We start from the raw sequence: 72089 nt of genomic DNA, 5'->3' as shown, positions 1-72089 counted from the left end.
GGTTCCTTGTTCTTGCATTCGTACATGAATGTGTCGTCCCCAACACCCATTCAGCCGAGGAACTTCTGAATGGGCACAGCTCTTGCTACACTTTGCAAACATGGTAGACAACATTTTATTCAGAAGAGGTCCTCTTTCGGTGGTCAAATCGGTCCATTGGGGAAAAAAAATTGGACTACACGTTGGATTTGGCTTCTTTCTTACAAAAAAGATGGCACAATTTCTTCATAGCCTACGCCGTGCATGCCCTAGCGTCCTTTTCTGAGATCGCACTTTGTTTGTGGACCCTGCTCGACCGGTGACATTGGCAACCTCGTTGAATCTTCCGTTCATTCCACGGAAGGGGAGCTGGTTTGCTCCTTCAGAGGTGTATATTTCGGTCACATCCCACCGTTGTATTTTGTGTGCGAGTCACGCCGATGGAGTCCTCGGGATGGGTCGCTTGGAATCCTATACGGGTTAATCCAGATGTCGGTCTATGTAAAAGCGGGGCTTTTGGCGTCAGGTTCGCCTGTGATCGTCTCGGTCAACGACATGGCTTGTTGGATTCATTACTCCTCTGCCCCAAGGTCTGCTCTTTGCAAAACTTCTTTGCCGTAATCCTCCATACTTGGTTCACTCAATTTCATACAGGTTACTGTCCTTGTTAATAATCGTCTGTGTTTTTGTTCCCCGTTTTCTCTGTGTTATGGCAAACTGGACGATTTTCTTATTAAGGGAACAGTATTCCTCGGGTGTACATGGTTCGTGACCAGTTTAAAATTAAAGACCGGGTTCTTGATGACGGTTGTTGGCACCACTGATTGGGCTAAGGTGCGTTTGTTTCCCTAATTCGCATTTTATGGTTCAGGGTAGTCGTAGAGAGGGAATGCTTTGAAATACCCTTTAATTGCACGAACGTAAACTCGTGTGTGTTTTGTATTAATTTTTTCTGCTTTTTCAAGGTAATTTCATCTTGGGAGCGGTAATCCCCGACTGTTTAGCCATACTTCGTAAATAATGAAACGAATGGTGGGTAGCTGTTCTATACTTGAGTCTATGCTGCAATGTTTAACTATTTCATTATTTTTCGGTTCTTATCATGGATATACGGCTGCATTGCTTGTTGACTCTTAGCATCATTTATGAGCACAATGAATGTAAGCTCATGATCAACAGTAGTTCCTGTTTATATGATTCTACCTTGTATTTGTATTTTGCAATCGCATGTTGACATCTTCCAATGTGTTTGTTGCAAGAGTTCCCCTCGTGTCTCCATTGGGCAGCACCCAGGCGACAGCCCTTTCCAGTCGTGTAATGGTCCCATTCCATGTCAGCTCCATCCCAGTTCAACATGCTCTGTGTCGTGTGCCCGGAAAAGCACGAAACAAACCCTTGTCAGGTAAGCCCGTGCCTATCTGCCTGATGTCGTCACATTTTTCTATTAAGTCGGCGTGTTCCAAGTGGCCTATTTTGGGACAGGCATTTTAAGTGTTCGAAATTGTTCTTGCAGGGGTCCGCCTGCGGGCGACGATGGTTCTCTCTTCTCAGCTGCAAGTTGTGGCTCCTTCTGTGGAGCATACCACCATGTAAGGATCCTCAACTTGTTACTCCAATTGATTCTGTACCTAAGACAACCGTTGGAGATAATGTAAAATCCACTCTTGTTTGTGTCGCGTAGGATTGCAGTCCCGTTGCAGAGACCGTTGTTAGCACTATTTCTGGTATGAAGTACGACATCAAAAGATTGTCAGATGCTATTTCCCAACATGATGAGGTGGTGTCGGAGATCAGAGATGTGATCACATAACTGGTGGCCGAAAAGTCCTTTATGCCAGTAACTGCACCTTCGAAGGGGTGTTGCAGCAGTTGCAAAAGCTGCTAGATGAGAAACTGGTCACAAGCCCCCGAAAGGTTAGTGAGAAGTCAGAAACTGGCAAAGCGACCTCGACCCGGTAAAATCCAGAAGGCGTGCGCCACAACAAATCAACCAGTTATCAACACCACCTTTAGTGTCGCCCACATTCTGTGTAGCACGAAGAGAAAGAAGATGCCAATATCGTAGCCCCTCTCAAGTCCAAAAGCATCACCTGCAAAGCCGTCACCTGAAGTGGTGTGTAGTATTCCATTTGTTCTTTGTTTAATCATGAAAACTCCTTACTCACTACTAATTTGCGTGGTTTCCATTACACAATCAGGTGGCACATTTCAAGTGGATTTAACCTCTGACACCGTCGGAGACACGTATGTATTGCACACAGATGCCAACGTCAAACGTGTGGGTTCTGGAGGAGCCGAAGGGCGTAGGTGCAACGACCGGCCCCCTGCTCCCGACGACGTGGTCAACTTAGGCGGTCTGCTGAGTATGAAGGTTGAGCGAATCCCACAGGTTAGGATTTACATTCGATCTTTAAATATAGCATGCCAAATCTTATTATTGAATAACGTGATCTATTATGTGAGTTATCGGTAACCTAAACTATATCTTGTAGATAATGAACCTTGTCTTCCGTTCGAAGGACGGGATGAATTTGTCTGGGCTGGAGTTGGCCGTAACAACCTACATCTTTAGCCAAGATCTTCCAGAAAGGTACTTAACACTATCCACTGGTGTACGATTAGCCACGTGGCGTGTGCATAGGCACGGTCCTATTTGAAAACAAAATTATTCATGCGTTGAAAAGGTTTATATTATTAAATAATAACATATCAAAATAAAATTATTATGCTATATGAATTTAATCTATTAGACTTTGACAAGTTAGATTTACTCATAATAAAAATAAAAGAAACAGATAAACTAATAATAACAAGTGTCGCCCCTCTAGCCAATCAGTTAATTAACTAAAACTAAGTTTGATTTTCCAAATATAGAAGATATTATTAGTATTTAATAGTTTTCATAAAATTGATGTGTATATATATATATAGATGTGTATCGTTTTTTATTTTTATTATTTTAATTAATTTAGTTTTAGTGTTACGCATAATAATTACTTTATCTATCACACAATTATATACTGAGATGTAGTTTTTTATTCATCAATAATATATAATGTGATAGTTACGAAATCTTTGACAAGGCACTAGTACTAAACATTAAACGTAACATTGTCAACATACTGAGATAACAAAAAAATACTTCTTAATTAATATACTTTTTGATGTATTAATTAAATTATTAAAATTTTGTTAACATACTTATTGGGAGCGCATCTTACCTTGGTTCCAAAATGTGAAGTTGTTGATGATGCGAGTAAACATTATTAACTGCACAAATCATTCCAACGAATGCCAACCTGACTTTGTTAGCTCTGTAAATCCTGCTGACGAGGTTTTCTGTGCGCAGAATAATGCAGGTCCTTAATGTTGTGGTTCACATGCTCATAACTACCTCCGAGCGACAACATTGGTTCCTACCCACAAGTATTATGGTAAGACCGGCCACTTCACTCTGTACAAAAAATGAATGACGTGATGTTCAGCAGTTGCTCTATTAGTTACCCTAATTTTGAGTTGTTTAATTACCTTGAATTCACTTATAGAATGCTGAGATTTTTTTGCAAACCCGTGACAGAAAATTTTTCCTACTCGAAATTATTAACACTACCATATAAATCAGCAAGTTAGTGTTAAAGCATATTATCCAACTGTATGCAGCATGAGTATTAAGAAGTGACTCTCCTTTCCCGATAAATGCATTTGATATATGCTCTTTGTACGTTAGCTTAGGAGTTACGAAGAATAGTGATTCCACTTGTGCATTCTGAAGGCTAACTTTCATGATTTCACTGCTCTGTTCATTAGTTTTCGGTCAAGTAAACGAATAGTAGAGGTTTTGTGTCGATAATTTTTTTAGGGATTTGATCCTGTCCTTGGAAGACCGAATTCTCTAACGATGTGAGTGTATGCAACTGTTAGCAAGCTGCAATCGACAATCGGTCCATGACGTCTGGGAACATGACATCCATACGTAAAAAGTACATACGGAGCAAGGTGGATTGTGTGATGAGGGTATGTACACAACTCCCATTTTTTTTGTTGATCACTTGGATGGATAAGTTTCACGACTGGCTGTTGTGGGTTGCGGGGTTTGTTTAGATTTATCAGTCGATGTGGTGTAATCGGCACTGGTACCTAATTATTATTGATGTGCCACGGATGAAGTTGATCTATCTCAACTCACTTCGGGACACGCATCAAGCCGATGCAAGGAAACCAGGGATGATGCGAGTGGTAAGCAACGATTTCGTTGTGAAACTGTGACATCTGGACAACGTGATATTTCACGCATATGAATATGATTGTGCAATATACTCGTGTTTTATAGGCATTGTATCTCGAGGGACTGACGTTAGGAAAGTCGTGGTTGTCGGGCGGGGGGCGCTGCGTCTTAGGTTTTTCGCATTTGAATTCGAAGAGCCGGATGTACCTCAACAAAAGGGGAACTCGTAAGTACATGGCATTTCATATCTCATGCGTTCCTAGTAGCATCTCATGTACGTGTTCCCATCCTATAATGGAAAAGACTAAAGATTATAACAAAATGTGACAAAGTTTGCATCACTTTGGTTTCCCCTGGTGATTATTCGCACGTGAGAAAAGTAACATCTTATTTTCCATAGCTATGCAATTTCAGATTGATCAGAAATAACATGATAATAATCAAACATGAAAATGATGTAAATTTCTAAACTTTACAAACTGTTCTCTTGTTTTGAAATCTCGAATAAAGTTAGTAAAGGAGAATTTTCATTCTCAGTCCTAAAGTTTCAAATTCATGATCATGAATCACCCACCTAAGTTTTTTCTCCCCTCGTCTGAATGTTTACCCATTAGCAGATTTTACTTAGATGCCTTTGCATGCCATTCATAAGTGTGTCTACACCGTATAATAATTAACTTAACAGATATAAGTTTAAAATTTTCATTTTTAATCATATGTTCTACGTGTGTATTAAAACAATCGATTCTGTTTGGATTACCACTGCTGCATTCATATTTTATTTGATACAGTGCATAACTAACTTGCTAAGTAGTTATATGTTATCGAGCATAATGAATTGCCATCTCATGACCATGATGATTTTAGAATTTACAAGGTGATTTCAAGTTAACGTGGGAATTTCATGACCACAAGATGGGGATTCTAAAGAATATAGATTACCGTGAAAAAATCATTCCTCTCAACGATGAAGACTGAAGAGCATTCTTGAGAATGCAGATTACTCTGAATGAATGTGAAATTCAACGTGAAAGTGGTCTCTTATTTTGTTGCATCAACAATGATATATCTTATATTGATTCCTGTCATTTATTACAAAGTTGATTCCATTAATGCCAAAATTCCGAACCTTAACTGTGTGCCTAAATAGCATGTACTGCGGCGTATGGGTCGCCCAATGGATGATTCGAGAGCACTTATAGAAATATTATGTAGTACAGGTATGCTAAGCCGTGTGATTAACTGAAACGTTTTTATAGTTCCTTACGTGTATGCTTGTAGTAGTGTTTCTTGTTGGTAATAATTTTGGTCTGCCTGTTTCGCCATTTGTTTCAGCATGTGAATAGTGTGACGCAGATGCAGTTAGCTGTGGATTTAGTGCTGAAGTCACACAACGTTGCACATGAGGTAGTCGCAAAGGCATTTGCACACTGAGAGAGAAAGTCAACCTAGCCATGTAAACATTGTCGTTGGACTCGACCAATGGTTAATACTTTTGCTCTGGCGCCAATCAGGGACCTTAATTTTTTGCTCGAGCCCTGAATGTTTCACGATAAACCGGAGATGAATTTTCGACATTATTTTTTTATTGTACAGTGTGAAACATAACTACCGCCGTCCTGTTATTCTGTATATATCCTAAACTTGTTGCCCATTCGGCGTCTGCATGAAGCGCGATGACTGAAACCGTGCTGCACATAATTCAACTTTTTTGGGATTGTATGCACTAGTGTATTGTATACCGAAGTGTGTGTTTTAATTGCAAATGACAAATAGGAGTTTGCATGAAAATGATCCGCGCCTGAAAACTTCATTTTCATGAACACTGCACATTAAAAGGCAATCAATATTAATTTTTTTTTCCGATTCTGAACGCGGCACATATTAGCAGCATCATGAGTTATCACTTGTCAGTGTAACATATTTTGGCCTTGGACCGGATACACCCACACAGAAGAAAGAAACACCAACAACCACCTTCCAAGAAACATTAATTGTGCTAGGAGCGCGACACACTAAAACCCAATTTCATTCACAACTATCCCCAATTCCACATTTTCCTTCTAGTTCAAATGAATTATTTCTTCTTTCTTCTTTGGTCATGATCGACATTCATTTTTCACTTTCTTTCAATTTTTTGTGGGCTAACCTTACTAAATGTTGGGCCGACACACATGGTCCTTTGGTTCCTATGCATACGAAACAAAAACCACTAAATCACCTGGAAAGATGAAAGTAAGAGAACGCAAAATTCTTTCAATCAAACTACTAACACATGTTTTGTCTGTGATACCTGTTTACATGTCACCAATCAAATACACACCTGTTATATTTCTTTAGTTTGCATAAACACTGACCCAACTCACGAAGGAAGAAGAAATTTGACCAGAGTATACATAATACAAGACACAAACTTGACATGATCACCACACACATGCACAGAACTGATATTGCTCCTGTAAAATAATATGGAAAGCAACAGAATACAACTTGTTCCTGGGGGTGGTTGGCTCCCAACAGACAGCAACACTCAAACGGGTGCTTCACTGGCAGCAATCGCCCGCCCCATTGCTTGGGAACACTTCCAGGTTTTCCGTTGCCGGCCATTCTACCAACAACATTCTGTGTAAGGCCACAAAAAGTACTCTATAAAACAATTAATACCGCAAGACAGGAGAATAAAAGCACATAATAAGTAGTATCGAAATCGGGTTCTCCGAACTGTACCTGTGTCAACCACCTCTCAAACACATCCTCATTTGTCCACGCATTGGGGTTTCCTAAGCTGGGGCTGGCAGCCTATTCAGACGGCTGACCTATGTGCCCTAAGCAATTTTGAATGGCATAAAATTACTCGATGTGTTGCCCGCTGAGGAAGAAGTTAGCGCCGCCACCCCTAACACCGACGGGGTTGCGGCAAAATGGACTGCCACACTTGTGAGCGATAGACGGAGTCGTCCCATCTGCATGCGCCGGGAGAGCGTCACTAGGGTTGCCGCTCTCCGATTGCATTCCCTCCTAATCAAGCATAACATTTTCACATACATGATCAATTGTCAAGGATTTCGGGTCATCTAATGTACGCCCAAGTAATTGTTATAACACTGCATTTAATATTTTCAACGATTCATGTCATGTTATGTAAGCATCAAGAAATATCCTATGTAACCTGTTATTTTGGCTACTGCCGACTATAAAGTGCACACTCAAGGTAGGTTAATCTCGAGAGGCTTATGCATACATATACAGAGACGGTTTTTTGTACAGTGACAATTGTTTTATCTACCTGACTGCAACATTGCAGAATCTGCAAATCAACACGACTCAAACATTGTAATGCAAAAATAGCTGGTGTATGAGTTACAAAAGGTATGCTAAGGTCAACAAGAGGTAACACGGGACTCATAGAACGAAAAGCAGCAACACTATGCAAAAACTATACCAACTATGTTAAATTCTTTTCTACCAAAATCACATAACATTTCAAGGTAGTTGAAAAGTCACGCTTCTTTATATCCGACATTTATACTCCTCCAATTGACATAGCCATATTGTATCAAATATTATTTTTACCTTGCAATGAATCCTTTGTTTTCAGGCATCACATTCCGGCAATTAACCAAACAACGTTACCCACTTTTTTCGAATCTACATGAGACCGCTTACTTACCTCGTTTGTGTGACAATGACGGGTCTGTGGCGTTGCGGAAGGGGGAACTGCATCATGCGAACCATGCTCAACGTAAATTGGATCGCCTGCACCATCAGTCCCCGTAACACCCTCTCTCCGGTGCCATGTGCAAGTCCTCTTCGTGTGACCAGCAACCCCACAGTTGGTACAACGTCATCTAGATCTCTTTGGCGCCCTCTCACCCTGACTAACCGGTTTGGACTCCTTTCCCTTCCTCGGTGCCCCCTTTGTCTTTAATACGACGGTGTCCTTGATCCTGGACAATGGCGATAGACCAAGTTTGCTCCCAACCCTGTCAAGAAATCTCCGCTAAAGCACTTCGGTGAGATTGGCAATCCCATCCCCAGCCACAACAAACTCTACAGCATCTTCAGCCCCAAGTTCTGCAACTAAACTCATTGCCCCACATAGGGTACCATATCGAAGCAAACGGCCTTCAGGGCCATCTTTACTATCAACGGGGGTTGATCTACAATCCCTTGCATCCTTGCACCATCTTCTCAAAATAAGACCAGGCAGTATTTCTTCCAAACCCTCGTACTTCATCGCACAGAAGATATGACTATAGGAATCCCTTTATTGTTCCACATCGAACACTCACACTCTATTTTTTCCTTGTTCGGGTCAAACAATACCTTGTGTGTTCTGTTAGGTTTTCCCATTCGCGAGAATGTGTACACAGTTGTTGTGCTGATACTGTCCTTGCCCCGAAATAATAGCGTAGCCACAACCTTAATTTGTTTCTTCACTTCTTTAAACACTGCTCTTGTATACACCTTCGATGCAAACCGCTTGATCGAAACATGACCAGTGGTCAGCACCGGACTATAGTACGTGGAGTAGAGTTGGGCTGTTACTTCATTATTCCGATAGTCCTTTACAACTCGATCTAAACTATGCACAAGTTCCAAAATGCTATCAGTTGATTTAAGGAAGCCCTTAATGAAAGCATTAATCCCTTCACATCTTGAGGTCGTCCTGTATCCCGCACAAAAGGTTCCCCTAAGGTACGCCATTGCCCAACTTTCTCTAGATTCATACGTGGACTTAACCCAATTGTTATCATGTAGGCAAGTGACTCGACGGATGCTTTCCAGTACTCCTCAAACTCAATGATTTCAAAGTTTTCATAAATCGCTTTCCTAAACACCTTGTGAAATTCTGCTTCTTTCACCCGTTGGACGCAATTCTTCTCCAAGTGCCAACCACAGATTCTATGTGTCGTTGTCGGCATCACCTCTGCAATTGCAGTGCGCATTGCCTTGTCCCCATCGGTCACTACTACACACGGCTTCTTTTTCCCTATAACATCGAGCAGGTTCATCAACACACACCTATAAGTGTGGACCTCTTCATCCTCTAGCAACGCGAACCCTAATATTGATGTCTGTTTGTGGTGATTTGACCCGGAGAAAACCACCAATGGTTTCCTGTACTTGTTAGATTGGTACGTCGAATCAAAAGCCAAGACATCACCAAATAGCTGATAATCTGTCATCATCTCACCGTCAGCCCAAATTAGGCTACCCAAACGATTGTCCAGGGTCCGTGTGTATCGGGCCACCGTCCTCATGTCAGCATTTGCCTTTCCCTCCAAGTAACTGATAGTCGCCATCGGATATTCGCGCAACCCTTTGCCCGTGAACATAATTATACAGATCCCATTTTGTGAATCGGAGAATGCCATACCCACCAGATTGCCCCGCTATGTAAGCCATTATTTTCGATGTGGCGATCCCAAACTGCTTGAAACTATCCACCTGTGCCTTGTCACCGTCACTCATCTTCCGATGACTAGGAAGGAGACGTGCGAACACTGCTGGAGCAAGCTCGTGGTTGTGTTCGTCCACGATGGTCCTGACCCTCCACACACTATGCTGCATATCATAGTAAATCTTCAACTTTACCTTACAGTCCGTGCGACTCTCCAACCTCTCCTCCCTTAGTCGCTCAGGACGGTCGTAGTACTTAGGATGTCTTGTACCTTGTCGATGATAGAAAAAGTCTCTCCTAATCAACACCCCATTCACACGAGCTACATCTCCCTTCCGAACTCCAAAACCCCTTAATTTAGCGAATTCCTTGTAGGCAGCATAAGCATCCTCCTCCGTTGCAAACTCCTTTCCCAAGAAGTCCTTCGCACTGACTGGTCGGCGGAGACCATTCTCTGCTGCATCATCTGGATCACCTGACCCATTACCATCATCGGCACCCCCTACACTTTTTTCCCCGCTTTTTCAGCCCTCATTCCACTCGAGGTTTTTTTCGTCGTCGTATTCATCATCACTCGCACAATAATGTCCGCAACTATCATCAGAGGCACTCCCAACCGAGTCTTCATCCTCACTGTTAAACGAACACCTAAAATCCATTGGCAACAAGTGGGCAACCTTCTAGCCTGATCACATACAAAACAGACAAATGATGCTCATAACCACGCCGTTGATACAGTCAAAACATCAACCACAGCTATCAAAAAGGGACTATATCTTACTCCACAAATAAGGCAAAACCACTGCATTGTAACTGTCTAAACATAGCTCACCAACTTTAGCGCATCTTAAATAAGTTGAAAAAAAATTAAGAATCTACCCAGCACCGTAGCCAAAAGGATAAAAACCCTTTCCAAATTTTATCACCAGGAATTAAAAAAACAAAAAACAACAGGTCTTATAATATCAAAAACATATCAAGATCTAATTAGAAATCAGTTACAACCTTCTTTTCATGATATACTCGTTGCTTTCCCGCTATGAAACGAAACATTGAAATTACCATGTCTATGTCTCTAGTGTCTATGAAGGTGCCCTTGCTTAGTAGAGTGCTACAAGTCCTTAATTTCACAACAGCACCCATATTTAGCCACAAACAGGGAAACGACATTCCATTTTAAAAAACAAACTACTTTACATTAAGGGTACATCCAAATAGCTGTTTAACAAAATCACCATGGAGAAAATCTGAGCCATCAAAGTTCTTACTAAAACTTGACAATTACCTATGGGGCAGTAATAGGAAGTGACCTCTCAACAGCCATGTATACATTATCTTGCCTAGATTGCTAGTAGTACCCATTGCATTAACAATTTCCCAAACCCACAATATATTGAACTTACTAATTTTTAACTAAAACATATGTCTAAAGAATCTACCAATTTGTTCATACAGGAGTTCGTCGAATGCGAAGAATGATCTAATTTAACTTAGTCTTTTACCAACTACCCAACCTCCAACTGGACTCAAACCATGGATTCCTAATCCTTTATCCACAACATCAGCGGCATTTCAGATTTTCACCTCGAAGCCAATACCAGAATCTAGAAATTCACAATACAAGTTTCAAACGCAATACTCATACTCCACCTAACCTGAACACGTTTCGAGACCGGCACTCAAAGATGATCATTCACTGGGCAAAGTAGCTCCTACCTTCGACTGACAAGCACGGCGGAGGACGAGCAGCAACACTGACTACAGGACAAGCGCACCTGACCAGCATGGCGTTTGTGAGCACTACCACTCCCTGGCTACGACCCATGCTTTGGAGAATGGCGTCCGTGGAGAGGTCCTTGACCCGGAGGGAGCAGCCGGAACAGACGCAGAAGCCAAGCGCCGGAGACAGTGAGAGTCACGAGACCCGCGGCGGATGTCTTGGTGAACACTGCTAGGGTCTTTTTGGATGACAGGAGAAGACTGACCCACAGCAACAACTACCTTGGTTACCCATTTTGAATCGCGCTATCCAGCTGGCTCACCCAACCCTCCAATGAGCCTCCCCAGCTTCCTGAGAGTACCTGCTTTCAGCCATACAGAAACAACATGTGTCCACAGCAGATTCAATAAAGACAAAAATCTGTAACTCTGTACGAAGATAAATCTTTACACCAAATGGACCTTTTAAAAGTATACGAACATACTGCAATACACTTCTGCCTCAATTCATAAAACTTAACTAAATAAATACACTGCAAATATTAGTACTATTACACAAGTCAACATCATAGTCAGCAATTTTTTTATTTTTGGATATCACTCTTCAATCTTTTAATTTGTTGTTGGAGCAATGCAAAAACAACACACAATCTTTAAACACTTGCTTCCATACGTCTTATCTCCATATTTAATCTATCAATCTTTCTTTTTTGTGTTTCTATTAGTACATAATTACTAATTTCATCCAACTTTCTAAAATCTCCAGCATGTTTTGGGTTTTCCGTAGTCTTATTTCTTTGTTAGGTCGACGCAGACCCAGACCTAGCCTTGTCTTTTTTATTAATCAATTCAAAAAATCTACATCTTCTACTAAGATAGGACATAAATTTTCTATTTCGATTCATCACAGTACTGGAGGTTTAAAGTATCTGGATATCTTCACAAAAACAATAAGCCTTTTTCTCTTTTTGCTTGAATCCACCCTTCACATCATCTTTGTCAATTCACTCAAAGAAATTATGCTTTGGTACCTTACAACAAGCCACAAATTTCCTATCTGGATTGTTCATACACGAGGATGCAAGCACAACAACTGTTTCCCCACAAAAAGCATCGATGTCTTCTCTTGTTTATGCTCTTAGATGTTTGAGCTTCTTTCAAACAAGTGACTTGGATCCATCCAAACTTGAAAAAATCCTTGAACCCTAACAAGAATAGCAGAGAAATGGGAAAGATCTTTGAGTTTGTTTGGGCGTCATTAAATTATTAGAAAAATATATATATTTTTTAAAAATATCTTTTTTTTTATTTTTTAGTGTGTTTGACAGAATTTTAATAATAAAAGTAAAATTATTAGAAAAATTTTTAAAAAAATATAAGCTACAATTTATATTTAAAAAAAACTTTTTACTTAAAAAAATATTTTTAATATAATAAATAAATAAAAAATATTTTTATATTATTGTATACAAATATAATTATTAAATAAAAAGATATTTTTATATAAAATATTCAAATATAAAATTACTTTTACTTTTTTAAAAGATCTTTTAAAAAAATATTTAAAAAAAATCTTTTCGTAAAAACTTACCAAAATAAGCTCTTCTTTATTTTTTCATTATAAACGAGCCCTAATTACATTTCTTAGTAAGGATACTATGATCAAACACATTTTTCAACCTTTTTTTAGACGTTTAACGTCATTAAGACCCAATTACAAAATCATAGTTCTTTTAGGGATTTAATTATAAATTTTTAAAATATCGAAACCAAATTGTAATTTCAATTAAAATACAGAGACTAACCATATAATTTAGCATATAATTTTTAATGGAATTCTGTGGCATTCTATTTCTAGCGAAGAGTAGAAGCAACGAGATTAGGATTAACACAAAACGTGCTGTGGAGAAATTAAAGTCTTATAAGCAGTCACTATTGGCCTATTGCAAACTGGGATGTTAATTAATTTTGGTAGACATCATCATTTATTTTTATTGACTAAGAAAAGCATTACTCCACAAGCAGCCTCTTATAGAGTCATTAGATGTTTCCATCATTCCATCTATGCCTCTATATTAATTAACTATTGTTTTCAAAATTTTAAAGAGATGCTTGTTTCAAGATTTTTAATTGCATTAGTAGAAAAGCCTTGGAGTATGTTTAGACCGAGAATTGTAAAATTTTTGGGAAAAAATGTAGAATAATCAAAATTCAAAATGTAAAATAAGTAACTTAAATCAATTCAATTGAATAATTTTAAATTTTTTAGTTTGCATACACAATCAAATATCAGAAAGAAAAGATATATTTGTATCTTTTTGTAAGTGTATGTAATAATTTATTGACTAATGATAAATGTTTAAATGGAATTTAGATCTGTAATATATTAGTCATCACTTATCGACCAAGAGATAACAACAACAACAACAACAAAATCTTGTCCCACTAAATAGAGTTGGCTACATGAATCAAACGATGCTATTGTACTCTGTCATGTATCATGTCTACAGAGAGACTGTTTATATGTAGATCTCGTTTGACCACCTCATGGATGGTCTTCTTAGGTCTTCCTCTACCTTTCGTCCCTTGTCCATCTTCCATCTCATCCACCCTCCTGACTGGGTGTTTTATCGGTCTTCTTCTCACATGTCCAAACCACTTGAGACGCGATTCAACCATCTTTTCCACAATTGGTGCTACTCCAACTCTCTCTCTTATATCTTCGTTCCTTATTTTATCCAATCACGTATGACCACTCATCCATCTCAACATCTTCATCTCTGCCACACTCAACTTATGTTCGTGCTCCCCTTTGGCCGTCCAACACTCTGTACCATAAAGCATAGCCGATCTTATAGCGGTGCGATATAATTTACCTTTAAGTTTTAAAGGCACTTTTTTGTCACATATAAAACCAGATGCACTCCGCTATTTTGATTAACCTGCTTGGATCCTATGATTTACATCCTGTTCAATCTCTCCATTATCCTGTATGATGCACCCAAGATACTTAAAACTTTTAACTTTTCGTAGGATATTTTCTCCAATCTTCACCTCTATATTAGGGTTTTTCCTTCTCAGACTGGACTTACATTCCATATATTCCGTCTTGCTACGGCTTATGCACAGACCATACACTTCTAGAGCTTCTCTCCATAAGTCCAACTTCTTATTTAGGTCTTCCCTTGACTCTTCTATAAGGACGATATCAACGACAAAAAGCATGCACTACGACACAGGCTCTTGGATGTGCTCTGTGAGTACTTCCAATACTAATGTGAAAAGGTATGGACTTAAAGATGATCCCTGGTGTAATCCTATACCAATAGGAAATTCCTCTGTCCCACCACCTTAAGTCTTCACACTAGTTGTGGCCCCATCATATATGTCTTTAATTGAACGAATATATGCGATCATTACTCTCCTCTTTTCTAAAACCTTCCATAAGACCTCCCTTGACACCATATCATATGCTTTTTCCAAATCAATAAACACCATATGTAGATCTATTTTATTACTACGATACCTCTCCATCATCTTCCTTAATAGGTATATCGCTTCAGTGGTAGATCTGCCTGGCATAAATCTAAATTGGTTCTCTGTTACTTGTGTCTCTTTTCTCAACCTCCGTTCTATCACCCTTTCCCATAACTTCATGGTATGACTCATGAGTTTGATCCCTCTATAGTTTTTGCAACTTTGTATATCCCCCTTATTCTTGTAGATAGGTACCAGGTGCTCTTTCTCCACTCATCAGACATCTTCTTTGACCTTAAAATCTCATTAAAAAGCTTGGTTAACCAGTTGATGCCTTTTTCTCCAAGGCACTTCCAAACCTCAATCGGGATATTATCAGATCCTATTGCCCTGCCATTTTTTATCTGCTTTAAAGCCTCTTTTACCTCGAAGTCTCGAATCCTTTGATAATAGTCAAAGTTTTGATCTTCTTCCCTTGTGCATAACCGACCAATGCTCAGAAGAGTCTTCTATCCCTCATTAAATAACTCGTAGAAGTAGCTCTGCCACCTTTCATTAATCTTCTCCTATTGAGCCAACACCTCTCCATCCTTATCCTTTATGCACTTAACCTGATCCAAATCTATCGTTCTACTTTCATGGCTCTTTGCGATTCTATATATACCTTTTTCTCCTTCTTTCGTGCCCAAAGACTGGTAGAGACTCTCATATACTCTTATTCTTGCTTCACTTACAGCCACTTTTGTCTCTTTCTTAGCCGCCTTATATTTTTCTCAATTATCTGCATTACGGCATAAAGACCACTCTTTAAAGCACTCCCTTTTTATCTTTATCTTTTCTTGTACACTCGCATTCCACCACCAGGACTCCTTATCTCTTGGTCCTATTCTTTTAGATTCACCAAAGCTTTCTTTTGCTGTTCTTCTAATAACTTCTGTCATCTCCCTCCACATCTCTTTCGCACTTCCATTCCCATCCCACTTTGCCTCTTCTCCTACCCGTCTTAAGAAACTTCTTTGTTCCTCACCTTTCATCTGCCACCACCTTATCATTGGATTTTTCGTATGATGTCTTTTCCTTAACTTTTGCTCAACGCGAAAATCCATGACGAGCACCCTATGTTGTGTTGTCAAACTCTCTCTCGGGATAATTTTACAATTAATACAAAATTTCTGGTCGACTCTCCTCAACAAGAAGAAGTCGATTTGAGAGCTTGTCATGCCACTCTTATAGATTATAAGATGTTCGTCTCTCTTTTTAAAACATGTATTTGCGATGAGAAGATCAAAGGTTGAAGAAAAGTCCAAAATAGTTTTACCCTCGACGTTGATCACCCCGAAACCATGGCCTCCGTGAATACTCTCATACCCAGTCACTTCTCTCCCAACATGGCCATTTAAATCTCCTAAGAAAATCTTATCTCCTGAAGGTATGTCTTGAACTAAACTCTCTAGATCCTCCCAAAACATTATCTTGTGTTGTTCGTCCGAACCCACTTGCGGTGCATAGGCGCTAATCACATGGAAAGCACCTCTCTCCACCACAAGTTTGATAAAGATGATCCGATCTCCCACCCCCTTGACATCCACTACATCCTTCTTCCACTGCTTATCCACAATAATTCCAACCCCATTCCTATTATTCACCTTTCCTGTATACCAAAGTTTGAAACCAGAAGTATCTAACTCCCTAGCCTTCGCACCAATCCATTTTGTTTCTTGTAGGCACATAATGTTAATCTTCCTCCTTGTCATGGTGTCCACCATCTCCATGGACTTTCCTGTTAGAGTGCCTATGTTTCATGTCCCAAATTTCAACCTTCTGTCGCTCCGACCTTTAACTTTTACTTTGTGAACTAGCTTATTTACCCTCGTCCGTTCACGAAAACGTGAGAACCCTTGCTCATTTAACACTATATCCGGGCACCGATGCAGCGGCTCTTGCTCATTTGACACCGTACTCCAGCCATACAGCGCGTTGCTTCTGGGCAACGACCTAACTTGAGCGCAATAATGTATTTGATTCATGCCATGGGGATTCGACTATATTTTTATGTTAGTTGTTGAAAACCTAACATAACTTTCCTTCTTTATTCGGGTTTGGGACCGACTATGTACTGCAAGTGTAACATAGGCGAAATTTACCGACCAAGAGATATGGTAGAAACAAAAAAAAAAATCGTTTGCAATTTGTTCTCCCTATTAAAGTTAAGAACACTTCGGACATAATGCTAATCAAGTATTATATCATTCTGAAACGTATATTTTGAATAATAACTTGGACAAGTACACTTAATTTTTTTCCCTGCCAAAACCGGATAGAGAAGGAATTTCATTTTTCCTATGAATATATTGCGACTTTAACCAAATTGGGTTGATTTAGTGATTAGTTTACTAGTCTACTTAAGCAAGTGTTAAAGATTCGAATCTCGCATTGTGCATGTAGCAACTCATTGGCCAACGACAAACCTTTAAATAGAACTCTGATCCACGACGAATTAATTTTTGGCTTGCCGGATTGAGGGATACCATAGAAAACTAAAAAAATATAGTGTGGCTTTTGGACCACAAGTTGAGAAAAGCAAAATTGGCCACTTGCAATTCATGGGAAAAAAAAAACAGTCATATTTTGAATCCAAAATTTCGTCCATACTAACGTATGAGAGAGGGCCAACTAGTATGAAAATTTGATAAATCAGACGTTTATTCTACTAACTCATTTGTGTAGATTTTGCAGATTGAGATGGTACCAGAGGATATTTCAACTTTTCAAGTTACAGTTTTACTAGCTCTATTTGGAGGGGTTTGGTACCACCACGAGTTGAATTATTCACTTGGTTTGTACTAGTGGACAAAGTTAATACCAAGAAGAAATTAAGTAGACTTAACGTGATTGATCAAAATGATAATATGTGTGTTCTATGTAAAAACTAAAAAGGAGACTAAGAATGATTACCACTTGTTTATTGGTTGTGAGTTTACTTAGCAGGTGTGGTGCGCTTGGTTGTTAACCTATGATAAACCATGGTCTATTTCAAGAACTATTAACCAACATTTTGAAAATTGAATAGGTCTTGTTAGAAAGAAAAAACGTAACAAATGGTTGATTGATTTTTTACTATCGTTTAGAGTACTCGGCTAAAAAAGAATGACAGAATCTTCAGAAATCAAGAAGCAAGTGTTGCAAAAATAATTAATAGGTCAATTAAGAGTTATAAAGAGTAAAATGATATTTAATTATTTCTTGTTGTTGATAACATTATCAAAAATGACTAAGGATTACTTTTAGTTTTCTTGTCTTATATTCTTTGCTTTGTTACTCCATTTTATTGTGTTGAGCTTTCGATTCAAAAAAATTTCGTCCAACAATAAAAAATATTATTTGATTATACATTATGCATAAAAAAAAAAGGAGTGGAACGGTCAGTCTGGTATTGGAATGAATGTAAAATAGAGTAGAGGGTGAATTTTCATAGATAATATTTCTATATAATGAAATGACAAACAGATTTTTTATTTTATAGAAACTGCATAACTCAATAATCAAAATTAAATATATAAATTCTTAATCATTAAAAAGATCACACAATTCTTTTGTTGAGTTAAAAGAAAAAAATCCTATATAAGTATTTATCCGTCCACACAAAAAAAATATCATACATAACATTTGATTAATGAAATTTTCACCCCCTTTTACTCCCAAACCAAGCAGGTACCAAGAGATAACCAACATTGTCACATTTTTTTTTCAGGTATAAAGTAAATACTCAAGTTTTTATATGTGAATCTAATTCTTTAATCAAATAATTTGGATATAAAAAGGAAAAATACTAGCGCCTAACGCAATAATAATAATTACAAATTGATGTCAATTCTGTGTAATTTCATATTATAAAATCAAAAGATAAACTTGCATACACATTGGTTGCAAAGTTAATCAATGGTTGCAATTAGTAATTTGGGTACCAAAACATGCCTTTTATGCCTTCAGGGTCAGCTTCAAAACCTAAATTCCGGTAGAAATCCACAACTGCATTCAACATACAAAAGAAAATGTGAAACTCCAAGCATGAAATGAAACCCTAACTTTCCAATCAAATGTTGAACTAAAGGAATAGCAGAATGTTCATAGTGTGCAGGCCATCAACAAGAGGCAATGATAGACGGATCGAAGAACACGTTTAACGAAGTAACATGCACGATGATACTCCTAACCGAGGATATTCCTAACATGCCCCTTAAATATTTTAGGGTAAATTCCTAAATTTACTACAAATTCTCCTAAGGTTAAGTTATACGACACTCAATATTCTCACATGCAGTTATCTTCATGTGAAGTTATTAATTAAGAACCATTAGATAATTTGACATGTTTGACTAAATTGTTATCTAACGGTCTCAACTAACAACTTCACATAAAGACAAATGTATGTGAGTTTCCACCTTCTTACCTTATATTTTATAAACATGATGTTGATTTCTCTTATAAACATAAGGCTCACCTTCCCATAGGAAAAGTCAATGACTCAATGTAGGCATGAAAAATTAAGGCCTGTCGCCGTGTAATATTAACTAACTTCAAGAAGGTCAGTGTAATTTACCCTAAGGCCAAACTATCGAAATGATAGTGCAAGCACACAAAATATCTAACCACTAATGACATAGCAGTCAAGTTCTATTATATCGGACATTGTCGATGATAATAAGTGTAAACTTTGCGAATGTTGTTATACCTTTACTATCTGCAAACAGAGTTATATTGCCGATGTCCTTTTGCAAAAGAGCTCGAATCAGTTTCTCTACAAGAGCTTTACCAAGACCTTGGCCCTATACAAGTTACAATGACATCAATAACCAGTACTTCAGCTAACACGAGGTACTCAAGCACAAAAATGATTTAGCAGAAATGCCTGAATTCGACACCACTTTATATGCATACAAGCTTAGCTTCCTCTGAATTCAAGTGCATTTATTTTACCCAACATACTTTCAAGCAAACAACAGAATATAAGTTGCGCATAAAGCATGATAAAGGTTATTGCTTATTGGAATTGTTCTTTCTTTGCCTTAAAAATTATAGCTTAATTTTTATGTTATAAGTTCAAATAGAGTTATAGACACCAAATGTAAACTCTTTCGGTAAGCAGCACCAAAATTGAAGTTAATGTTTGGTTGACAGAAAATACCTGGTAACCAGGATCAACTAGGACATCCCAAATTGTGGCATTGAAGGCATGGTCTGAAGTAGCACGAGCCATGCCGATTAATCTCTTTTGTTCATTCCCCTCTGTGAAATAACTTCGCCAAGTACACCAAAATGTTCATCAAATAGGTTTGGATAACCACAGGCACAAAGAAATAGCATAACAACTGAATAGTCAATGTAAACGCAGGACACAGAAAGGAATCATATTATTTTTACCTGACCCCGGAGACTTTCTTACAGAATGCAATGAGGCTACAATATAGCTATTTTTTAAAGCAGCAGCTAATTTCGACAATGGCCTCCGTGGCCACCCTACCTGTTAAAGAGATTAACCACTCGTCATATGAGTGCGGGTTTGTTTATTGAGAAAAAGAAAAAAATAAAATAAAAGGGCCAATTCAGTACTGAAATTTTGGATTTAAGTAAACTATTTCCATGAATGATGTAAACAGGTAAACAAGTTCTTTATGTTGTTAATTGTAAAGGAAACTAGAATATTGAACAAGAAATTAATTATTGTTATCAGTCCAAAGATGTAATAAAGGAAGTTCTTGATGATTTTCATCAATTCTTCAGATAAGATTTAGATGAATTCCAAGGCTAGCATATGCACGATTACACCAAACAAACACGATAATAGAAACATTAATGCATGAGTAAAGATGCATTAGATACACACCTTGTCACAGAGAGCTTGAAGGTCATAAACATCAATATCTCCACCTGAAGAGAATATTATTTGCTCAATTGTTCCATCAGGTTCAGTCTTTTCAACAAGGACAAACTCTTGAGGCAAAGGTTCTTCATCTTCTTCATCTATGTTGGGTGGATCAACAACTTGTGTAGTGTTGTTCTTAATCAACCTGAGAAGGAGAACAAGCAAAGGAACTTTCAAGATAAGAGATACACTATTGGTCAATATATCATATGTAATTGATAGGAGGTTAAATTATTCAAGAAGTTCATATAGTTTCATTCAATCTTCAATTAGATCCTATATATTGTGTACAAATTTCAATAAGGTCCTAGGCTCCGTTTGGATTCTATCCGGAGACAGATACACCGAAACAGAGAAAGAGAAAGGAAAATAAGAGACAAAGACTTAAAAGAATAGTATTAGTATTCTGTTTGGAATTAACAACAGACAGAGACAAAAACACAAGTTATGTACTGGTATCTTGTTTGGATAGATGATGACGAGCATGAAATGCATGACAAAAGACCCTATAGACACGTTTTTCAGCCAAGTCTCTCTAATTTATATATTTTGTGATGAAGGCCCTATACTGTACAAAACCTCTCTATTAATTTAGTCATGATGAGGAAGGAGACTGAGATCATGTGAAGATTTGGGGATGAAGAACAAGGCTTTATATATGCGAGGGAGTGAGGAGAGTTAGTTAGGTCATTTTGTTCAGAAAGGAATGTGAGGACGAAGGGTCTCTATACTACCCAGGACAATTTACATATTGTTTCTTCTATTTTCTGCTATTTCATATTGTAACGCACACCAATTTCCGGTTTCTGAGGTTGAATTCCACCCCAGAACCTCAGATTCCACTAATACATTCAGAACTGCTATAACTTCTTTGTTCTATACAAAACATTCCTTATACAGAAGGCTGTCTTGGCATTCAGTCTTATAAAGCATTACTAGGGAACACAAAAAGATTACATTAATCAAAGCAAAAATTTCTATACAACAAAACTCGTCGAAAGTGTACCTACCAGAGCTACAAAATCAAATGACAACCGGCAAATATAACTATATAAGAACCACCCCTGCAAATTGAAGGAAAAAGTAACTACTCCAACATGTTAATTATCCTTCCTTCATGATAACAATTTTACCAAACTAAGGCTTCCAGATTTAAATTGTGATCCGCTTACAATCATATGATCCATGTTTTCCCACAATCACAATGCAAACCGCAATATAAGCCACAAAGTAGTCATGTTTCCATTGAATATCCAATAGATTTTGTGCAATCCAAGACTAATAAATACAATGTCCAAACATAATGCCATTTTCTATTCCATTTTTTCAATCAAATTGCAACATACCCAGATTTAATTGACTCCCAAAATCCAGCCTTGAGCTGAAAAGTCTTCAACTTTCTGGTTTCTGCATCAAAAACACAAAACACACAACATAACCCACAAATTAAAAATCAAAACTTGACAAACAAAAAATGATGGCATAATAATAATCATAATACCCACATGAAGCAAGAGAGTGAGAATAAGAGAGAACCTGTAGCAGAAAAGGAGTAACTAAGATTGGAAGGAATCAATAACTGTGTTTTCTGAATAAACAGTGGGCAATTTGCAACAGAGAACCTACAACAAGAAGAACAACTAACTAACTAACTAAACGGAAAGAAAAAAGAAAAAAAATTGGACAACAATTAAGGTTGAGAGGAGAACAAAAAAAAGAAGAAAACTTACGAGGAAGGAAGAGGAGTGAGGTTGAGGATTAGCATTGTTTTGAGCCACCCAACCCAACACAACCCATAAACTGATTAAGGATTATTACTCACACGATATGGAAACCATAATATCATTATTCATAGCCATATTTCATATGATACATCTATTTATCTGCTCGCTTGGCTTTTTATTTTTATCTTTTTTTTTATTCTCTCTTTTTTTTTTCACTTTTATTTAAAGGACTTTATACATAAATAAATTTAAAAAAATTATTTTTTTCTGTAAACTAAAATAAAATACACAAATATTTTAGAATTTGTTTGGATGAATTTTTTTTAAAAAAAATTAAGTTATTTTTTAAAAAAACTCTTTTAAAAAAAAATCTTATATTTGGATATCTTATATAAAAATATTTTTTATTTAATAATTATATTTAGATATAATAATATAAAAATATTTATTTATATTAAAAATATTTTTTAATAAAAAATTTAAAATTATATAAATTGTAACTTTTAAAATAAGATGTTTTTATTTTTTTTTAGTATTTTTATTTTTATTATTAAAATTTTGTTAAATATACTAAAAAATATAAAAAAAATTAATTTAAGGTGAAAACTCAAGTGAAGTCACGTGAAGTTGATATCTGAAAGTCGTTAGATGAAAATTTAGTCAGATCAGTCAAATCATCTAACGACTCTCAGATATCAACTTCACTTGAAGTCGACTGCACTTGAGTTTTCACCTTAATTTAATGAAACACACTCTTAATTTTATGTTTGTGATTATGTTTTACTAATTGTTTATTATATTAATTAGATACTATTTGTTCTTGATATAAAACTATCACTTAGTAATTTTGATTGGTTTTTATTTTTATTTTGTTTTCACATGAATTTAACTCATAGGTAACAAAAGATGATAGTACAATACATGATTGTAGAATGCTTTATTTACAAATTGTTAGATTATACCATCCTATCTACAAATTTAGGTCATTAACTATGTTACTGTCATTATTGGAGAGCAAAAAAATATCTTAATTCAGATTCAATTTTTATAGATAAAGAGAATATACAGAATAATTAAATCTCTTTAGCTCGAAATTATTAAATAGTATAGATTGTTTTGGTTTGTCTCACACAAACTAATATGAATATTGATCAATTCAATGAACGTTATATACAAGGCTACAGACAAAGAGGCTTGGAAATAATGTCATGTTGCTTTTCTAGGAATGGATATCTTATCAATAAATAAAGTCATTCTAAATAAATTTTAATAAAAATAATTATCTATAATAGCATTTTTTGCCTTAATAAGAACAATTCTAATATAATATTTTTAAAATATTATTTTTGATAATTTTAAGAAATAAATTAATTTGAAATTAAAATTTATATTAAAATTAATAGATAAAATAAAATCAACTGCACTTTAAAAAAATAGTATCATCTTAATAAAAAATCAACAAATTTTTATCATTTGTATAATTATTTTGATAGAATAATTAAAATAATATAAAATTTTAATTAAATTGAGACGAAATATTAGAATGAAAAAATTTTATTTTTATTTTTAAATATTATATCTAGTAAATATTAATATATTATTCTGTAAGATCCAAAATATAATTAAACTTAAAACTAATAGTGAAAATGTTATAAACTTATAATAAATAAGCTTCAAGAGTAAATTTTAGCATATGTTAAAAAATACTTTTTCCGACCGATTTTTATACATGGCTAACTACATGTGGTATTTTCAGAAGTTAAGAATAAAAATTACTTGAAAGTTTTGCTCTTGCACATCAATTAAAGAAGGATTTGGTTTAGATGAATTAAGGAAGCTAAGGATATTTTCAAGTTTAATCATCAATATAATTTACACAAAATTTTTAATAAAAGAATTAATATAAATATTTCAATTATTCTATTTTAAAAATAGATATAATATTAAAAACAGTTAAACTTTAAATTTAATTTTATTTTGTAAACATTTTATAGTGACAATTATTTTATGTATTTTCATTTTTTAATTCATATATTTTATATATTAACTTAAATTAAATAATTAATTAATTATATATAAAATAATATAATTTATATATATATAAATAATATAAATATATTTAATAAATATTTAATATATAATTATAATATTTAATATATATTCTAATAATAATATATTATAATATTAATTTACTATATATATAATATAATATATTAATTATATAATAAATTTATATAAAATAAATATAAATTAATAATATAAACTAATATACTATAAATTATAATAATATAATTTAATATATTAATATTATTAATATATAATAAATAATATAATATATTATAATAAATATATTAATATTAAATAATAATTCTAATTAATATTAAATATTATTTATTATAAATAATAAATTATAATTAATATTAAATATCTAATATTTAAAATATATTAATATAAAATTTATATAATAATAATATTAAATATTAAAATAATTAATTATATATATTAAATAAATACTTTTCACCTATTTATTAATACTATGCTAATATTACTTCGTACAAAATACAAATACATATACTAGTATTATGAAAAAAGAAATTTAAAATAAAATTGATTAAAATAATAATTGATTAAATATAAATACAATTTATTATATTTTTATATAAAGGAACTAGTCTTAATTACTTTTCATACAAATATAAAGCTCATACACAATAGTTATACTTATTTTTTAGAATAGAATAAGATAAATCAATGAAAATAAAATATAAAAAATAAAAATACAAAAATTAATATTTAATATTTTGTTAGATAATAAATTAAATATAAAATAAGATAAATAATAGAAAATTTAATTTATCTTTTCTTTACACAATTTAAAAAATAATAAAAATATAATTATTAAAAACTTAATAAAAATAATAAAAAAACAAAATATATTTCTTATTAATATCTTTATGTCTTTTATATAACAAACAAAATATATAAATTAGTGTTTTAAAACACTATTTCTCAAAAACAAGATTTTGTGTCTGTTATTCTTGTAAACAAGAGAGAGAGAGAGAGAAGTTGGTGCTGTCTGTAATAATTGCATCTTTATTGAGTTCCGTGACACCTTATTAGAGATAGCATCGATCCATGTTCATGTCAGATGTATGTGTGTCCCTAACAACACTTTAATTATCTTTTTCCAATCACATCCTCTCTTCCTTTTTCTTTTCTTCATCAACTTACATTGACCATTTGACCCTTCTTCCTTCCATTGTTTTTGTTCCTCAAATGCAAAGCTCAATGTTATTATTTATGGATTCTGGAATGCCCTCCCTATCAACAACTCAAACACCTTTTGCTTTTTTTCAACCGCAATATAATCACGTTACTGCATGGTAACTTGATATCACGGCAACTTATTATCATATCAACATTTTGGATTCCATGATTAGTGCAATATGCTAATATTTTATTCTCTATAAAGTTTTTTATATATAATTTTCAAAAGAATAAATTCTATTTACTCAATGAACATAATTAAACGAGAGAATATATAATTCAAAAATATAGGATAAAAATTCGTTTATTTACATTAAATTTTTGGAAGTTCATTTAAGACTTATTAAAATTATATTCAACAGAAAATCAAAACATTGATTTGGCTAATATGGATAGAAATAAAAAAAAAAAAAAGAGGATCACAATTTTTATTGATTAAATAAATTGTTAGAATTGTTAAAGTGATACATTTTCTAAGAACAATATACTCCTTTTACTTATCAATGATTATAATAATATCGGATAAGCTAATCATATATTTAATGTCATCCAAATAGATTTTCAAATAATAATGATCTCTTTAAAATAAAAATATTTTTTTTGGCAAACTATGAATTCTATCCATTTTTTATTCTGTTTTCAAAGACTTAAACTTATAAAGTCTCATTTTGTATTATTATAAAAGATTTGAAGGCACACAATTGTAATCATAAAATATATAAATCAATTATGATTAAAGTTATTGTCTAGTCTTTTATAATTAAAAATGACAAATTTATCTTTTACTAGTACTTCCATCTTTTATTTTTAGAAAAGAGTAAATAGTCATTTTTTATCTTAAAAGATTTAGATGCTGACAAAATTAACTATGAAAATTAAAACTAAAATTATACCCATATAAAATAAGTTTTGTTCGACAAAAATGATCAATTATTAAATTTTTGTTCATAATTCCGTAAATACCCCTAACATTTCATCTTCCTTTATCTCTAAATTCAATCCCTTACCTTAATAATTTAATTGCCGCTCCCTCTGCCTCTGCTTCTACCCTCCATCCTTCTCCGTCATCACAACCCCATTCCACCACCACCATCCCCCTCACCTTTCTTTCCCTTCCATTATCACCAACTCTAACACCACCACCGCTTTATTTCTTTCCCCACCCGTCCCTCTAACCACCTCCTCCACATCATTGAAGACCTTCTTAGTTTTAACTTTTCATGGTCATTTTTGTCGGCATCTCATGATTAGAAATGATTATTTACTCTTTAAAAAAGTAATTATATAGAATTCGAAGTTGCGGAAATTAATCTTTAACATGCTAAGTTAGAAAATACCATAAAAAAAAGACATTATTAATTATTAAGTTAAAATAATAAAAAATATTTGCAATGCTTTAAATAAAAATCTAATCATACTACAGAAAAATCATCTAATCATATATATAATTCACGCAATATCAATATAAAAAAGACTTAATTTTATTGGCATAATTATATATAATTTGGATGCAAATTCAAAATTTATTTACACTAATAATACTTCAAAATTAAATTCAATATTAAAAACTTGAAAATGTACTTTTCTTAAAATTATAACAAGTGTTTTGTAGAGATTTAAACAATAATTAAGTTCCTTTTGATAAAATAACTTAAACAATAAATAACTCTGTTAAAAATAACTTATAAATAAGTTATTCTGTGTTTGAATTTTTAACTCTAAAATTACTTATTTTATAGAAATGTAATGAAAAGTAGAAGTATTATGAGAGAAGTCATTTTTTTAACTTCTCTATAAGCTACAAAATAGCTTCTTAGAAAATTGCAATTTGGTTTTGAAAATTGCACCAGACATTAATACTACTACTTTTCATAAGTCAAAAGTAAAAAAAAGCTACTTCTAGAGTTTCCCAAAGGGCCCTAAACATTTTTAGTTTTTAAACTAGACTAATGCGTTTAAAATGGTCTCAAGCATAAAGTTGACACAAAGAATGGTATCACCACAATAATTGTCATATGTATGAACTTTGAATTCCATCGTAACCGCTTTGTACAAATGTCTCCAATAATTAACAGTCTTATATGCATATTCCCAAAAGAGAACATTCAAAGCTGCAAATAACAGGGAAAGAAGCAAGGCTGTAAATTTGATTTTTGAAGGGACACGTTTTATGCTATAATAATGCGTGTAACTGTGATTGAGTAATTGGCATAGTTAAATGCCATAAATCCACCGTTTATTTGTCTTTGCCCATTTCAAAAAGCCGAATACCAAGAAAGCATATTCACACACACACACACACAGGGAGAGGCACTCCCCTGTTGCCAAAATCTTGGCATATCACTCGGTCTCTTTTTAAGTGTAAAGTCTTATGTCCAATACCAACACTAATACTTGATTACATTATGAGTTTTTTATGTGTTTATATAATTATATAATTTATATTTTATTTAGTCATGGTATATATTTTTCTTAGATGATATAACATGTAAATATGAATGTGTATATACTACGTATATAGTATATATTATGGTATTTTATAAGACTCATCCTTAAAGAGTGTTATACTAATAAAATTTAAAGTTAGATTAGAATTTAAGATTTAAAATTTATAATATATTTTTTTTATTTTTAATAACAATTTTTTTTTTCGAAACCCATTAATATTAGCTGGTATGAAATAAAATAATGTTGAACGATGATAGTAATATAATGCAAAAGTGGGAAACAAAAGCAGCCAAAAAGCAAAAGATGGGTCTGAGAATAAGACCATAGGCTGACTACACCAAACATCTCATGTTTTGATGAAAACGAAAAGAGAGAAAGAAAGAAAGAAAAGCATCATTATGCGTTCCTTCCTGTCATGTCATGGCAATTTGTGAAATGTGTTGTGAATAATAATTGAATGCTATATTTGGTGTGACTGTGTGAGTGTGAGAGAAGAGGAGAGTGTTATAGTTCCAAAATATTCCTCAACAAAACAATCTTAGCCGTACACATTATTCCTTAGTTTAATTTCACTCTCAACAAAGCTTTTTCTTTTTGTGTTGCTATTTCTGAAACATTTTCACAGCTGAGGTAGTAGAAGGAGGAGGAAGAAAATTAGAAAAAGGAAAAGAGAACTTAAAAAACAAAAATGGTTTCTGAGAATTCATCACTCTCTTCTAAACGCTCTCCAGCCACTACTCCTAAGTTCTGTAACTCATTCACTACAAGGTACTTCTTCTAAACAAAAATGGTTTCTAGACTATGCATATTATTTATATTAATCTTGAAGTGAGAACTAAATATGCAACATGAGTTTAAGAAGGATCTACATTCTCATGAAAATAATTCTAGTAAAATTGCATGCTTGATGATTTCAAAGAACTGTGCTTGATAGTTTGTTAGGATAGAAGGAATCAAAAGATGTACAAGATTTTTGAGATCATGTTCCCTTAATAAGATTTTGTGACAGATTGAAAGTAATTGTCATATTGTTCTTTTTAATTGCAGAATTTTTGCCGACGTTGCCGGTGACATTACAATTGTAGTTGATGGAGAATCATTTTTGCTGCATAAGGTAAAATCAGATTTTTTTTTCCTCTAAGAAAATTCATAGGCATGTTCTCGTTAAATTCACAATTGAAAATAAAATTAACCTGTTACTTTGTCTTGATTCATGAAGTTTCCCTTGGTGACTCTAAGTGGCAAGATCCGAAAAATGGTTGCTGATGCCAAGGTTTCAACCGTTTCAAGCTTGGAACTCCTCAATTTCCCAGGGGGGCACCAAACATTTGAACTAGCCATGAAGTTTTGCTATGGCATGAATTTTGAGATCACTACATTCAATGTTACGAGGCTACGTTGCGCTGCTGAGTACCTTGAAATGACAGAGGAATACAAAGACCAAAACCTCATCTCAAGAACAGAATCTTATCTGAAAGACATTGTTTTTCAAGATCTTCAGAAATCAGTGGAAGTTTTATCCACCTGTGAGATGTTACCACCACTAGTGGAGCAGATTGAAATTCCAAGAAGGTGTGTGGAATCCATAGCAATGAATGCATGCAAGGAGCAGCTAGCTTCCGGTTTATCTCGGCTAGAGTGCGACGGCGAGTCCAGAGAGCTAAAGGAGGATTGTGTCATTGCATGGTGGGTCGAGGATCTATCGGTCTTGTGTATCGATTTCTTCCAGCGAGTTATATGCGCCATGGGGAGAATGGGAGTTAGATCAGAGAGCATCATGGCTTCACTTATGCATTATGCTCAATCATCACTCAAGGGTATTGGTAAAAGCCAGTTCTTGAATCCTTCCAGGGCGAATTCAAGTCCAACAACAATGGAATTGGACCAGAGGACTATTGTGGAAACTCTTGTGAGTCTCATGCCAGCAGATAAAAACTCTTCAATTCCACTGACATTTATGTTTGGAATGTTGAAGATGGCTATCATTTTGGGTGCAGCAATTCCATGTAGGCTTGAACTTGAAAGGAGAATCTCATTGAGGTTGGAAACCGTTTCGCTCGACGACCTTCTCATACCGTCTCTGCAGAGTGGAGACTCCTTGTTTGATGTTGATACAGTTCACAGGTTGCTGGAGAATTTCTTGCAGCGGATTGAGGAGGAAGAAGCTGATGATTACGGATATGATTCCGATGGTTTCGGCTCAACTAGTAGCCATGGTTCTCTGCTAAAAGTAGGGCAGCTTATTGATGCTTATCTTGCAGAAATTGCAACCGATCCTTACTTAAGCATGCAGAAATTTGTTGGTTTGATTGAGATACTACCTGAGTATGCTCGTGTAATTGATGATGGCCTTTATAGAGCTGTGGATATTTATCTCAAGGTACATTTGCTTTGGACTCATAAATGGTCTTCTTTCATATCTTCTCTCTCTCTAGATATTTGCACTCACATATTATCCAAATTATGCCTATTTTACATTACAATTTTCTTTTATTTATAATCTTAAAGAATATACCACTAGTATATTAATAGGAATTAACCGTGTCTATTGGTTCACTCTTTTGTCTATTAAATATGTATCCAAATAATGAATTTGTAATTACAAGATGAAAAATACCTTACATTATATCTAAGAAGTCTTAGGTTCAAATCCTAAAAATTATAAAATCTACTTTTATGTATATATATATAAAGAAGGGAATTTTAAACCGAAACTTTTATATATTCCCATTATATATAGCAGATATAGTATATGTATCCCTACCCTATTATACCTTTGCAAAATTTTATGCAACATAGTTTAAATTTCATTCTCAACCAATCAACCATGCAGCATTGGTTATATTTGTTATTTTTTTTTCTTTTGCATTTGGATAATATTACTTTTTCCTCCTTGTTCAGGCTCATCCAGCTCTAACAGAACAAGAATGCAAGAAGATTTGCAAGTTTATAGATTGTCAGAAACTGTCTCAAGAAGCATGCAACCATGCTGCACAGAATGATAGACTTCCACTGCAGATGGTGGTGCAAGTCCTGTACTGCGAGCAACTACGGTTGAAGAATGCAGTGTCAGGGAGTTCAGGAGATGGTCTATTGTCACAGAGAATAAGCAGTGGCATTCCAAGTGCTGCTATGTCCCCAAGAGATAATTATGCTTCTCTGCGAAGAGAGAACCGGGAGCTGAAGCTTGAGATTTCAAGGATGAGGGTGAGGCTAAGTGAGTTAGAGAAGGAGCAGATGTTCATGAAACAAGGCATGATTGATAAAGCAGGAAATGGAAGAACATTCTTGACCTCCCTCTCCAAAGGGATAGGGAGAATTGGGATTTTCAGCAGTCAAGGTGGCAGAAAGTGCCAAAAATCAAGTAGGAAGTCTAGGGCTTCAGAGGGAAAAACTGGTAGGAGTAGGAAATATTCTGTCTCATAGATATTCTTCTTCTGCATAGTTGAGCCTTTTACAGCATCATGTGCTCTAACCTTTCAGTTCAGGTGATCACAAAGTGTAAATAAGTTGGTCCCAAATTTTTCTCTGCCTTTGATAATTAGTCTTGGCAGTTGAACTTGAATGTCCTAACATTTTCTCTTCCTCCTCCTTCTTCTCACTAATAGTGTGTTTGTGAGTTGAGATTTTGAAGAGAAAGAGAGGATAGAGGAACTTGATATAACTCCATTCTATCCTTCAAACCGTTCTCTTCCCTTCCTTTCTCTCAACAGACAAACACACCTGAAGAGTATGTTTAGTTGTAAGTAAAAATGGAGTGGAATTTTCAAGGATGAACTCCATGTGCAATTTCACATATCAAATTCATCCATGAAAATTTTTACTCCAGTTTTACAAATATATCCTAAGTATGATTTCAGCTGCTAAACTAGTGTCCTACACAGATAAATCACCAAGAGGAAGCTTCATAATCCACCAAATTAAAAATGCAAGATGCTTAGAATGATCTGATCTTAGGATCATAGACTTACTTTCTTAGATTGACACACCATTGGTTTAAGATTTCAGACTACTAAAATTGCAACATGAATACCAAGAAACCATGTACCTTCTAATGACATTCAACCTTGTCTCTCGTCAGTTGAATTTTTGGTTTTTCGATGAGTAATTTTTCCTTCATGAAAAATGCCCTGCTAACGTAATAATCATAAGTAGAAGTTATCTACCTTGTAATGATAAGGCAATCAAGTAGCTCAACTAGTTAACCATTGATCAACTGTCATTAAGCATTTCCCTTCGAGTCCAATATAAGTGTTAGCTATTCCAATTAAACCATTTCCCAACATTCAGTCAAAAAAAAAAAAAAAAAAAATCCCAACATTACTTCGATAAAATTGGATTTGTTGAAAAGTAATGATGATAGTGTATTGGAGGAAAGCTGCTCCATTCCTTGGGCACACTTGCAGATAGTTTTTCAGAATCACAACACTTGGTTCAAAAGAAATAATAACACGAACATTTAACTTTTTCTTGTAGGCAAAAATTGTTATATGTGGTAAGGAAGTAAAATCATACAATATCCTAAGGCGATGACTGATGACTCATGACAATTGGTATAATACATGCAAATTTGATAAATTATTACAAGACAAAAGAATAACTATTCAAGCAGACAAATTACCCCTATGATACAAGTTTTCCAGCTAGGATTCCACCAAATATGATAGCTCCAAACCACTTGTTTGAATTAAATCTGGATGCGAACAAAAGGTACAAAAGTCAGTTCATTAAGTTCAACATTGAGAGGTTAGAAGTGTAGAACTAAACGTTTTACGGTAAACTAATGAACAGGTGGATGCATCATAAGTTTCTGAAACCATCAATATAACATTGAAAGAGTAACCAATAGAGAAATTAAATAATCACTGAATTTTGGGGGATTTCTATCTGCTGAGGTCTGAGGGCATATAAATATATCATCAAGTGCTTGCAGTAAAGCCATATGAATTATTAGTCTTTGGAAAGTGAAAATGAAATTTAATGCATGGATTTATGCAACAATCCCTTTTCTGGGTGAACTTTAAATAAAAACTTCCAAAACATACTTGCTATTGCAATCAGCACGTGATGAGAGGTCAACTATCCATATTTGCCAGCCTAGTTGTCCAGAGGCAGCTGCCAGAAATGCATAATATGGCCATCCTGGTCCACAAATATGAATCAGAAGGTTGAACAGGAAAACCATTGGAATCCAAATATAGTCCTAAAAACTCGAAACAGAGAGAACATAAAGTGGGTCATAACTCATAAGACATACCTATTTCAGCATTATAGCCACTGAGAGCAAGACCACCAAGGCATGCAATCCCAAACCCAGTAATCCACTCCTTTGTAAAATCACCAAAGCGCAAAGCCGTTGACTTAACTCCCACTTTTAGGTCATCTTCTTTATCCTGAATGCAAGGTTATAAATATACGCAGAGACCAAGAACTTTGATTACAATGCTTTAATCATATATTTTGTATTGGAGGGTAGCAAGTAGTCTATCATTTTATGGTTTGTTTCATAACACATTGAACTATTGGAGTCAAGATAATCACCCCACACCGGGATATATCATGCAGCAACTAAACAGCAAGACAGAGGAAAAAAATCTTTGGGAAGTAATGTTGTTTTCACCTGGTGAGCATAGATTGTATCATAAACAAGTGTCCAAAAAACTCCAGAGGCATAAAGTGGCAGCACTATTGTTGGATCTAGACTTCCTCTAATTGCTGCCCATCCTAACAAAGCGCCCCAATTAAAGGTCAACCCGAGATAGGCTTGAGGCTAACAAAAAATTTACGAGTGCCATATAAAGCATAATGAGATTGTATGTCAAAGATAACAATAAAATCTGTCAGAAGAAACTAAAATTGAGGAAATTCAATACCCAAAATGTAAACCTCTTCATAAGGGGATAAGAGAAGACAAGCAACAAGGATGAGGCACCCAGAACACGGCTGCAAAAAGATCACAAACCACAAACATTCAATATTTTGGCAATACTCAAATTTTCATACTTGATGTAGTCATGTAGATGTAATAATGATCACAGGCTTGGCTATTCAAAGTTAACACTAACCTATAATTATTCAATTGCAGAAGAATCCCAAGACCCAAAGTTAACTGAAAACCAAGAAAACAAAGTCCCTGAAATGGTGTTAAAAGACCACTTGCCACAGGTCTTGACTTTGTACGTTCTACCTGCATCATACAATTATGTACAGTATCATTCATAATATCGAATCTAATATCAGCTTTGTTGAACCCAAAAAAATAAAAAATGCTTAATGAGTTCTGTAAAATGGCCAAGGTAGGTATGACATCAAATAAGATCACATGTTCAATACTCATATTAAAACAAAATCAGAAATGTGATGCCATAGCAATAAAATCGAAGGGATGTTGCATGCAAGTAAATTGATAGATTTATATTTTGAATCATATTTGAAACAGGGTAGGGACAGTGAAAACGAACCAGAAAAAGTAAAAAGAAAAACCTTCAAATGCAAATTACATGAACTTACAGGCCATGTGAAATACCAAGGCACTAGACTTGGCATGACTTAGCTTTCAGATTATTTTTTTTAACTTGATTCAAATATACAAGTTAAACATTCACACTACGCTAATAACATGCACTTGTGAAAACTTAACAACATGAAATAACGATTTTAGTATCTCTCACTACATAAAAATACAAAAGATAAAAGCTTTCTATTTACCTTTGTATCAATGTCGCGATCAAGGAGGTCATTAATAGTACACCCAGCACCCCTCAAAAGCAAAGCCCCACATCCAAACAATGCCAACATTTTAAAATCAGGCAGCTGTCCTGGAGTTGCAGCCAACGTAATTGACCTAAGGCATTGAATATTAGAAACATAAATAAATAAGTTAGTAAATAAATAAATAAATAGAAGAAGAATGAATTTAGAAAGTGGAGTGCACAAAAGAGAGAGAAACAACTTCAAGGCATGATGTAATATAGAAAAGGCAACACCTCTCGCTGGACCACAAAAAACCTATATTTTCAATTCATATTATTTTCTGTCAACATGAATAGTTGGCTTTGTTAAAGTTGTAAGGGAAGCACTTTGCAGAAAATACTAAGGAAAGGTAAAACAAAATAACATGTATTATGTTAGAAGATATACATAAAGTTCTACAATCCATGCCATAAAGATTCGTAGTTCTTGGGTACATCCATACATATATATGCAGATGCAGTAGGAAAGATTCGAAGGGTGCAGCTTGAACTGGTTTTAGGAGAGAAATAAAGCACAACAAAGGCAAGGTTTTTCTTGTGGATATGTATGGTATGGATGGTGCTTAACTACTTATAGTACTAACGATAAACAAATAACAACTTTAACTTATCTAATCTTGTGAACTTAAATAAGAAGATAAAGAATACTAATTTAGACTCAACAACCAGGTTACCATAAATTAAGTTGTACGAATAAAATTACAAATCAATAGAATGATCATTTCTTTTAAAATTCCTTCATTCATTACTATTTCAAGGAGTGTAACATATATATTTCCAATTAGCAATCAAATTCATATTATAAAATTACTGAACTGTCCTTGTTTGTCGACAACAAGGCATATGCCCATAAGCCAAGTAAATAGAACACTTACCACATACAAGGCCATAGAAGCAACCATGTCCCAATGGGCTTATCTAGGCGAGCAAGCTGTGCATAGGGCTGAACCTGCCTAGGCAAGTACAAATCAATCCAAGAGATATTTGCTTTACTCACATTACCACTTTGATTCTTATTTCCCTCTGATCCCTCTTTTAAACTCGAAGGTGATGTAGAGATGTGCTGAACAAACTGAAAATTTGAGAGAGCTCGAACAGTTTTAAAAGCTTCAAATTTAGAATCCTGATGGTGGTATTGCCCAAATGGACCGAGTGAAAGATAGAAGTTGCGGTTTATGCTTATAGATGGTTTAGTGGAGATTAAAGGATTGAAGATGGAAGGGGAAGGATATTGTATTGAGAGGAAAGAATATTTGAGAAACCTATGTGAAGCACGAGAAATCAAAGTTGATGCCATTCTTTTTATCAAAATCAAACAAGTTAGAGGGAAGATAGTCTCTTTGTTGCTACTCGTTTCAAAGACTTGTAAGCATTCGGTTGGAGGATGAGCAACAAAAGTTCAGGGTTATATTAAATTTTTAGACCCACATCTTGAATGGATATTAAGTAAACAAAGCTTATCCAACACTTTGATATCACTCTTCATGTAGGGGTGAGCCTTCATTCAGAAATCATTGAACTTACAAAATCCTGAATACAAAAATAATAGAGCTTCAAGAACATTTTTCAAATTCTTCAATAATAAAAGAATGCACAAAACTAAACTAATTACCACTATAAGAATTCAAAAATTTTAACATGACATTTTAATAATTTCTTCATCAACTAAATTAGAGTACCACATGGAGTCATTTGCTTCAAAATAAGATAGCATTCAAACATAAGAATGTAAGTTGGGCCTAAATAACCAAATGATGGAAAAACATTACGTTTCAGTTACTAAAACACTGTCCAATATGCAAGTTAATGTTCATGTGATGTTTGATGCATCTCTAGGATATCAATATTATAAGTGGAAAAAATTGATCTTCTCCAAAATAAACTATGTTTGGTGTTAAAGAAAATGAAAATGAAGAAAAGGGACAATCTAAGGGTATGATTTTTTGTGGAAACATGTTCTGTTTCCATTCTCTCTACTCAATTCTAAACAATCGTTTTATTTTTTCATTTCTTGAAAACATATTTCTTTTGTTCGTTTCCATTTCTATCTCTTTTTTTTTCCTCATACAAAAGAACACATGTAGGTGACAGAGCCAGAGCATGAAATGAAAGAGAGTCCAGAGATCAAAGACCTACATTTTCTTATATATATATAACCAATAAGCTCACAGTAATTCAAATCTATTTAATTACTAATTTTATATATACATACGAACAAATAAAATAAATAAAATAGAAAAGCAGCATATTTTCTAGTACTCACTAAGAACTTTGATCAAACATGTGGCTCGCATCACTAACCGTGTAGCTACAGATTCAAACACGGTATCCTATCTAACAACCCATTCATTATATTCAAAAATATTTCTACCATATTCAAAACAATTGGAAAAACAAGAAGAAGAAATTGTGAATGCTGGTATATTTGACCTGGGAATATGAATTGAAGGCTCTTCTTTGTATAGAGGAAGAGAGAGAAGAAAGGTTATTGAAGCTCATGGGCATGGGAACAAAGGGCTTGAGTATTTTGATAGCATCTGCCACCGTCATTCCGAGGAGGAAACACCACACAACATGCTTGCAAACTCGGAAGCCATTGCCAACTGCCAAGTAGAGAAAAGGAACTCTAATAATAATAATAATAACAATAATAATAATAATAATAACTCACAAGTCACAGCCGTCGCATTTTCTCAAGGATGCGAGAACCGGACCGGTCATCGAACCGGTCGAGTGACTGGTTCAATGGTTCAATCGGAGTTGAACCGTGGTTGAACCGGTTTAATTAAATATAGAGTAAAATTATAAAAAATTCAATACATAATTTTAAAAATTTAAATTCAATCATTTCTAAACTAATAAAATTCAAAATTTAACAATTTCACAAAATAAATTATTCATAATTTATCATTAAAAGTCACCACCAGTTCACAAAATTAAAGCATTTTGTCTATGAAATCACCTAAATTGCAAGAAGTTTGAGCATTCCACTCATTTAGGTGTTTTCATGACAGAAATAACATCAAGCACAAGCATGAAGAGCTACCATGAGCAATGGATAAACATGAGTTTCATAACTTAAACAAGCATCAAGAGACAACCCAAAGTGCATTATTCTTGAACAATTTGCCTAAACAAAGAGTGGTTCAAACTATATGGTAACTACAACATATAATTCAAACTCAAAGCATCAGAGGCATTTAATCGAACACCTAGCATGCAATGTACAAATTCAGCATAAACAAACAAACTTCAGCTGTAATGCTTACCCATTCAACAACTTCCACACTTAATACAGCCAAACACAATAATAAATAGAAGTAATCAAGCTTATATAAGCAAGCAAAGCATCAGCCAACCGACAAATTTCCAATTCTCAAAACTTGCAACAAACCTAGAATCTACAAACTGAACTACCTTATTCCAACAACCTAGAATCCACTAACGGAAATAAAAAATACAACTAAACTAATGTAGAACAAACTATAGAATTAAAGCTAAACAAAACAGCAAGAGAAAACAGAACAAAAACCTGAAGTACTAGTCAAAGATGGAAATGAAGAAGGGAGGAAAGAGTTGCTGTCGTACTATGATGCTGCCACGACCAGAGACGGCAATGAGAGGTCGCCGCAGACCAAGAAACTCTACGAAAAGAGGATGGAACAGAGGCTCAGCTTCGACTCAGAGATAGAAAGTCGCAGATTGAGAAAATTGAACCTACATCAACAGAGCAGAATTGAAAAATTTGAACCTACAACAACAGAGCAGAATTGAAAAATTGAACCTACATCAAATGCTTTTAAAATAACAGAATGATTAATCATATAATTAACAACATAAAAACAACTAAAAAACAGAACAAGATGTCAAGAGAAGAACTCTGCATCTGAAGAACATCAACCTACTTCAAATCTGCCCTAAATTCTTCAATGAATAAAAAATAAAAAATTTAATTGAAGAACAGACGAACAAAAGAACAGAAACAAAAGGGCAGAGCACAGAAGAACAGAAGAACAAAAACAAAAACTAAAAAAGATTGAAGAACAGAAGAACTCAGTAGTCACTAGTCAGTACTCACCGGCGGCGAGGAGGAAGGTGAGCAACGGCGACGACAGAGGAGGCGACACCGGCGAACACAGAGAAGGCAAGCTCGGCGATGACAAGGACGCGGCCTTCAAACCCGTCGCTGCAGAACGCGGTGGCTGGCTGGCTGCTCGATTGGTTGCTTGTTGTGGCTTCTATGGTTCCAGCGAAAGAGAGGAGAGATGAGTTTGTGAAGAGTGAAGAGTGAAGAGTGAAGATGGGTTAACGGGGAAGATTTAAGGCTTCGTTCGTTTAGTTTTTTTTTTTTTTTTATATATACAAAACGACGCCGTTTAGAGGGGGTTATTTCCGAACCGAAAACCCTTTAAAAAACCGGACGGTTCTCATGGTTCACCAATTAACCGCCGGTTCGACCGATTTTTCACCGATTTTTTGCTAGACGGTTTCTGATCTTATCTGGACCAGTTAGATAAACGGTTTCCGATTAATCCGATTGAACTGACCGGTCCGATTCGGTTTTTAGAACCATGCATTTTCTTTCGCCGGATGTTCTCGTAATTACTATGTGTGTGTTTGGATTATAATTTGTAAACCGGAGTTTGTAATTTGTATAAAAGTGATTTTGTAAACTTAATTTGGATAAAAAGTAAGTTTGCGTTAATGTGATTTATGTTTGGCAATCTTTCTATCAAAATGGATTATAGTATAATAAATATTGTTTGGAATATACTATTCAAAATCACTTTTAGATTAAAATTACTAAAAGAGACATCAATTTAAATAATTTTTTATATTATCCTATCATTTTACTTTAAATATCTGAATAAATCTTATTAATTTATTTTATAATAAAATTAATATTTACTTACTAAATTAAAGTAACATATAAAATATTGATAAAATATATTTTAATACATAAAAATACTAAAGGGAGTACTATACATTTTATAATGTCAAACAAAAAGAAAATGTTCTATATTATTTTATAACGTGATTTATGTTTGGTAATTTTATTCAAAATGGATTATAATAAGCTAAATATTATTTGGAATACATTATTTTAAATCACTTTTAGATGAAAAATTACAAAAAAAAATATGAATTTAAATAATTATTTTATCATTTTATTTTAGATATTTAAATAAATTTTAATATTTTTTTAGTATTCTCAATACTCTTTAATATTCTAATAGGATTAATAAAATCATAATTAAAAACAAAAAAATATTCCATACAAAAAAAAATAAAATAACGATAAAAAAATTTATATAAATAAAAAATAATAAAAAATTTATAAAAAAAATAAAAATATGCATGAAAGAGTATTAGAAAAATAATATTATAAAAAAAGTAACAAAATTTATCGTATAAATAACAAAGGATACAATTGGTACATAGAAATAAAGTTCAGTCCTGAAAAGTTGAACGTAAAAACTATAAATTATAACTTTTGGTAAATGTGGATTGAAGGGTAGAATCAAATTTATGTTTAGAGTACCAAAAAATAAAACTTTCAAAAAAACTAAACAAACTTTTGATACTTCAAATCTAATCCAAACATATCCTATATGATCTCTAAACTATAATTTTTTAAAACAAAAATACAGTTTTACCATATTATCATACACAATTATCACTATAATACAACTAATTATATTCATGAAGAAAAAGACGTAACTGGTGATATAAAAAAGAACTTATATATTTATCAATTAAAATTAAAATTAAATTATAATTCCAACATACTTTTTTTAAATCTCAAATCATGATTTGAACTTTAGACCTACATCCTAAAAGAATAATTAAATTAAATTTTATGATTATTGTTATATATAAATTTGGTTTATATTTTTTCCATATACAAATCCAAATTCAAACTCAAGTATTCACTGCCCAGAAAGGAAAAGAAAAGAATACCAATAATTCATAACCCACCACATCCAATATTATACAAAAAAGCCCAACACACTAATCATCATTAATAATTATAACATCTCGTTGCCCCATTTAAATACCTAAAAAAAAAGTTATAACATCTCGAATTCTCAATCAATATAAAAAAAAATTATAACATCTCGATTTGATCTAGTTGTTAGTTAGTTAACCCGCTTAAACAAGTGTGGAAAGTTTAAATCCAGTTTTATGCCTTTAAATAAAATTCAATACTGTGATGGATTAATTTTTGATCTATTAGATTAAGAAATACGGTAAGAAATAAAAAAAAATTATAACATCAATTCTCAATGGGGAGGACTGAAGTGGATTGGGGCCTCTGGGCCTGTGCTTAAGAATTTGGACTGAAAAACTTCAGAAAAAAGAGAGAATTTGGATTTTAGATTTTAGTGTAGGAGATGTGTATCATATTTTTTCTTTTTGTAAAAAGATTATATTCTGATGTGTTGCATCTTATGTGTAAAAATTTAGATGTCTCTATTTCTAATAACAATATGAAAAATTGAGAGAGAACGTATGATCTATAATAACATGAAAAATGGAATATCTCTATAGAAGATATTTATATCTAGATTTGTCCTCAATATAATATCCCTAATGCTTCTTACGATATGTGGGAATTTATTAGTTGTCATCAAGTTCTTAGAAAAATATTTTTTTTTATTTTTAGTGTATATAAAAAAATATTAGTAGTAAAAATAAGAATTTTAAAAAATAAAAAAATTATTTTTAAAAAATTATAATTTATATCTTTTTTTAAAGATTTTTGTTATTTTAAAAAATATGTTTTTAATATAATAAATAAAAAATATTTTATATTATTATATCTAAATATAATTATTAATTAAAAAAATATTTTTATATGACATATTTAAATATAAATTTATTTTTATTTTTTAAAAAAATCTATAAATTTTTTTTTATAAAAATTCACCAAAACAAACTTTAAGTACTGTTTGACTTTTTATGAATGAAAGTTCTCTACGGATGATATTGTATATCAAAATTTATTTTCTCAAATTTATTATCTATGTCACTAATGCTTCTTATAATCTGTCGTTTCACTTTTTTAATAAATGAAAGTTCTTTCTTCTATAAAAAATGATTGAAATTGGCCAAAGTGTTTAGACGTCGACAAATTTTTATTAAGACAATGGAATAAATCCTTTTCTTCTTCAAAAATTTTTATTTAGGCAATGGAATAAATATTTTTCTTCTTCCATATTATTCGTGCATATTTTATTTTTATCTCTCTTATTTTTTTATTCTCTCTTAGTTTTTCAAATTTAATAGACAAGATTATTCTATATAGTAGGAACTTTTTTACTCCATGAAATGTATAAGAATGTCTCTCTGGTCACTATATAGAGTCTGTAGTACCTTGTAATAAATTTATATAGGTTTTAAAAAAATGTTAAATAAATTCACGAGAATACTTTGCGATAGATTTATAGGTCCTTGAAGAAAAATATAGCAAATTACTAAAAACTGCAATGGTGGACCTATATGTGTCTTAGCTTACGGAATGGTATGAAAGATTGATGATAGATAACTCCAGTATTGCAATTTTGCAAAAATCTAGTTGTTTAATTTTTTTTTTTAAGGATTTATTTGGTATTCTTTGAAAAAATTATAAGTTTATCACAAAATTTTTCAAAAATTTACTTGATATTTTATTTTTTAGAAAAACATATAAGTAGTAGTTATACTTAATTAGTTAATTTTGCTTTTGTTTTTTTTATTTAATCCAAAAGTGATGATGAACAAAAAGGCAGCGATGCTTTTTTTCTTTCTTTGATGCCAAATCGGTATGGGAAACGTATTTGTAGGAACCATGTATATGTACATCAATCATACTACGGCTTGATTTGGTAAAGCTTTTTGAAGAGGTATTTGTGCTTTTTAAAAGCTCAAGCTCTTCATTTTGTGTTTGGTAAATAAAAAAGATCATGTGCTTGTGCTTGCAGCTTTTAAAAGAGCGATGTACTTTTGAAAGCACCTAAGATAGAACTTTTTAAAGTTGACTGGTGCTTTTCAAAATTTAAAAATCTAATATAACCCCATATGTTAACTAATTTTCAAATTTAATGCTTGTATTTATGTCTATTATAGTATTTTTAAATTTTAAAAGTTATTTTACCAAATACAATTATTATTGCTTGTGATTATTAAAAGAAATTTTTAATTTAATTTACCAAACATAAATATTACAACTTTTAAAAAGTTATCTTTTAAAAGTTAGCTTTTATAAGCTACTTTTGAAAAGTAAAAGCTTTACCAAATTAAGCCTACATATATACTAAAATAAATCAGCCACTAAAATTAATTATTAATATAAAATATATATTAAAAATAAATTAAATAATATATATTTACACATGAATATATTAATAATTAATTTTAATATTAAAATATCACTTTTGTACGTACATATATACACATACACACTAAATGCCACTAAAATCTCCGTTCATCAAGAAATTAAAACAAAGCTCGCACATATTGATGTGGACGTCACATATATACAACTCTATTATTGATTTATGTGTTATGATGATATAATTATTTGTGTTGGTATTATAGTCTTAGTGATCAACTTTCAACTATCAAACAGCGTCTCATATATAGAGGCTTAATTTACACTTAATTAACGACCTTAATGAATATAAAAATAACCATGGACACATACAAGAATTAGGAGGAGCATGGTTTAAGTATTATTATTTTTTTCTTTTCGTATTCTAGAGGATGTTAGATTATAGATATGGTTTGTTAGTCTCTAATCTCTATCCTGCAAGTATCTGTGTTACTAAAAAAGTGCCCTGCTCTGCTAGGGTATTTTTGGTTATGATAAGATTTTTGTGAATTAATATTTAAAATAGCGTTTAAAATTTGGAGACAGACTCAATTTAACTTTTGAAATTTTAATTGATTCAATTTGAATCTTCAATTTTTAATAAGTGACTCACATTAACTTTTCTATTAATCTCATTTAACGGTGCGCTTACTTGGAACGTTAAGTAACACGTGAGCTTGACATGTGGCTTAATAAAACTTTGCTAACGTGAAAAAAATTTTTTTAGACTCAATTTAACCCCTTTTTAATGAATATAAAACCCTAACAAGTGCCAAGTTCCCAAATTAATATCGTTGTTTGGATGTTGGAGAAGACGATGAGGAGCACCTGCCAAAATTTCGAAAGCTGCAACAGGTCTCATTCACATGGAAGTTTGGGAAAGAATCTAAATCGAGCTAGATCTGGAAAGGTACACTGGTGTGGTTGTGGGATGCGTCCCGTTCTTCGTTGGTCTGGAATAGAAACAAATCCAGAGAGACCATTTTTTGGATGTCCAAACTATAATGTAAGTTCATGAATTGCTTTCTTCTTGAATTTACATCTTCTTTTTGTAATACATGCATAATTTATTTTGTGGTTCTTGTGACAGACCTCTAGGAATAGATGGTGTGGACTTTTTGTGTGGACAAATGGCAAAGAAGAAGAAGACATGACTGACAGACATGAAAATAAAAATAGCATTGAGCATTGGAATATGAATGTGGGTTGGTGGATTAGTGCAATAGAAGCTGAAATTAGAATTTTAAAAGTATGTAATAGTATTTTGAGTTTTTCTCTTATTTTGTTTGTAGTTGTAGTCATTAGCTATGTCTTGGGTGTAGAAAAGTGATGAATAAAATTGAATTAATGTCACTACAATTATGTTTTTTACAATACAAATCTGATACAATTCTGTTTTGTAAATTGTAAGTTGTGACTAAACCTACAAATTCAGTGAGGGTATTACAAATATGTATGATTCTATAAATTAAAAGTTGTGACTAATGCTGTAAAAGTAAAATGGTAAGAATAAACAAGAGATTGATTACAAATCTGCAAATAACAGTAATGAACTAACTTGTCATATATATACCAAATCTCTAAATTGCAAAATAAGTTATAGTAATAAACCTTGAAGCTGATTTCATAGGTCAACCATAGTCATGACAATGACCATTGTAACACATGATAAATCAAGAGTAATGTCTAGAGTATTATCATTACAGACACAAAACAAAAGGGCTATTTAAAAGGTTCCAAAATAAAGTCCTATACAAGATATGACAAAAGACATAAACAACCACTGACACAAATTTCAGCCACAAAATAACCTCAAAACACAACTTCGAATTACATTTATCAAGTCATCCACAAAAGACAATATAATTTAATCTCTATTTCTTCCTTGGTGCTTTGAAACCCGGAATGGAGACAAATTTCATAAATTCTGTAAACTTTGACGCTGTCCCAGAACTAGCTCCTTGCATTGGATCTACACCGGAAGTTGCTCTTCTCTTATGCGGCAGCTTATCTAGCCTTGTGAGTGGAGGTGGAGGTGGAGGCACCTACATGTAATTGAAAATATTTAATAGATGATGAATAAACACATGATATTTTCATAAATGTAATTAATTAATGTGTTATATAATAGTACATGCTCTATAATTTCTGGCTGTGAAACAGCAGGTTGGGTGATGTCAATCTCTGAAGCCTGTGGAGTATCCACAGTTTGTATACCAATAGTTGCCACAGCATCATTGGGTGCATTTGCATTAGCTCCATCTTGGGATTTGAATTTAGCTACAACAGCTACTGCTGCTGCAGCAAGAGCACAGGCAATATCATCAGCTTTTCTATGAGCACAGCTTCTTTTAGTGTGTCATTTAACACCACAGTTAGTACAAGTAAATTCTTTGTAGACTTTCTTTAATTTTGTTGCAGTTTTAGACTTCTTACTGCTCGAAAGTTCCTCATCAGCGTCCTTTCTCCTTTTTTTTCTTAAGGTTTCCTGGCCTTCTCCTAGTTTTAGATACTTGGAGTTTGTTGTATTCAAATTTTTCCCACAGTTCCTCACCCGATATTGGATTTAAGGAATGTATATATGTACTCCTATATGCCTCCATAGTAAACCAATGATGACAAAAGTCTTCAGAATTTTTATTTATTCTTGAAATTGCTGCACATGCATGGACACACGGCATGCCTACAGATACAAATTTTAATTAGTCATAGTCTAAAACTCTTAAATGCCATACGATAAAAATCTTAATTAAGATATCATGTTGGACCTGTTATCTGTCAGAATCTACAAGTGCAGATGCTTTTGCTTAAATCAACTGCCATGTTAGTAGGCCAGCTGTGAATTTCAAATCTTTGGTAGCCATCATCTCCACACCATATAGGTGTCCATTTTTGCGAGTCTTTCCTGATCTTCTGCAGGCGACTATGTTGGATTGGGGGTAGCTTGCCAATATGGTGAGACAATTTTACTTTGATTTTGACAATTGACTTCATTGCAAACATCCGAACCTCCTCTAGTAGTGTTATAATTGGCTTCACTCTGAACTCCTTGATTCTTGAGTTAAATACCTCACAACCATTGTTACAAATGTTGTCTATCTTTGGTCCATGACTGAAAAATGCTCTTGTCCATGACTCTTTAGGCCACTTGTCCAAGTATGTCCATGCTTCTTCATTTCTCCTTTTTAGCCTAAGCATCTTCTGTTTAAACCTGTGGCGAGTAGTTTTCCTAGCACAGTCCCACAACATTCCTCTCAACTTCAACTCCTTCCATTGTTTATTGAAATTCTTCCATAAATGCCATATGCAAAACCTATGGGGAACCATAGGCAATAATTCCTTGACAGTTGGTATCAACCCCTAAACCAAACAGTAAGAACAATTTCACTTTCGTGCCTTATATTGGCCCCTAAAATAATTTTAATGAACTCAAACTGACCTTTGAAATAATTTTAATGAACTCAAATTGACCCTTGAAATAATTTTAATGAACTATTATTGATCCCCGAAAAAAAAAAGATTGCATGTTCTGTGTATTTCAAGTCTATGACAATGTGTGTAATTAATAAAATGCTAACAGTAAAACTAAACATTCCAAATTGAAACAAGTTGAATTTGTACTCTATAAATACTCTACCGTACATAATTCTAATACTAAGTGCCAGTACTAATAACTTTCTACTAATTGCTAGCATGTTTATTTAAAGGTTTAATTACTTTGCGGGTCCCTATAGTTTCACCGAATTTTTAATTAGGTCCCTATATTTTTTTTTCTTTTCAATTGGGTCCCTATGCATTATTTTTTTTTTCAATTTAGTCCTTTTTAACGTTAAACGTCAAAAAAATATTAGTGGATTGTGAAATTACTTGTATACCCCTAGGGACCCAATTAAAAAGAAAAAAAAAAGTATAGGGACCTAATTGAAAATTCAGTGAAATATATGTATTCAATGAAAGATATTTCTATAATCCCTATTTAATGATTCTACGACATGAATGATATTCCTATAATCCCTTTTATTTTGTCACTACCATTCTTTTTTTTATTTATATATAAATTGTACCAAAAATACTTTCTCGTTATTTTTTTTTACTTTCAAAATACCTTATCTTAAGAATATACAAAAAAAAAGTAATGGATAAAATGAAAGAACTTGCATATCACATATGGTAACAAGAACCATTAATAGAGTAATAATTAAAATTGTTTACAAAAACTGATTTCTATATAGTTCCTCAAACAAGAGAACTAATTTGACTGACAAAAATCCAAAAGCAAGTATATTGAAGGCATGGATTTTCCCTATGTTCAAGAATAAGTAATACATATTTTTTCAAGTATCAACAAAAAACAAGACATATAAGGCAATAGTCCAGAATTTTTCTGCACATTCTTGGATTAAACCATGTCAAACAGTATCAACAATCACCCACCAATAATTTTCTGAGGTTCACTCCTCTTCCCATCAGAACGAGATCCCTAAAGGCTGCTTGCTCTAACATAAACTGATATTCCATCTTTGCCATTGCAACTGATGCCAAGTGACGCTCAGGCCGTTGAGAACTAAAAGTAGGTAGGAAATACAATGCATCCTCACACCGTTTTTGCCACAACAAAATATTTTTTTAGAAGATATGATAAATTTTAACATCAGAAAACACACTAAGATTTTTAATAAAAACACAAAAAAGAACTCATTAACTATATAAGAAAATACCTCACTAAATTTTAAAAGCTTTGTTGCTATGGTCGTTGTTTCAAGTAAACCTGCAGTGATTCTTCTGCCAAAATACTTATACAATTTTCCCCAAGCATTGTGCAGCACCTAAAAATTGGTTGAAATAAAATAGTAAAGATAAAACACAACAAAGACTAACACATCTGAATAAACAAATGCAAACAACATTGAAAACATTATTTACAAAATATGTGCAACATGAAAGGTAGATGTAATACCTAATCATGTTAGGAGATTTTATTCGGTCCTAATTTTCTTACCTCTAGATTTGTTTTTAATAGGATTTAGTCCATATAGCTTACCATAAGCATGTGCTAAACATACATAAATATATGAAACTAGACAATTTGTTCTTTGGACTCAGGGAGAAGAAGAATATTTTAACTAACAATAATATTTCCAAGAATCTTCTATATCAGTCAGTGTGCTCAAATAATAAATATTGCAGCAATTAATTAGCCATTAAACATTGTTATAATATTGCAGGAAATACAATGAAAACAGAAATCAACAACAATAAATAATATCATATGAATAACACCAAAGTTTAATTAAAAGACAATTTTCAAAAGCAACAAATTTAGCATTAGGTTACTACCTCATGTTATAAAACACACACTGCTATAATTTTCCTAATTTCGTAGGTATAGTATAATGACTCAGATCAGCTAATTAGATTTATTTGCAACAGTTTCAACTGTCATACGAGAATCAGAGACATAAAGAATTATAGCGCAAGCACCAAGATTCAGTGCTATTTTTCTCTCTATGAATTCTCCAAAATCTGAATCCCATCACTACATTAAACAAAAGAGTAACAGAAACCTAATAAAGCAGCATCATCACAGCAACAACAATCAACAATAAAAAAAATTCATAATCAGCAAAACTAATTTATATGTCAATTCACCAATTAACAAAACCCCTGTATATAAATATCCATATTGTAAACTCTAAACTATTATATCAAAACAATTCAGAAATCAATTCAGAAAATAGGTATTCAACCAATGCCATATTTAAAAAAAATTAACATATGCATAAACATGTTACGTCAAGTTTTAAAAACTGAAAAAAATCAATTTTAATGTCACCTGTTTTGAGACAGATCGAGTACAGGCAGATCAAGGAGAGGCGCGGCGCGGGGATGGGAGGCCAGGCGTGGCGAGGCGCGGCGCAGCGATGTTAGGCGAGGCGAAGCACGACGAGGGCTTGGACGGGCAAACAACGCAGAAGATCGCAGAACAGAGAAACGCAGAACAGACTAGTGCAGAGAGAAGGAGGCGACGGGCGGCCGACCACCAATCGTCCGCTGCAGACGACGCCGGAGATAGATGAAGACCACGGACCGACGCAGGAGAAGGCAGTGGACGCTCTCCAGAGAGCAACTTAGGGCTGGGTAGGTTTTTTTTGGGACAAAATGTCAAGGGCTTTTTTGGTATTTTGAAAAAATACATGTATGTTTAACCAGTTACTCTAACCCAATCATAAGAATATTTGTTTTTTAAATAGAATATTCTGTTATCTTAAACGTTATTCTCATGGTAGGGACTTAATTGAAAAAAATAATTCACGTATAAGGACCCAATTGAAAAGAAAAAAAGTATAGGGACCTAATTAAAAATTTGGTGAAACTATAGGGACCTGCAGAGTAATTAAACCTTATTTAAATATACAGGAAACAAATTATCTAATTAATTCAAGTACTCATAGTTTAAATGACATATATGCTTTCAAACAAGTATGTATAAGTATTCCCTGGAGGGAGAGAAGGTCCTTATGATATGTTAATAAGTCACGTTTAATTTTGAATATAATATGATATATTAAAATCAAACTCTTAATTAAAACAAGTTAAAAATAATAATATAATTAAAACTCTTAAGTACTCTACAATGTATAATTAAAATAAATTGAATTTGTAAACAAGTTGTATAAAGTTCGAGTTTAGAGTACCTTTTACATATCCGATATAAAGCTCTGTTTATCTTGTTCATAGTCACCAAGGTCTTCAAGAAGCAATTCTAGAAACCACCTCCAGTTTTCTTTATTCTCGACATCTACAATCGCCCAAGCAATAGGGTATATATGATTGTTGGCATCCTGTCCCACAGCTGAAAGTATTTGTCCCTCGAAATGTGTCTTTAAGAAAGCTCCATCTAAACCAATCAATGGCCGACATCCAGCCTTAAACCCCTTTTTGCAACCATCCAGACAAATATACATTCTTTGAAATATTAGGTCGCCTTCAACCAGTGGAGTCACTCCAATTTTGACTGTTGACCCTGGATTGCTCTTAAGCAATGTCTCACCATAGTCTCTAAGGCCTCGTTTGGTTCATGTCCATGTCCACTAGAGACATGGACACGGTGAAACGTGTACACTATTTGTTTGTTGAGACACAAAATTTTGATGGACATGGTTACACACAAATGTACATAAAATACATGTATTTTGTGTATCTCCTTCAAGCTGTGACACTGAGACATAATCCATGAGACACAAATTTTTTTAATTTTATCCCTAGTTATTTTTTAAAATTCCAATTTTATCCTTTACCTTAACATCATAACTCTCCCTCTTCTTCTCCAATTCATTCCACCTTCCAACCTCTGTTCTACCCCTGCCTTCTCCTTCCACCATTGTCACCGCCACTACTTCCGGCGTCGCCACCGCCTCCTTCCTTTGTCTGCCTCTCTTCCTCTCTTCTGCCTTTTCTCTCTTCCTCCGCCACTGCCCTCATCTCCCTCTCAGCGTTGTTGTTGTCACCATCGTTGTGCCGCCTCCTTGTCGCCTTCCGTCATCCCATCGTCGTGCCACCTCCAGATCTAACTTGGTTCACCTCTCTTCTTCGTCGCTTGTGTCGATGCCTCTATTGCCTCGCCTTGCCTCTAGATCTACCTTCACCCACCTCCGTTGCCTTTGTTGGTTCGTGCCGACGCTGACGCCTCCGTTGCCTCTCCCTGTGTATAGATCTGTCTTCACCGCCTTCATATCTATTTTTCAAATTGTGCTTGTTTCTTGTATTTTTTTTCATTATTCTTTTTTATTGGATATATTTTGTTCAAGTTTCTTTTTTTTTTCTTGGATCTCTATTTTAATTTTTTATATATAAAAAAATTATTGATTTGATTATTGGCTTAAAGATTTGATATTTCATAGTTATTTAGACTGCGGCTGAAAAATTAATGGCAGTAATGGTTGAAAGCAATGTTGGTAGTGGTGTTGCAGTAATAGGGGTAAATATGATGTTTGGTTGAGATCAATGTGTCTTGTACATCATTACCAAACATAGCAAAAAAAAATTGTGTATTCTGTGTCTATGTCTTACTGTGTATTTGTGTCTATGTATTTGTGTCTCAAAGACACTATCCAAACACTGCCTAAGTCTACCATACTGTGTAGCTGCATCACCATACACCGCATTCCTTGCATCTGTTAAAGCTCTAGTCAAGGAGGACTTGTTCAAATCCAGGTCACATCTCCTCTTGAAATAAGCTACTGCCTTACAATACTTCAAGTTATGGTATTTCCTCAACTTCTTGACTAAGTTCTGAGCAAGCCACTTCTTATTTGCTGTCCTGTTTTTGTTCATTCTAGGACATGCTCATTATTGAACGTCTTTAACTGCCAGTATGTCTCCTCATGGTCCTTATATGCATATGCAACCCATGGACATTTAACTTCTTCATTCTTCCACTTGCAAACTGCCCCCACCCTGTAGCTTTCATTTCTTCTGAATTTTATTTGCCTTCCCTCTTGAATCGTAAAGTCTCTCACAGCTTCCATAAATTCTTGTTTAGTGTTAAATTTCATTCCAACTTGGAGCATCAGCTGTCCAAACCGAGTACCTTGTGAGAATATTGGAAACATGTCATCACTTTCTTTGTCACTAAGTTCATCTTCAGTATCTGGGGGGGTGGTTTAACTCTTCTGATTGCCAAGAGTCTTTTCCATCGGAGTCGTCATGCATTGGATCATAAGCATCATAATGTAAACCATGGTTCTTCCCTAACACTTGTAACCAGTCCACCTCCTCATTAGAGTTCTCCACTACAATTCCATCATCTTCCACTAACACTTTCTCTTTCCCCTTTTCCCAGGCAGACCCTAGTGCATGCTTGAACTTTAAATCCCTCTTTCTTGCTTCAGAAATTCCACCATCAATATCAGAGTCACTTGAGCTTTCAAATGGGTTAGGCCTATATAGGCTGTCCTCTACAGAATCATATGAGTCACTACTACTGCTGGTCTGGTCTCCACCATCCCGACTTTCCACTATTTTACTTACTGATCTAGCAGATGATTTGGTAATAGGTTTGGTCTTGGCAGAATTCACTGAAGTGGATTTGGGTTGAAGCTTATTGGTAGGCTTACTGATTGTGACTTTAGATGATGAGGATTTGTTCTTGGGTTTGGGTTTGTTTGCAGATTTAGATGATGTATGGTTGGTCTTAGCAGTGTTAGATGTAGTGAGCTTTAGTTTGGGTTTAGGTTCGGCCTTGGGTTTGGGTTTGATGTTAGTGGTGGTGGATTTGGTTGAGGTGGGATTGGGTTTAGATAAGTTGTGCTTGGCTAGTAGATTAGGTTAGGCCTAGGTTGGTGATTCAGGTTGGGCCTGGGTTGGTGATTCAGGTTGGGCCTGGGTTGGTGATTTAGGTTGGGCCTGGATTGGTAGATCTCCTTGGGCCTGGACTGTAATACCCGGTCTAACCGAAATTTAGTAAATAATAAGTTAAATAGGAGCGAATATGGTTGGAAGATTTGGCAATTGGAATTTGATAATTTAAATACGATATTTGGATTCAGTGAATTTTTCCGAGTCGGAAAATATAGTTTTCTGCGTAAAAGTGCGCAGTGGAATTTTGACCGGCAGTACCGGCTGAGATCTGTCTGGTATTACAACTGAGGAAATTGATTATGGGTAAATAAGATTAAGAAATGAGGAATTATAATTAGGGAAGGTAGAAATATTTAAAGTGCGATTTAGAGCGCTAATCTTAAAGGTTTTGGCCCAAAATTGGGCCAATGGGCAAAAATAAGTGAACCAGGCCTAAGTGGGCCCAAGACCCAACATATATAAACATTAGTTGTGAGCATTTCAGCTCATTTTACCCTAAAAAGAAGGGTTGGGGCGCTGATTTGAGAAGAGAGAAGAGAAGAGAGAAAACCTAACTCTCTTTGATCTTCAAACCACCATAACTTGAGCTACGGAGCTCCGATTGACGAGCCGTTTGCGGCCACGCGTTGCTCTTCTCATCCTCTACAATTTTATCTAAGTTTGGTGGTGAGTATTTCATTCATCTCTGCCCAGTTTTCGAAATTCCCCACTGTTACACGTTTTTGGGTAGTTAGTGTTGAAATCTTGTGATTTTGGGTGTTTAGGGATACTCCAACATGGATTCTAAGTGGGTTCTATCCCTACTTCATATGGGCTGAGGTAAGAAGTGCTCAAACCCTTGTGATTTGTCATTTTTATGAGCCCTAGGTTGATGTATGTATGTGACATTGGTTATGTTAGTGTATTTGGTGATGTTGGTGCACAATTGGGAGATTGGTATTGCTTGAGGAGCTTTGGTAAGGCTTGAAGCTAAGGTTGGTGAAGAATTCCAAAGAAGAGGCTCAATTGGTTTGGCTACAAGAGGTACGGTTTAAGTTTTATTTAAGTACCGTGTGTTGTGATGAGAATTCCTAGGCTAGATGCCCCTAGGATTAAGTTTGGATTGTGTAAATGGTTGGTGTTAATATGCATAGTTGATATGTAATGTGAATTAATGATTGGGTTGAGAATTGTGTGACCTTGTATGCTTGGCGTATTGAGAATTTGATGTACTGGGTAATGAGTATTGATTTGTGGTTTATGCATTTAAATTGTGAAAATTGGGCCGGAGGCCGTGAATTTTGGGCCGGAGGCCGGAAAGAGGTAAGAAAGGTAAGTCGATGTGTGCATTGTATGATGGAACAAGTGATTGGATGAATTTCAGATAATGAATATATGAATGATTAGGTTGGTTATTGAATAATAAGGTTTGAGAAGTTGAAGTGTGGAATTTGTTAATTTTAGGTGAAATTATGTAGACGAGGTATGTTTGGTTCGGTTGAGATATATTATGTGATCATATATGTGATTATGATTATTGATGCCTTGATGGTATGATGATGCATTAGAGATATGTATGTTGTGATATATGCTTGGAGAATGATTAAGGTTGATTTGTGGGTGAAATCACGTGATAGTGAGTATGATATTGATTACGTATAATGATGGTTGATTGGAAATGGTATTATTGGAAATTGGGATGAGGAAGGATGTATGACATGATATTGTGTTTGTCCTTTAGCCATTTGATTGAGAAGTGTTAAAATGGTTAGATGTGGTTTTGGGAATTTTTGGTAAAGTGTCAATGTGTGAGTTGAGGATGGCTTGATGTGGATTTTGGTACATTTTGATTGATTTCAAAAAGGGTTGAAATTGGCATGTTTTGGTTGATTTTGAAAAGAGTTGAAAATGGCTTGTTTTGAAAATGGCACCTAGTGGTTTTGTATGAAAACATGGTTTTTGGGCATACTTTGACGGGACATAACTTGGACTACGGATCTCTGTTTTGTGCCAAATCTGTTTAGAAATGAAATTGGATCCGGGATGTCCATGCCGTTTGAAGAACGGGTGAAAAATGATTTAAAATGAGAAAGTTATGTCCGTCGGAAGATTAGGGGTTGAATCTGTAAATTCTGCAGCTTTTAACTTAGAAAATTTTTAGCAGAATGACCCTCCACGCGTAGGTGCACTTGGCGCGTACGCGTCGTTCTTCAAGAAGGCACTATCCACGCGTGCGCGTGGTGTGCGCGGGCGCGTCGATGCGCTGCACCAAATGCCCAGCTATTTTTCCGAGAGTTGTGCTAGAGTTGTGCCAGTTTTGTGCCTGGGGCGCAAGAGCACCCACGCGTACGCGTGGCTGACGCTTGCGCGTCGTTTGGCTATTTTTCAACCCGCGCGTATGACGCTTGCGCGTCGATGAGTTTTGTGGCCATCCACGCGTACGCGTGGAGTGCGCGTACGCGTGGTCCTCTTTTCATGCCAAAGTTGATTTTTGAGTTTTAAAAGCCAAATCTCATACTTCTAAGCCTCCGATCTCACCTCTTATGTATTAAATCATTCTGATATGCCTAGCAATGAGCTAGGGGATGTGGTAACTTGCGAGTGAAGCAAGGAAAAAATTTATGATCAATGATGATCAAAGATGATTATATGAGATATGGAGGATGACGGTGGAAGTACCGTGTATGCCATGAGCCGGAGGGCTATATTTATTGATAAATGGCCCGTTCTTGATTGGACCATGAGCCGGATGGCTGAGTTATCGCCGGGTTACGGCAAAGCCATTATTGTTTATGGCTGAGTATAAATGCATATATGATTAATGAATGAATATGTTAAATGGATAATAATGAAAAAATATTGAAATGTGATGTGCGACCCCGGGTAGTAGGCAGTGGCGTTGTCCACTTGCTCCGGGTATGAGACGGGAAAGGAGGATTATGATAAACGAGTTTAATCGTGGGGTTTTGAATAAATGTGTATTTGTGATACCTGGGTAGTAGCAAGGGTCGTGGTTCGTCCCGCTTGCTCCGGGTCATTGTCTGAGGATTGATAATAATGAAGGGTGATTATGAATAAATGTTTATTTGTGATACTTGGGTAGTAGCAAGAGTTGTGGTTCGTCCCACTTGCTCCAAGTTAATGTTTGAGATTTGGTAACAATGAATGTTGATAATATGAATTGAGATTGAATGAATATATGTTTGAGATGCCTGGGCAGTAGCAAGGGTTGTGGTTCGTCCCACTTGCTCCGGGCTAATGCTTGAGATACCTGGGTAGTAGCAAGGGTTGTGGTTCGTCCCACTTGCTCCAGGTTAGAGATTGCGACGCCTGGGTAGTAGCGACAGTAGTGGTGAATCCACTCGCTCTAGGTTGAGCTTTTAGACACCCGCCTGGGTAGTAGCCGCAGTAGTGATTATTTCACTGGCTCTGGGTTGAGCGGGCAGTAGCAAGGGGTGTTTCTGTCCAATGGTTAGCTACCAGGACATGTCGGGTTGGCTATATAACCGACAGATGATATCATCAGCCATAGGGTAGGCATTCATCATTTGCATATGTTTGAATTGTTTGGGTTTGCCATTTGACTTGGATTTCTACATCATATATGCCATGTTACCTGACTATATGCTACTTGTTCTACTTGTATCATGTTTGTGTATTACTTGCCTGTATTGCTTGTGTTTGTACAACTGAGAGGTCCCTCATGCTGGTGTCGGTGGGTGTGAGGGCTGTTCTTGATGGGATGAATTGATGATGCGATTGCATGATGATGTATTGATATAGAACTGCTGAGGCAGAACAACTGGTGATGGTTTTGCTTATGATTCTGAGTCTGATTCGTGGAAGAGTCAGCGAGTTGGGAAACATGTGAAACATGAATTGAATTTAGCACTCCCTTATGACAGTTGCCTATTCATTGATTAGCGAGAACCTAGGATGAATAATTGGTGAAGAAGTTTAGGATGCTTAGTGAGTTTTTGTTACAGTACATTGAATTTATTTGGCACTTTTACCGTACTGGGAACCCATGGGCCCGGGGTTCTCATTCCGTATATATCTCTTGTTTTTCAGATACAGGTCCAGGTGCTCAGAAGTGAGTTGTGGGTCGTCTGAGAGACGACGAATATCTTTATTTCCTCTACTTTGTGTTTTGATTAGAATCTCTCCACCTTTGTTTTGGAAAGTTTATATTATGTATTGAACTCTTTGAATTTGCCTATAGAGGCTCTCATGTTTCCTTCGGGAGAGATTAGGATATACTGTTGTCAACTAATTTCATAATGTACTCTAGCCGACCTAAACTTCGCGGGTCGCGACTAGTAGCTATTTACTTATGTTATATATATCTATCTGTTATCTATCTCTTAATCTCCTCTACGCCTTGTCCGTATATCGTTTTCGGCTTCACGGTTTATCTTTTGTTGTCGAAACGTGAGAGATACGTCTTCGCGATTTTATTTCTACTCTTTTCAGGCTTCTCAATTAATACTCCTTTCGAAATTACCTATATTTATTTATTAAAAATCCACCTGAGAGTCGTACCACCGTAATATCATTGACTTATGACTCGAGCATAAGGATTTGAATATTAGGGTGTTACATGGACTAGTGCTTCGAGTTGGGTTTGGACTGCTAGTTCTTCATTGGGCTTTGTAGTTAAGACATCATTTGAGCTTCTTGTTGGATTTGGTGTGGTGATAGGTGCATCCTTGTCTTCTTCAGGAGCAATGGGAGTAAACTCTATTAACTCAGGTACTTCATCATCATGAGGTTGGGAAACTCCATGCTCAAAATATAAGTGGACTCTTTCTTGGTTCATTCTTGCAAGATAGCATATCTCTAACAATTCCTTGTCATGTGAAAGTGCTCTCAGTCCACTCTTTAATGGTCTCTGGTGCACAAAATTGTGATCATCAACAATGGCGCCAAAGACTTGGAGCTCTCAAACGTGAATCACACTTTGTCACAATTCTGCACAACTAACCAGCAAGTGCACTGGGTCGTCCAAGTAATACCTTACGTGAGTAAGGGTCGATCCCACGGAGACTGTCGGCTTGAAGCAAGCTATGGTCATCTTGTAAATCTCAGTCAGGCAGATTTAAATGGTTATGGAGGATTGATAATTAAAGATAAATAAAACATAAAATAAAGATAGAGATAGAGATACTTATGTAATTCATTGGTAGGAATTTCAGATAAGCGTATGAAGATGCTTTGTTCCTCCTGAACCTCTGCTTTCCTATTGCCTTCTTCCAATCATTCATACTCCTTTCCATGGCAAGCTTTATGTTGGGCATCACCGTTGTCAATGGCTACTTCCCATCCTCTCAGTGAAAATGTTCTACGCACGCTGTCACCACACGGCTAATCATCTGTCGGTTCTCGATCATGTTGGAATAGGATCCATTGATCCTTTTGCGTCTGTCACACGTCCAACACTCCCGAGTTTGAAGCTCGTCACAGTCATCCCTTCCCAGATCCTACTCAGAATACCACAGACAAGGTTTAGATGTTTCGGATCTCAGGAATGGCCGCCAATAATTCTAGCCTATACCACGAAGGTTCTAATCTTAGATTAGAAACCCAAGAGATACACATTCAAGCTTGTTTGCATGTAGAACGGAAGTGGTTGTCAGGCACGCGTTCATAGGTGAGAATGGTGATGAGTGTCACATAATCATCACATTCATCATGTTCTTGGGTGCGAATGAATATCTTGGAGAAGAAATAGACTTGAGTTGAATAGAAAAATAATAGTACTTTGCATTAATTCATGAAGAACAGCAGAGCTCCACACCTTAATCTATGGTGTGTAGAAACTCCACCGTTAAAAATACATAAAAACAAGGTCTAGGCATGGCCATGAGGCCAGCCTCCAAAAGCGTCTAAGATAGCATAAGACTTATCAAAGATGAAAATACAATAGTAAAAGGTCCTATTTATAGAGAACTAGTAGCCTAGGGTTTATAGAAATAAGTAATTAATACAGAAATCTTCTTCCGGGCCCACTTGGTGTGTGCTTGGACTGAGCATTAAAGCTTCCATGTGTAGAGACTTTTCTTGGAGTTAAACGCCAGCTTTTGTGCTAGTTTGGGCGTTTAACTCCAACTTTTGTGCCAGTTCTGGAGTTTTGACGTCAAAATTCTTAAGCTGACTTGGAACGCCGGTTTGGGCCATCAAATATTGAGCAAAGTATAGACTATTATATATTGTTGGAAAGCCCAGGATGTCTACTTTCCAACGCAGTTGAGAGCGCGCCAATTGGGCTTCTGTAGATCCAGAAAATCCACTTCGAGTGTAGGGATGTCAGAATCCAACAGCATCTGCAGTCCTTTTTCAGCCTCTGAATCAGATTTTGCTCAGGTCCCTCAATTTCAGCAAAAAAATACCTGAAATCATAGAAAAACACACAAACTTATAGTAAAGTCTAGAAATATGATTTTTATTTAAAAACTAATAAAAACATAATAAAAACTAACTAAAATATACTAAAAATATATTAAAAACAATGCCAAAAAGCGTATAAATTATCCGCTCATCACAACACCAAACTTAAATTGTTGCTTGTCCCCAAGCAACTGAAAATCAAATAGGATAAAAAGAAGAGAATATAAAATGAATTCCAAAAACATCTATGAAGATCAGTATTAATTAGATGAGCGGGGCTTTTAGCTTTTTGCTTCTGAACAGTTTTGGCATCTCACTTTATCCTTTGAAGTTCAGAATGATTGGCTTCTATAGGAACTCAGAATCCAGATAGTATTATTGATTCTCCTAGTTAAGTATGTTGATTCTTGAACACAGCTACTTTATGAGTCTTGGCCGTGACCCAAAGCATTTTGTTTTCCAGTATTACCACCGGATACATAAATGCTACAGACACATAACTGGGTGAACCTTTTTAGATTGTGACTCAGCTTTGCTAGAGTCCCCAATTAGAGGTGTCCAGAGCTCTTAAGCACACTCTTTTTGCTTTGGACCACGACTTTAACCGCTCAGTCTCAAGTTTTCACTTGACACCTTCACGCCACAAGCACATGGTTAGGGACAGCTTGGTTTAGCCGCTTAGGCCAGGATTTTATTCCTGTGGGCCCTCCTATCCACTGATGCTCAAAGCCTTGGATCCTTTTTATTTTACCCTTGCCTTTTGGTTTAAAGGGTTACTGGCTTTTTCTGCTTGCTTTTCTTTCTTTTTCTCTCTTTTTTTTTGCAAGCTTTTCACTGCTTTTTCTTGCTTCAAGAATCAATTTTATGATTTTTCAGATTATCAAATAACATTTTTCCTTTTCCATCATTCTTTCAAGAGCCAACAATTTTAACATTCATGAACAACAAATTCAAAAATATGCACTGTTCAAGCATTCATTCAGAAATACAAAAGTATTGCCACCACATCAAAATAATTAATCTTGTTATAAAATTCGAAATTCATGCACTTCTTTTTCTTTTTCAATTAAAAACATTTTTCATTTAAGAAAGGTGATGGATTCATTTTCATTGCTTTAAGGCATAGACACTTAGACACTAGTGATCATGTAATAAAGACACACACATAAATAAACATAAAGCATAAAAATTCGAAAAACAATAAATAAAGAACAAGGAGATTAAAGAACGGGTCCACCTTAGTGATGGCGGCTTGTTCTTCCTCTTGAAGATCTAATGGAGTGCTTGAGCTCCTCAATGTCTCTTCCTTGCCTTTGTGCTCCTCTCTCATGACTCTTTGGTCTTCTCTAATTTCATGAAGGAGGATAGAATGTTCTTGGTGCTCCACCCTTAGTTGTCCCACGTTGGAACTTAATTCTCCTAGGGAGGTGTTGATTTGCTCCCAATAGTTTTGTGGAGGAAAATGCATCCCTTGAGGCATCTCAGGGGTTTCATGGTGAGGAATTTCCTCATGTCCATGAGTGGGATCTCTTGTTTGCTCCATCCTTTTCTTAGTGATGGACTTATCCTCATCAATAAGGATGTCTTCCTCTATGTCAATTCCAGCTGAATTGCAGAGGTGACAAAGGAGATGAGGGAAGGCTAACCTTGCCAAAGTAGAGGACTCGTTCGCCATCTTGTAGAGTTCTTGGGATATAACTTCATGAACTTCTACTTCCTCCCTAATCATGATGCTATGGATCATGATAGCCCGGTCTATAGTAACTTCAGACCGGTTGCTAGTGGGAATGATTGAGCGTTGGATGAACTCCAACCATCCCCTAGCCACAGGCTTGAGATCATGCCTTCTTAGTTGAACCGGCTTCCCTCTTGAATCTCTCTTCCATTGAGCGCCCTTTTCACAGATGTCTATGAGGACTTGGTCCAACCTTTGATCAAAGTTGACCCTTCTAGTATAGGGGTGTGCATCTCCTTGCATCATGGGCAAGTTGAATGCCAACCTTACATTCTCTGGACTAAAATCTAAGCATTTTCCCTGAACCATTGTAAGCCAATTCTTTGGGTCTGGGTTCACACTTTGATCATGGTTCTTGGTGATCCATGCATTGGCATAGAACTCTTGAACCATTAAGATTCCGACTTGTTGAATGGGGTTGGTGAGAACTTCCTAACCTCTTCTTCGAATCTCATGTCAGATCTCTGGATATTCACCCTTTTTGAGTTTGAAAGGGACCTCGGGGATCACCTTCTTCTTGGCCACAACTTCATAGAAGTGGTCTTGGTGCACCCTTGAGATGAATCTTTCCATCTTCCATGACTCGGAGGTGGAAGCTTTTGCCTTCCCTTTTCTCTTTTTAGAGGTTTCTCCGGCCTTAGGTGCCATAAATGGTTATGGAAAAACAAAAAGCAACGCTTTTACCATACCAAACTTAGAAGGTTTGCTCGTCCTCGAGCAAAAGAAGAAAGAAGAGAGTATAAGAAGAAGAAATAGAGGAGATGGAGGGGGCTTAGTATTTCGGCCAAGGGGGAGAATTAGTGTGTATATTGTGTGAAAATGAAGGAGTGAAGATGGGTTTATATAGGAGTGGAGAGGGGGGTATGGTTCGGCCATTATGGGTGGGTTTGGGTGGGAAAGTGGTTTGAATTTGAATGGTGAGGTAGGTGGGGTTTTATGAAGGATGAATTGTGAGTGGTGAAGAGAATGGTGGGATTTGATAGGTGAGGGTTTTTTGGGGAAGAAGTATTGAGGTGATTGGTGAATGGGTGAAGAAGAGAGAGAGAGGTGGGGTAGGTGGGGATCCTGTGGTGTCCACAGATCCTGAGGTGTCAAGGATATCTCATCCCTGCACAAAGTGGCGTGCAAAAATGCCCCTTTCTGCCAATCCTGGCGTTAAACGCCAGGCTGCTGCCCATTTCTGGCGTTTAACGCCAACTTCTTGCCCATTCCTGGCGTTAAACGTCAGTCTGGTGCCCATTTCTGGCGTTAAACGCCCAGAATGGTGCCAGATTGGGCGTTTAACGCCCATTCTGCTACCCTTACTGGCGTTTAAACGCCAGTAAGTTTCTCCTCTAGGGTATTCTGTTTTTAATACTGTTTTTTCTTCTGTTTTTACTTTTTCAATTATTTTTTTTTACTTCACATGATCATCAATCTACAAAAAACATAAAATAGAAATTTAACATAGATAATTAAAGATTGGGTTGCCTCCCAACAAGCGCTTCTTTAATATCAATAGCTTGACAGTGGGCTCTCATGGAGCCTCACAGATGTTTAGAGCAATGTTGGAACCTCCCAACACCAAACTTAGAGTTTGAATGTGGGGGTTCAACACCAAACCTAAAGGTTGGTTGTGGCCTCCCAACACCAAACTTAGAGTTTGACTGTGGGGGCTCTGTCTGACTCTGTATTGAGAGAAGCTCTTCATGCTTCCTCTCCATGGTTATAGAGGGATATCCTTGAGCTTTAAACACAAGGGAGTCTTCATTCACTTGAATGATCAATTCTCCTCTGTCAACATCAATTACAGCTTTTGCTGTGGCTAGGAAGGGTCTGCCAAGGATGATGGATTCATCCATACACTTCCCAGTCTCTAGGATTATGAAATCAGCAGGGATGTAGTGGCCTTCAACCTTTACCAAGACATCCTCTACAAGTCCATAAGCCTGTTTCTTTGAATTGTCTGCCATCTCCAGTGAGATTCTTGCAGCTTGTACCTCAATGATCCCTAGCTTCTCCATTACAGAGAGAGGCATGAGGTTTATGCTTGACCCTAGGTCACACAGAGCCTTCTCAAAGATCATGGTACCTATGGTATAAGGTATTGAGAACTTTCCAGGATCTTGTCTCTTCAGAGGTAATTTCTGCCTAGTCAAGTCATCCAGTTCTTTAGTGAGCAATGGAGGTTCATTCTCCCAAGTCTCATTACCAAATAACTTGGCGTTTAGCTTCATGATTGCTCCAAGGTACTTAGCAACTTGCTCTTCAGTAACATCTTCATCCTCTTCAGAGGAAGAATACTCATCAGAGCTCATGAATGGCAGGAGTAAACTCAATGGAATCTCTATGGTCTCTGTGTGAGCCTCAGATTCCCATGGTTTCTCATCAGGTAATTCCATGGAGGCCAGTGGACGTCCATTGAGGTCTTCCTCAGTGGAGATCACTGCCTCTTCCTCCTCTCCAGGTTCGGCCGTGTGGGCTATCGTGATGGCCTTGCACTCTCCTTTTGGATTCTCTTCTGTATTGCTTGGAAGAGCACTAGGAGGGAGTTCAGTAACTTTCTTGCTCAGCTGACCTACTTGTGCCTCCAAATTTCTAATGGAGGACCTTGTTTCAGTCATGAAACTTTGAGTGGTTTTAATTAGATCAGAGACTATAGTTGCTAAGTCAGGGTGGCTCTGCTTAGAATCCTCTGTCTGTTGCTGAGAAGATGATGGAAAAGGCTTGCTATTGCTAAACCTGTTTCTTCCACCATTACTATTGTTGAAACCTTGTTGAGGTCTCTGTTGATCCTTCCATGAGAGATTTGAATGATTTTTCTATGAAGGATTATAGGTGTTTCCATAGGGTTCTCCCATGTAATTCACCTCTTCCATTGCTGGGTTCTCAGGATCATAAGCTTCTTCTTTAGATGAAGCTTCTTTGGTACTGCCTGTTGCTGCTTGCATTCCAGACAGACTCTGAGAAATCATATTGACTTGTTGAGTCAATATTTTGTTCTGAGCTAGTATGGCATTCAGAGTATCAATTTCAAGAACTCCTTTCTTCTGATTTGTCCCATTATTCACATGATTCCTTTCAGAGGTGTACATGAATTGGTTATTTGCAACCATTTCAATGAGTTCCTGAGCTTCTGCAGGCGTCTTCTTCAGATGAAGAGATATTCCAGCAGAGCTGTCCAATGACATCTTGGACAGTTCAGACAGACCATCATAGAAGATACCTATGATGCTCCATTATGAAAGCATGTCAGAAGGACACCTTCTGATCAATTGCTTGTATCTTTTCCAAGCTTCATAGAGGGATTCACCTTCCTTCTGCCTGAAGGTTTGGACTTCCACTCTAAGCTTACTCAATTTTTGAGGTGGAAAGAACTTTGCCAAGAAGGCATTAACTAGCTTTTCCCAAGAAATCAGGCTTTCTTTAGGTTGTGAGTCCAACCATGTCCTAGCTCTGTCTCTTACAGCAAAGGGAAAAAGCATAAGCTTGTAGACCTCAGGATCAACCCCATTGGTCTTGACAGTGTCACAGATTTGCAAGAATTCAGCTAAGAACTGATGAGGATCTTCCAATGGAAGTCCATGAAACTTGCAATTCTGTTGCATTAGAGAAACTAATTGAGGCTTAAGCTCAAAATTGTTTGCTCCAATGGCAGGGATAGAGATGCTTCTCCCATAGAAGTCAGGAGTAGGTGCAGTAAAGTCACCAAGCACCTTCCTTGCATTGTTGGTGTTTTCGGCTGCCATGGCTTCTTCTTGTTTGAAAAGCTCTGTTAGGTCCTCTACAGAGAGTAGTACTTTAGCTTCTCTCAGCTTTCTCTTCAAGGTCCTTTCGGGTTCAGGATCAGCCTCAACCAGAATGTCTTTGTCCTTACTCCTGCTCATATGAAAGAGAGAAGAAGAAAGTATGAAATCCTCTATGTCACAGTATAGAGATTCCTTGAGGTGTCAGAGGAAAAGAAGAATAGAAGGAGAAGGTAGATAGAAGAGAATTCGAGCTTATTAAGAAGGATACAGTTCGAATTGCACCTTGAGGAGGAGTGTTAGTCCCTTAAATAGAAGGATGTGAGAAGAGGGGAAGAATTTTCGAAATTAAAGTAAAAGATTTTGAAATAATTAAAAGAAATTTTGAAAATTTGGTAAAGGATTTTTGAAAATTAAGATTGGGAAAGAAATTAAGTGATTTTTGAAAAAGATTTTGAAATTAGAAATAAAAAAGATATGATTAAAACTTAATTTTGAAAAAGATGTGATTGAAAAGATATGATTGAGAAGATATGATTGAAAATCAAATTAAAAAGAGAAAGTTTTAAAATTAAAGTTGATTACTTGACTAACAAGAAATTAGAAGATATGATTCTAGAATTAAAACTTTTGATCCTTTCTTAATAGGCAAATAACAACTAGAAAATTTTGAATTAAATTATTAATTGTAGCAAGGATTTTCGAAAATAGTAATAAATAAAAAAAATTGAAAGAAATTGATTTTGAAAGGATATGATTGAAAAGATATGATTTGAAAAAGATTTGATTTTGAAAGAATATGAATATTTGAAAAAGATTTGAATTAAAAACAAAATCTTCCCTCTAGTGTCATCCTGGCGTTAAACGCCCTGAATGGCATCCATTTTGGCGTTTAACGCCCAAAATGATACCTTTTTGGGCGTTTAACGCCCAGCCAGGTACCCTGGCTGGCGTTTAAACGCCAGTTTTCCTTTTTCACTGGGCGTTTTGAATGCCCAACTTTTTCTGTGTAATTCCTTTGCTGTCTGTTCTGAATCTTTAATTCTCTGTATTATTAACTTGAAAAGACATAATTTTGAAATTTTTTTTATGAGAAACAATAGAAATGCAACTAAGATCAAATAAACAATGCATGCAAGACACCAAACTTAGAAGTTTGTATACTAAGGACTATAACAATTTGAAAATGCATGTAAGAAACAACAAAAGACACAGAATAAGAGAAATTAAAGATCAAAGCACTGAAATCATCAAGAACAACTTGAAGATCAATGAAGAACATAATGCATATATTCAAAAAATGCAAGAAGAATAAAGACATGCAATTGACACCAAACTTAAAAATTGATATTAGACTCAAACAAGAAACATAAAATATTTTTGATTTTTATGGTTTTATAAATTTTTTTTTGTGATTTTTCGAAAATTGAGTGGAAAAGAAAATAAAGGGGTTCAAGATTTTTAATAAGAGTTCCAGGAATCATTGCAATGCTAGTCTAAGACTCCGGTCCAGGAATTAGACATGGCTTACTAGCCAGCCAAGCTTTCAATGAAAGCTCCGGTCCAAAACACTAGACATGGCCAATGGCCAGCCAAGCTTTAGCAGATCATTACTAACAACAGCAAAATTGATAGAAATCAACAAGCTCTTGTGATGATAAGTTGAAACCTCGGTCCAATAAGATTAGACATGGCTTCACAGCTAGCCAGACTTCAACAGATCATCATGAAACTCTAGAATTCATTCTTAAAAACTCTGAAGAACAAAATAGAAAATTTTTTTATTTTAAAAAATTTTTTTGAAAATAAAAAGTAAAATTACCTAATCTAAGCAACAAGATGAACCGTCAGTTGTCCAAACTCGAACAATCCCCAGCAACGGCGCCAAAAACTTGGTGCACAAAATTGTGATCATCAACAATGGCGCCAAAGACTTGGAGCTCTCAAACGTGAATCACACTTTGTCACTATTCCGCACAACTAACCAGCAAGTGCACTGGGTCGTCCAAGTAATACCTTACGTGAGTAAGGGTCGATCCCACGGAGACTGTCGGCTTGAAGCAAGCTATGGTCATCTTGTAAATCTCAGTCAGGTAGATTTAAATGGTTATGGAGGATTGATAATTAAAGATAAATAAAACATAAAATAAAGATAGAGATAGAGATACTTATGTAATTCATTGGTAGGAATTTCAGATAAGCGTATGAAGATGCTTTGTTCCTCCTGAACCTCTGCTTTCCTATTGCCTTCTTCCAATCATTCATACTCCTTTCCATGGCAAGATTTATGTTGGGCATCACCGTTGTCAATGGCTACTTCCCGTCCTCTCAGTGAAAATGTTCTACGCACGCTGTCACCGCACGGCTAATCATCTGTCGGTTCTCGACCATGTTGGAATAGGATCCATTGATCCTTTTGCGTCTGTCACACGCCCAACACTCGCGAGTTTGAAGCTCGTCACAGTCATCCCTTCCCATATCCTACTCAGAATACCACAGACAAGGTTTAGACGTTCCGGATCTCAGGAATGGCCGCCAATAATTCTAGCCTATACCACGAAGATTCTAATCTTAGATTAGAAACCCAAGAGATACACATTCAAGCTTGTTTGCATGTAGAACGGAAGTGGTTGTCAGGCACGCGTTCATAGGTGAGAATGGTGATGAGTGTCACATAATCATCACATTCATCATGTTCTTGGGTGCGAATGAATATCTTGGAGAAGAAATAGACTTGAGTTGAATAGAAAAACAATAGTACTTTGCATTAATTCATGAAGAACAGCAGAGCTCCACACCTTAATCTATGGTGTGTAGAAACTCCACCGTTGAAAATACATAAGAACAAGGTCTAGGAATGGCCGTGAGGCCAGCCTCCAAAAGCATCTAAGATAGCATAAGACTTATCAAAGATGAAAATACAATAGTAAAAGGTCCTATTTATAGAGAACTAGTAGCCTAGGGTTTACAGAAATAAGTAATTAATGCAGAAATCTTCTTTCGGGCCCACTTGGTGTGTGCTTGGCCTGAGCATTGAAGCTTTCATATGTAGAGACTTTTCTTGGAGTTAAACGCCAGCTTTTGTCCAGTTTGGGCGTTTAACTCCAGCTTTTGTGCCAGTTCTGGCGTTTTGACGCCAGAATTCTTAAGCTGACTTGGAACGCCAGTTTGGGCCATCAAATCTTGGTCAAAGTATAGACTATTATATATTGTTGGAAAGCCCAGGATGTCTACTTTCCAACGCAATTGAGAGCACGCCAATTGGACTTCTGTAGCTCCAAAAAATCCACTTCGAGTGCAGGGAGGTCAGAATCCAACAGCATCTGCAGTCCTTTTTCAGCCTCTGAATTAGATTTTGCTCAGGTCCCTCAATTTCAGCTAGAAAATACCTGAAATTACAGAAAAATACACAAACTCATAGTAAAGTTCAGAAATGTGATTTTTATTTAAAAACTAATAAAAACATAATAAAAACTAACTAAAATATACTAAAAACATACTAAAAACAATGCCAAAAAGCGTATAAATTATCCGCTCATCAGTCTCCCAGGAATAAGCCACCAACATTCAAAAATGTCAGCATAACCAAGCTCCTTATAGTAATCCTTCAGTGAAAATACATCCAATCTATCTTCATGTAGTCTACTTAATTCATCCGTATTGTCTGTTTCGTAAACTACACTGCCATCATTATTAGTAACAAAGCTGCCTCCGTGATGATAGACAATGGTTATCAAATCACCCATCTACAAATATAATTCAAACAATTAACAACTTATCTTCAACATCCAACGCCTTTTATATCATGTATCAGAGGACTCAACATTAACATGCCAAGCAATCTTTTTTTAGAACAGAAAATATAAAAAATCATATACAAAAGTTATCCCTGTAACAACAACTACACAATTTTTGTTATCTATAATTAATAGCTATCCATTATCACATTGACAAGCATAATCTATTTACTCATTCATGAATTTCTCATTTTATATTTTCAGAAAAAAATATCATTACAGAAAACTTAACCAAGTAATTTGTCAAAGAAACACAGTTAACACTAATCACAGTAAAAGCTCAGTTATTGAAATTATCTATAAGGAAAAACTGGTACATAAAGAAGTGGTAGACTTCACTAACTTGGATGTGCTTTCTTCTCTGTAACACAGTTAACATTAATCATAACTAGTCTTTTTTAAAAAAAAAACCCTAACAGAAGCGGATCAATAACTCAAACTATCTTCTTTCACAATGCACTCAATCCATTTGAGCATCAAATAGAGCACCAATCAATGGCCTGTAAACCCCAACCAAGAGAAGACACAAAACATAACATTGAACCTAAACATAAAATGCTTGTGTTACTAACCTTTTTCAGAGAAACAGTGGTGCGCAGCTTCTTCTTCCTCGTGCTAGTAAATGGGAACGCGTGCGACGAGCTTTGCTGGCGACCTACACTAGCAGCGATATTGATCTTCCACAGTATGGTGCATGCGAGAGAATGAAGAAGAAGAAGAAGAGTTTTCCTATTTTGAGTGGCTTGATCAATGGGTAATGCAGTGTTGTTGAATTTTAACCTCAAAATGGATAAAATGATGTCGTTTGAAGAGAGATTACGCGCTAAGGAGAAAACAACGTCGTTTAATACGGCTGGGTGTCAGGCCCATGTGTCACTTAACATTTCAGGTAAGCGTGCCGTTAACGGAGATTAACAGAAGGGCTAACGTGATTCACTTATTAAAAATTGGGGGTTCAAATTGAGTCAATTGAAATTTCGAGGGTCAAATTGAGTCTGTCCCCAAATTTTAGGGGCCATTTTGAGTATTAACTTGAATTTTATAGATAAATCTTTACTTTTAAAATTAACCTTGTGGTATGTCTTAGGTCGATCATGATAGTTTCCTCTGATTTTTACGAATAGAGTAAAAACCAGTTAGAAAAAGAAGAAGAACAAATAATTCACTTTGGGGATGAAGATATTAAGGAGGGACTAGAGAAATGCTCTAAAAGTCTAGTAGGGCCGTTTTTAGTGGATCGACCATTCAGTGCAGATACTCTATAAGTGGCACTCCAATCAAGAGACAGCCAAAGAATTTTAAAGTCTAAGACCATGGAGGTAACCTTTTCCAGTTCTTCTTTGATGATGAAATTGAACTACTCATAGTGGAGAAAAAATCCCCTTGAGTTTTCAAAAATTATATTCTGAATATAAGGCGATGGAATGAAGATATACCGATCGCAGATTCAAAATTTTTCCATGTTCCCTATATGAATACAATTGTGGGGAATACTTGAACATTGCAAGACTATTGGGCTAGAAAGGAGAATTGGATAGACGATGGAAAAAGTAATGGATGTAGAAAATTTTTTCTATGAGGGGTAAGGAGGAAAGAATTGTAAAAATACAAGTATTAATAGACATAACCAAACCTCTGAAATTAAAACTCAAGATCTCTGATAGCAATAGCAAAGTTATTGATCTTCACCTCAAATATGAGAGGATTGGTAATTTTTGCTATTGTTGCGAGAGTATTGGCATGAGGTTAGGGCATGTAATACTCATTTGGAGATGATAGCAAAAGGAGAAACAAAGGAGGAAGAATGAGGGGTATGGCTTAGAGCAGATCAGTTTGGATTGCGTCTGGAGAATAAAAAACTCAAGAAAAGAGTAAAAGACAAATAGATCCCTGGTCTTTTTAAACGCGGACATTTTCATCCCTCGAGATTAAAAAATACATTTAAAACCCTCACCTTATAAAACGCGTGACAATTATACCCCCTTTGTCGAATTGGGGCTCAAAACGGCAACAGAGAATGCTGACCTTGATAAACCACTATTTTATGGTTTATCTTGTGCTCATTTGAATGGTTTTTATCAAGTCCTTACCCACTTATTCATACTATTTGCATGGTTTTACATTTGCCTTCCTGATTTTGTGCTATGATTGAAAACATGCTTCTTTGATCTTATAATTGCTAATATTAATCCTCTCTTATTACCATTAGATGCCTTGATATGTGTGTTAAGTAATTTCAGAGATTACAGGGCAAGAATGGCTCAGAGGATGGAAAGGAAGCATGCAAAAATAGAAGGAATACAAGAAGTTGAAGGAACTGCAAAGCTGTCAGCCTGACCCTCTCGCACTAAAATGGCCATAACTTGAGCTACAGAGGTCCAAACGACACGGTTCTAGTTGCGTTGGAAAGCTAACGTCCGAGGCTTCGATTTGATATATAATATGCCATAGTTACTTTGAAGCTAGGAGACGCGACCGTGTGCTCCATGCGGACGCATCGCAGTGACGGAAATTCAGCATGTTTGAATTCGCAACCAGCGAATTCTGGGTTGTTTCTGACCCAGTTCTCGACCCAGAAAACACAGATTAGATGCTATAAAGTGGAGGAATGCATCCATTCATGAACAAACTTTCACATTCACAATTTTAGGAGTAGATGTAGTTTTTAGAGAGAGAGGTTCTCTTCTCTCTCTTAGGATTAGGATTTAGGACTTCTCTTAATTTTAGGAGTGACTCTCAATCCCAGGTTCAATGTTTCTTTTATTTATTTCTCCAATTTAATTTATGAATGTCTATGTCAGATTTGAATTCTTTTGTGAATGCAATTCGAGGTATTTTCAGATTTAATTTTGCTTTGCTTCATTTATAAATGCTTTTAATTTAATTTAGATATTTTCCCTTTTGGCTTTGGTTAATTAATTGGTGACGCTTGAGTTATCAAACTCATTATTGATTGAAAATTGGAATTCTTCAAGAATTAATTCGAGTTCCAATAACTCTAGCCTTTCCCAAGGAAAGACTAGGACTCGAGGAATCGAAATTAATTCATCCACTTAACTTACCTTCATAGTTAGAGGTTAACAAGTGGGAGAAAAATCCAATTTTCATCACAATTGATAAGGATAACTAGGATAGGACTTTCAGTTCTTCATACCTTGCCAAGAGTTTATTTTTATTATTATTTTATCTTTCTTGTCATTCAACTAACTTTTTACCTTAATCCAAAACCCCAAAACACACTTTTTCATAACTAATAATAAGAACACCTCCCTGCAATTCCTTTAGAAAACGACCCGAGGTTTAAATACTCGGTTATCAATTTCAAAGGGGTTTGTTACTTGTGACAACCAAAACGTTTGTACGAAGGGATTTTTGTTGGTTTAGAGACTATATCTACAACGCGACTGTTTTTATGAAATTCTTTACTGGCAAAAATCCTAACGTCAAAATGGCGCTGTTGCCAGGGAATTGCAAACGTATGCCTTATTATTGGTTATTGTAAATATTTGCTTTTTGCTTGTTTATTTGTTTTTATTTTTGATTTTTCATAAATTAAGAGGTTATTGGTTTTTATTTAATTATAAAAAAATTTTTCAAAATTTTTTTTCTTGGTGTTCATCTTGATCTTCAAATTGTTCTTCGTGTTCATCTTGACCTTCAAGTTGTTCTTAGTTATTTTCTTCGTTTTGATCTAAAAAATTTTAAGTTTGTTATCATTTTATTATTTTTCTCTTTCCTTATTAAATTAAAAAATTCAAAATTTAAAAATCAAATTTCAAAAATTTAAAATTTAAATAACCTTTTAATTTAAAATTTATTTTTATTTTCGTTTTTA

At 35.1% G+C, this 72089-nt stretch overlaps 3 protein-coding genes and 1 pseudogene across 9 annotated transcripts; 1 reads left to right on the top strand and 3 right to left on the bottom strand.

The window, feature by feature from the left end:
• Window positions 1-5789: 5789 nt before the first annotated feature.
• LOC148569101 (protein FAR1-RELATED SEQUENCE 5-like) lies at window positions 5790-10267 on the bottom strand (annotated as a pseudogene).
• An 8252-nt stretch (window positions 10268-18519) lies between these two features.
• NSI (nuclear shuttle interacting) lies at window positions 18520-22607 on the bottom strand. The gene is made up of 8 exons (XM_016343314.3): window positions 22458-22607; window positions 22264-22349; window positions 22074-22134; window positions 20689-20872; window positions 20226-20325; window positions 19990-20090; window positions 19537-19630; window positions 18520-18833 (listed from the first exon to the last, which is right to left on the bottom strand). Exons 1-8 carry the CDS (start codon window positions 22490-22492, stop codon window positions 18754-18756), a joined length of 741 nt encoding a protein of 246 aa, XP_016198800.1. The 5' UTR covers window positions 22493-22607; the 3' UTR covers window positions 18520-18753.
• A 4042-nt stretch (window positions 22608-26649) lies between these two features.
• On the bottom strand, window positions 26650-39209 carry LOC107639731 (4-hydroxybenzoate polyprenyltransferase, mitochondrial). 7 transcript variants are annotated; one of them, XR_015880808.1, is made up of 13 exons: window positions 38997-39207; window positions 38451-38635; window positions 37349-37521; window positions 35794-36448; window positions 34875-35010; window positions 34232-34353; window positions 34040-34109; window positions 33787-33936; window positions 33424-33559; window positions 33212-33308; window positions 32788-32859; window positions 32215-32296; window positions 26650-27829 (listed from the first exon to the last, which is right to left on the bottom strand). XR_015880808.1 is itself a non-coding variant. In XM_088483621.1 (12 exons), the coding sequence occupies exons 4-11, from the start codon at window positions 36213-36215 to the stop codon at window positions 32790-32792; spliced, it is 1203 nt and encodes a 400-aa protein (XP_088339747.1). In that variant the 5' UTR covers window positions 36216-36448; window positions 37349-37521; window positions 38507-38669; window positions 38997-39207; the 3' UTR covers window positions 32071-32296; window positions 32788-32789. The 7 variants fall into 7 exon arrangements, 6 of the variants coding, with proteins under 6 accessions (XP_088339747.1, XP_088339745.1, XP_016198797.1 ...); XM_088483621.1 differs by lacking the exon at window positions 26650-27829 and having other exon boundaries at window positions 32071-32296; window positions 38507-38669; XM_088483619.1 differs by lacking the exon at window positions 26650-27829 and having other exon boundaries at window positions 32071-32296.
• LOC107636965 (Phototropic-responsive NPH3 family protein) lies at window positions 28492-31728 on the top strand. The gene is made up of 4 exons (XM_088483615.1): window positions 28492-28934; window positions 29214-29280; window positions 29386-30546; window positions 31068-31728. The coding sequence occupies exons 1-4, from the start codon at window positions 28855-28857 to the stop codon at window positions 31590-31592; spliced, it is 1833 nt and encodes a 610-aa protein (XP_088339741.1). The 5' UTR covers window positions 28492-28854; the 3' UTR covers window positions 31593-31728.
• Window positions 39210-72089: the final 32880 nt, after the last annotated feature.

The sequence above is a fragment of the Arachis ipaensis genome, chromosome B4 (assembly GCF_059453495.1).
Source record: "Arachis ipaensis isolate K30076 ecotype BB chromosome B4, ASM5945349v1, whole genome shotgun sequence".
Classification (NCBI taxonomy): Eukaryota; Viridiplantae; Streptophyta; class Magnoliopsida; order Fabales; family Fabaceae; genus Arachis; species Arachis ipaensis.
Note: the sequence above shows the minus strand (reverse complement) of the source record. Positions and strands in the feature narration are given on the sequence as shown.

Excerpts from the sequence above, each read along its gene's own strand:
- LOC107639731 (XM_016343311.3), bottom strand. The coding sequence starts at position 36,215 with ATGGCATCAACTTTGATTTCTCGTGCTTCACATAGGTTTCTCAAATAT. Across the intron at positions 34,354-34,874 it reads ATCGCGACATTGATACAAAG|GTAGAACGTACAAAGTCAAG; the intron begins GTAAATAGAAAG and ends TGTATGATGCAG. Across the intron at positions 33,560-33,786 it reads ATACAATCTATGCTCACCAG|GATAAAGAAGATGACCTAAA; the intron begins GTGAAAACAACA and ends CCTTGCATTCAG.
- LOC107636965 (XM_088483615.1), top strand. The coding sequence starts at position 28,855 with ATGGTTTCTGAGAATTCATCACTCTCTTCTAAACGCTCTCCAGCCACT. Across the intron at positions 29,281-29,385 it reads AATCATTTTTGCTGCATAAG|TTTCCCTTGGTGACTCTAAG; the intron begins GTAAAATCAGAT and ends TGATTCATGAAG. Across the intron at positions 30,547-31,067 it reads CTGTGGATATTTATCTCAAG|GCTCATCCAGCTCTAACAGA; the intron begins GTACATTTGCTT and ends CTCCTTGTTCAG.
- NSI (XM_016343314.3), bottom strand. The coding sequence starts at position 22,492 with ATGCTAATCCTCAACCTCACTCCTCTTCCTTCCTC. Across the intron at positions 22,135-22,263 it reads TTACTCCTTTTCTGCTACAG|AAACCAGAAAGTTGAAGACT; the intron begins GTTCTCTCTTAT and ends TTTTTGATGCAG. Across the intron at positions 19,631-19,989 it reads TAGTTGATCCTGGTTACCAG|GGCCAAGGTCTTGGTAAAGC; the intron begins GTATTTTCTGTC and ends TAACTTGTATAG.